Source organism: Globicephala melas, chromosome X, assembly GCF_963455315.2.
Source record: "Globicephala melas chromosome X, mGloMel1.2, whole genome shotgun sequence".
NCBI lineage: Eukaryota > Metazoa > Chordata > Mammalia > Artiodactyla > Delphinidae > Globicephala > Globicephala melas.
In genome coordinates, this window is record NC_083335.1 from 20,464,159 (window position 1) to 20,536,247 (window position 72,089).

The window sequence follows — 72,089 nt, forward strand, 5'->3', positions numbered from 1 at the left end:
TAGAAAATTCCATAGAGAGGGACTAATTTACCACTTTCACTGATTTTTTTCCTGAATTCATTTAGGCTCATAGATTGATCTGCTTTAGACTCAGGTGGATATACTCCTGTCATGTCATTATTGCTGTTCACATTTAATAAAATCAATTTAATGATAACTGAATAATATTAAGTTTCTGTACTTTCTAAACTGAAGTCAGGTATGTATGAAGTATCAACAACTGCTTTACGCTCGCAGACACTGTAGTCATCCTTTCTGATGCCTTTTAATGAGACATATACAATTTATTCCTAGGTAATCCTTCCTAAATTTGTGGGAGAATCTTATCTACTACTTCTACATTTTAGTTTTTTGAGATACTTCACTTATATTGAAAAACTGTGTATTTTTTCTGCTTTGTTGAGGCATGATTGACAAATAAAAATTTTATATATGTAAGGTATACAACATGATTGTGTGTGTGTATATATATATATATATAGTGATATATATATACATATTGTGAAGTGACTACCACAATCAAACTAATTAATCTATTCATCACTCCACATAGCTACCATTTCTTCTTGTGGTGAGAACACTCGAGATCTATTCTCTTAGCAAATTTTAAGTATACAATACGATATTATTAACTATAGTCAACGTGCTGTACATTAGATCTCCAGAACGTACTCATCTTGTAACTGAAATTTTGTATTCTTTGACCAACAGCTCCTGATATCACCCACTCCCCCAGCTCCTGGTAACTGCCCTTCTCCTCTCTGTTACTATAAGTTTGACTTTTTTAGATTGCTCATATAAGTGAGATCATAAAGCATTCATCTTTATCTATTGGCTTATTTCATTTAAACTCCCCCAGATTCATCCATGCTGTTGCAAAAGGCAGGATTTCCTTCTTTAAAGGATGAATAATATTCCATATTGTGTGTGTATATATATATAATTATATATCAATATATATCATTTTTTTCTCTATTCATCTGTAAACAGACACTTAAGATTGTTTCCATATCTTAGCTATGGAGTACAGATATCTCTTCAAGATACTGATTTCATAAAAGTATACCCAGAAGTGGAATTGCTGGATCACATAGTAGTTCTATTTTTTCATTATTTGAGAAACCTCCATTCTGTTCTCCATAGCGGCTGCACCAATTTACATTCCCACCAACAGTGCAAGAGGGTTCCCTTTTCTCCACATCCTCACCAACACTTGTTATCTTTTCACTTTTTGATAATAGCTATTCTTACAGGTTTGAGGTGACATCTCATTTTAGTTTTGATTTGCATTTCCCTGGTGATTAGTGATGTTGAGCACATTTTTCAATACATGTTGTCAATTGTGTATCTTCTTTAGGAATGTTCATTCAGATCCTTTGTCCATTTTAAAATCAGGTTATTATTATTTTTGCTATTGATTTGTGTAAGTTCCTCATATATCTTGGATATTAACCCCTTATTGAACGTATAGTTTACAAATATTTTTTCCCATTCTGTAAGTTGCCTTTTCATTTTGTTGATTGTTTCTTTTTCTATGCAGAAGCTTTTTAGTTTGATATAGTCCCACTTGTTTATTTTTGTTTTTGTTACCTGTGCTTTTTGTGTCATGTCAAGAAAATCATTGTCCAGACCAGTGTCAAGGAGCTTTTCCCCTGTGTTTTCTTCTAGGACTTTTATGGTTTCAGGTCTCTACATTTTCTTTAGTTCCTTCTTTTAAGAAAGAGGAACAGTGGGTTCATAGCACCACTAGTTCTCATTGGTTACTTACAGTCATCAGGTGTTCACCTTTCTATTTTAAATTGCTTGCCTCTCTGCCCTCTGTGGAATCCTAATTGAGGAATAGAGCAATCTCAGGCCTGTAGGCAGTGGTGTGCTGATAAATATTTAATAACCATTTCTCTGAAAAAACTTAAAGACCTGATGCTAAGGGTAGAAGTGTATCCTCCCAAAATTCATATGCTGAATTTCTAGTGTCCAGTACCTCAGACTGTGACCTTATTTCTAAATATTCACTTTGCAGATATAATTATTAAGTTAAGATGAGGTTATACTGGAGTAGATTGGGCCCCTAATCCAATATGACTCATGACTTTAATAAAAGAATGCCATGTGGAGGGAAAGAGACACACATAGAGGGAAGATAATGTGAAGAAACATTGGAAGGAGACAGCCATCTACAGGCCAAGGAGAGAGGCTTGGAACAGATCCTTCTCACATAGTCTCAGAAGGAACCAACCCTGCCAGTCTTGATTTCAGACTTCTAGCCTCCAGAACTATGAGACAATCAATTTCTGTTGATTAAACCCCCCAGTTTTTGGTAATCATTACCACAGCCCTAGCAAACTAATACACCTGATTTGTAGCATTTGCCTATTTTCATGGAGCAAATACTCTCACTATGGCTAATTTCAGCCTACCAGTATACTATCACCAAACACAAAGTTATGAAGAGACATATACAATCAACTCTCTCAAGCTGGTTTGTTCCAGCACCAGCAAAGCACTGCCTGTGAGTCATTAGATTACACCCAATTTGGGCTACATATAAAAGCAGTGAACAGGTAGGTGATCCTGAGGTAAACAGAAATGGCCCATTAAAAAATAAGGTTTATATTCTTATTCATGCTCCACTCTCTAAGCTAACCGCGTTACATAAAGAAAAATGTGTTTTGAAGAAGAAGAACAAGATGAGTAGAAGGAGGGGAAATGACAGAAACCATATGGCTCACAAAGACTAAACTATTTACTCTCTATTCTCTTTACAGAAAAATTTGTTAGTCCTAGAAGTAAAGAATAATTAGAAGCAGAACAGCACTCGGTCAAGTTAGTTCCACTTAGGGGAAAGATATTGGGAGGAATTTGTGCCATTGACAAAGCAATGAGGACATCAGGAACACAACTGGTGTTCTGTATAGAAGAGTTAACTTGAGTCTGCTGACTCCAGAAGAAGATTTTGGGCATTGTTGATCTGATTCTTCTTCCACTGACTTAGTTTAAGGTAGTGTAAGTATTATATGGTTAGAAATATATATTGTCTCACCTGCTGTATCTTTTGACATCAATTCCTGTAAGGAACCTTGAACTGGGAAAAGGCAGAAATTCACTCTCTTATTTCCCTATGTAAATTGACCTGTAATCAGTCATGTAATCCCAGCATCCTCCTACTTAGATTGCTCTTCTACCATTACCATTTGTCCACAAGGGTAGTGAAAATAAAATAGGAATGCATAAATCTATTGATATTATTATTATTGCTATTATAATTATTATTCTCATTGTGGATTAAGTGTGCTTCAAAAATGCAAGGCTCTTCCTGCATAAAAATAATTAAAACTTTTCTCTATAAAAGCATATATAAAATGAAAAGTTAAGTAACCAGAAAAAAGGATGCATGTATCATACAGGAATTACTAAAGAGTTTTTAGAAAACAATAAGGAAAATATAAATGTTCCAATAGGAAAATGGGCAAATATTTGGTTAGGTAACTCCCCAAAGAAAAATATATATGGTCAATTAAGAAGGATGTTTTAATTTTACTTGCGTTAAGTGGATTACTTACTGAAAAATTCCTTGACATATTTGTTCTCATTGCGTTTGACAGTAGTGAAACGACAAACATTTCCATATATTCACCAAATATTTACTGACCACCTACTATGTGCTAGACACTGTATACAACCCCTCCCCCACCCAGGAGTGTTAACCAGGACTTTGTTCCTAATATGTAGGCTTATCCCTAGGTAGAGGCATGTTAATAGCTCTTTTATGTTTCAGTAACTACCCCCACCCCTGCAAAAAAACAAAAAATCAGAATTTCCCGGTACCTAGAAGTCAACCCTAAACAGACTTTGGTTTAGAAATTCTAGATTCAAAGTCATGAACTCAAATATCTGTAGAGGTCAGGCAGTTTACCTAAGAAACGTGGGGAACTGGAGTGTGCATGGCTTGTCTAAAGAAAGCAGTCACTATTGGATCCAAGAGATTTTGCCTTGCAAAGAATGTTGACTAGTGTTCCCAGATCTTTGAGGGTAGGAAGAGGAAGTAAGTCTGGGTTTTTCCATTAATGCTGTCAGTTGTCAATTGTTGGAAACTAATGTTAGGAAGAGAAGAACCATGTGAGGGATTTCAAAGAGGCATCTTCATTTGGCTTGTAGAACTAAAGTTTCACTGGTAGTTCTACATGTGACTTATAGAACTGAAGTTTGCAACATCTAGACTAGGCTGAAGAAGGAATTAAGGTTAGTCTGACCGACCCTCAGGAGGCTTGGAGGCCATGTGACTCAAGAAGAGAAGGTTGACTCTTTCAGATGAGGAGAAAAGACAAGGAATCATGAGTTCTGCTGATGTCAGGGACTTGTACTGCCCTCCCAGGCTGTGCCTTGAGGTGGCAGGGCCTTGGACACCAATGACCGTGGAGGAGGTGGGATGCTTAGAACCGTAGTAGTTCAGAGAGCAGTGGTGGTGGCTGGGGATCTCACCTCTGAGAGCCTGAGAATAGTCACTGGGGAAGAGATCAGCCACATTTTCCAGTAATATTGCCTTTATTTCTCCTAAACTCTAATTTCTAAGGTTCTGAATTTGTTTGTTTGTTTTTTAAAGAGTAAATCGAAGAAAATATATGCAGTATATCTTATAGCCCATATTTCCTGGAGCATTCTGTTTCTGCTGCAGGAGAAATCAAGAAATGCAAATTAAGATACTCTTTTTCATCTATAATTTAGCAAAGGATGAAAAATGAATGAGACAGTATTATATAACATTTTGCATCATAGATTCTGACTACAAATACCAACTCTGCTACTTTCTGTGTCCTTTGGCAAATACCAGATATCCTATATCCTATAAACATATACTCTTTCTGAGCCTCAGTTTCCTTATTGGTAAAATGGAGCTACTAAGAAAATCTACTTCTTAGGATTGTTGGCTCAATTAAGGTAATGCATGTGAAGCTCTTAGAACAGTGTCTGGCACTGGTGAAATCTCTGATGACAATACCTATTAACATGAAGAAAGTGTTCAAGATAAGGGCATGGTCATGAGGCAGGATGACCTAACCCTGAGGACTTCTGAGACAGAAGCATCTACACGGTCAGTGTCATTGGCATGGCCCAGCAAGAAAACAGACAGGGGCATTTCAGAAAAGACAAAGCCAAGGAGAGAGTAGGGTATATCTGAGGCTGTGAGCATGGCCCAATGAATTAAAACTGGGGAGGGGAAGAGTGGACGGAAATAAAGCTACTAACTTGTGCAGACCAGAGTGAAACTTTGAAGAGATTTTCCCCTCAAGAACAATCGCTATGACCTTCATGCCATCTTGTTCTCAGAAGCAGCATCATGACATTTCTTTTGAGAATTTAAATTCTCACACTGGCCTGTCACATGCTTGCTTACACGTTGGCAAAAAGACAATGAACTTGGTATGTGCCATTCCCTGTCTAGAGACGTGCTGCCGGGCACAGCTTTCCCTGAAATAGCCTATAATGTATGTTTTCCTTTTGCTAATGCTTCTGTTAAGTTACTTTAAAACACTTAAATTTCCAGAGCCAAAGCACAATTTTGGAAGCTATTTATGAAGTCTGAGACTTTTATAGCCAATTCCTATGCTGAATTTCTGAATAAGGTTATAAGGTATAAAAATGTATTTTAATTCCACTGTAATATAATTTAAGCTTGATTATGAAAGTACATATGTTTATCTTTAAATTAAATGAATGTCTTTCTGGTTTATTGAATGAATTTGCAGGTTTCATAGACTTGAAAAAAATTCACATATCTGGATGGATGATACATGGTTGTGACAGAATTCCTCCTCTCTTTAATCCCTGGAGCGAAAAACATGATTTGTTCCAGCAGGGATTTTGTGGAGGTTTTGTCTTCCTTTCTTTATATTAAAAGCAACTGTGTATTGATTTCCAAGCACATCTCGGCATGTTCTTTAACATCTTGTTTTATTTTTTTCTTTAGTTATTTAAGGTCACTGATTTTGAGTAAATCTGAAAAAAACAAAACAAAAAAACCTTGGTTGTGGAAGACTTCACTTTAGCACAATCTTGAATTAGCTGGTAGCAGTTTTCATTTCCAATGTTGGCAGCCATATTTATTGAATCACTTTTATTCCATTGACTTCTCAATGAATGATTTTCTTATTGATAGCCAAGCAAATGGCAAAGATGCATCAGTGGCTGATTAAAATGAAGAATACTGGGCTTCCCTGGTGGTGCAGTGGTGGAGAATCCGCCTGCCGATTCAGGGAACACAGGTTCGTGCCCTGGTCCGGGAGGATCCCACATGCCGTGGAGTGGCTGGGTCCAGGAAGATCCCACGTGCTGTGGAGCGGCTGGGCCCGTGAGCCCTGGACGCTGAGCCTGCGCGTCCGGAGCCTGTGCTCCGCAACAGGAGAGGCCAGAACAGTGAGAGGCCCGCATGACGCCAAAAAAAAAAGAAGAATACCTCCTAACTCAACCAGCATCAGTGACTTGTATCCATCAACAAGTTATCGGTAGAGGACAGTGAGACTAAGAATGTAGCCTTCTGGAATAATTGACATTTTGGCAACTGATACTATTCAAGCAGTGAACCATTATTGGAAGCAACTTTCAGGAAGAGTTTGACATTTAAAATAAAAATTGTTAGCATATTAAACATTGAAAAGACCTTTTGAGGGGATTAGAACATGTGGGAAATCGGCACAAGTTAGGGAGATCTAATTTTTGCTAAGACCAATTATGTTCTACTCACTGTGCTGGCCTAAGCACATAACTTATTTCATTTACTCCTAACAATATTTATATTAAATTAAGCAGGTGCTTTTATTACCTGCATCTTACAGATGAGGAAATTGAGAAGTTACTTTGTTCAGGGTCATATGTTAGTGATGGTAGATCTATGGTTGCCTAGCTCCAAAGATCATTCTCTCAATCATTAGGATTTATGAGTCACATTTAATTCATTCTTAGTAATTTAATCACTTGGCATAGTTTGATTTTGAACCTGACTAATTTGTCAGAGGAATATAGTAAATCACGATAGAATAATAATAAGCATTTACTATGTTCTTGGTAATGTGCTATACTCTTTTTTTCTACCTACCACACAGGCTCTTTAAACAACTTTGAGGCATAATTCACATTATATACAATTCACCCTTTTGAAATGTACAGTTCAATATTTTTTAATATATTCACAGATACATGAAAACATCACCACAGTCTATTTTATTTTACTGTATTTTTTTCCATGTATTTTTTAAACATTTTTATTGGAGTATGATTGCTTTACAATGGTGTGATAGTTTCTGCTTTATAACAAAGTGAATCAGTTATACATATACATATATCCCCATTTCTCTTTCCTCTTGTGTCTCCCTCCCTCCCACCCTCCCTATCCCACCCTTCTAGGTGGTCACAAAGCACCGAGCTGATCTCCCTGTGCTGTGTGGCTGCTTCCCACTAGCTATCTATTTTACATTTAGTAGTATATATATGTCCATGCCACTCTCTCACTTTGTCCCAGCTCACCCTTCCCCCTCCCCATGTCCTCAAGTCCATTCTCTAGTAGGTCTGCGTCTTTATTCCCGTCTTGCCCCTAGGTTCCTCATGACCATTTTTATTTTTAAGATACCATATATATGTGTTAGCATACAGTATTTGTTTTTCTCTTTCTGACTTACTTCACTCTGTATGACAGACTCTAGGTCCATCCACCTCACTACAAATAACTCAATTTCATTTCTTTTTATGGCTGAGTAATATTCCATTGTATATATGTGCCACATCTTCTTTATCCATCATCTGTCGATGGACACTTAGGTTCCTTCCAAGTCCTGGCTATTGTAAATAGAGCTGCAGTGAACATTGTGGTACATGACTCCTTTTGAATTATGCTTTTCTCAGGATATATGCCCAGTAGTGGGATTGCTGGGTCGTATGGTAGCTCTATTTTTAGTTTTTTAAGGAACCTCCATACTGTTCTCCATAGTGGCTGTATCAATTTACATTCCCACCAACAGTGTATGAGGGTTCCCTTTTCTCCACACCCTCTCTAAGAATTTGTCCATTTCTTCCAGGTTGTCCATTTATTGTTTGTAGATTTTTTGATGATGGCCATTCTGACTGGTGTGAGATGATATCACATTGTAGTTTTGATTTGCATTTCTCTAATGATTAATGATGTTGAGCATTCTTTCATGTGTTTGTTGGCAATCTGTATGTCTTCTTTGGAGAAATGTCTATTTATGTCTTCTGCCCATTTTTGGATTGGGTTGTTTGTTTTTTTGATATTGAGCTGCATGAGCTGCTTGTAAATTTTGGCGATTAATCCTTTGTCAGTTGCTTCATTTGCAAATATTTTCTCCCATTCTGAGGGTTGTCTTTTGGTCTTGTTTATGGTTTCCTTTGCTGTGCAAAAGCTTTGAAGTTTCATTAGGTCCCATTTGTTTATTTTTATTTCCATTTCTCTAGGAGGTGGGTCAAAAAAGATCTTGCTGTGATTTATGTCATAGAGTGTTCTGCCTATGTTTTCCTCTAAGAGTTGTAGTGTGTCTGGCCTTACATTAAGATCTTTAATCCATTTTGAGTTTATTTTTCTGTATGGTGTTAGGGAGTGTTCTAATTTCATTCTTTTACATGTAGCTGTCCAGTTTTCCCAGCACCACTTATTGAAGAGGCTGTCTTTTCTCCATTGTATACTCTAGCCTCCTTTATCAAGATAAGGTGACCATATGTACATGGGTTTATCTCTGGATTTTTTTGGATGGAATGTCCTATAAATATCAATTAAGTCCATCTTGTTTAATGTACCATTTAAAGCTTGTGTTTCCTTATTTTTTTTTTCATTTTGGATGATCTGTCCATTGGTGAAAGTGGGGTGTTAAAGTCGCCTACTATGATTGTGTTACTGTCGATTTCCCCTTTTATGGCTGTTAGTATTTGTCTTATGTATTGAGGTGCCCCTGTGTTGGGTGCATAAATATTTACAATTGTTATATCTTCTTCTTGGATCGATCCCTTGATCATTATGTAGTGTCCGTCTTTGTCTCTTGTAAGTCTTTATTTTAAAGTCTATTTTGTCTGATATGAGAATTGCTACTCCAGCTTTCTTTTGATTTCCATTTGCATGGAATATCTTTTAACATCCCCTCACTTTCAGTCTGTATGTGTCTCTAGGTCTGAAGTGGGCCTCTTGTAGACAGCATATATACGGGTCTTGTTTTTGTATCCATTCAGCCCATCTATGTCTTTTGGTGGGAGCATTTAATCCATTTAAATTTAAGGTAATTGTCGATATGTATGCTCCTATTACCATTTTCTTAATTGTTTTGCATTTGTTATTGTAGGTCTTTTCCTTCTCTTGTGTTTCCTGCCTAGAGCAGTTCCTTTAGCATTTGTTGTAAAGCTGGTTTGGTGGTGCTGAACTCTCTCAGCTTTTGCTTGTGTGTAAAGGTTTTAATTTCTCCATCAAATCTGAATGAGATCCTTGCTGGGTAGAGTAATCTTGGTTGCAGGTTTTTCTCCTTCATCACTTTCAGTATGTCCTGCCACTCCCTTCTGGCTTGCAGAGTTTCTGCTGAAAGATCAGCTGTTAACCTTATGGGGATTCCCTTGTGTGTTATTTGTTGTTTTTCCCTTGCTGCTTTTAATATTTTTTCTTTGTATTTAATTTTTGATAGTTTGACTAATACGTGTCTTGGTATGTTTCTCCTTGGATTTATCCTGTATGGGACTCTCTATGCTTCCTGGTCTTGACTAACTATTTCCTTTCCCATATTAGGGAAGTTTTCAACTATAATCTCTTCAAATATTTTCTCAGTCCCTTTCTTTCTCTCTTTTTCTTTGAGGACCCCTATAATTTGAATGTTGGTGCATTTAATATTGTCCCAGAGGTCTCTGAGTCTGTCCTCAGTTCTTTTCATTCTTTTATCTTTATTCTGCTCTCCAGTAGTTATTTCCACTATTTTATCTTCCAGGTCACTTATTCATTCTTCTGCCTCAGTTATTCTGCTATTGGTCCCTTCTAGAGAATGTTTAATTTCATTTATTGTATTGTTCATGATTGTTTGTTTGCTCTTTAGTTCTTCTAGGTCCTTGTTAAACTTTTCTTGTATTTTCTCAATTCTTTTTCCAAGATTTTGGATCATCTTTACTATCATTATTCTGAATTCTTTTTCAGGGAGACTGCCTATTTCCTCTTCATTTGTTAGGTCTGGTGGGTTTTTACCTTGCTCCTTCATCTGCTGTATGTTTCTTTGTCTTCTCATTTTGCTTAACCTACTGTGTTTGGGGTCTCCTTTTCACAGGCTGCAGGTTCATAGTTCCTGTTGTTTTTGGTGTCTGCCCCCAGTGGCTAAGGCTGGTTCAGTGCATTGTGTAGGCTTCCTGGTGGAGGGAACTAGTGCCTGTGTTCTGGTCGATGAGGCTGGATCTTTTCTTTCTGGTAGGCAGGTCCACGTCTGGTGGTGTGTTTTGGGGTGTCTGTGACCTTTTATGATTTTAGGCAGCCTCTCTGCTAATGGGTGGAGTTGTGTTCCTTTCTTGGTAGTTGTTTGGCATAGGGTAACCAGCACTGTAGCTTGCTCGTCATTTAGTGGAGCTGGGTCTTGGCATTCAGATGGAGATCTCTGGGAGATTTTCACCATTTGATATTACGTGGAGCTGGGAGGTCTCTTGTGGACCAGTGTCCTGAACTTGCCTCTCCCACCTCAGAGGAACAGCCCTGACGCTTGGCAGGAGCACCAAGAGACTGTCATGTACACGGCTCAGAATAAAAAGGAGAAAAGAAAGAAAGAAAGAAAGAAAAATATAAAATTAAATAAAATTAAATTAAATTTTTAAAAGTTATTTAAAAAACAAAAAATTATTATTAAAAAAATTTTAAGTAATTTAAAAGAAGAGAAAGAAAGAAGAGAAAAACCAAACAAAGAAACAAATTCACCAATGATAACAAGCACTGAAAACTATACTAAAAAAAAAAAAACAGACAGAACCCTAGGACAAATGGTAAAAGCAAAGCTATGCACACAAAATCACACACAGAAGCATACACATACACATTCACAAAAAGAGGAAAAGGGAAAAAAATCATAGATCTTGCTCTCGAAGCTCACCTCCTCAATTTGGGATGATTCGTTGTCTATTCAGGTATTCCACAGATGCAGGTACATCCAGTTGATTGTGGAGCTTTAATCTGCTGCTCCTGGGGCTGCTGGGAGAGATTTCCCTTTCTCTTCTTTGTTCGCACAGCTCCTGGGGTTCAGCTTTGGATTTGGCCCCGCCTCTGTGTGTAGGTCGCCTGAGGGCGTCTGTTCTTTGCTCAGACAGGACGGGGTTAAAGGAGCAGCTGCTTTGAGGACTCGGGCTCACTCAGGCCGGGGGGGAGGGGCACGGAGTGCGGGGCGGTCCTGCAGCGGCAGAGGCCGGCGTGACGTTGCAGCAGCCTGAGGCGCACCGTGCGTTCTCCCGGGGAGGCTGTCCCTGGATCCCGGGACCCTGGCAGTGGCGGGCTGCACAGGCTCCCTGGAGGGGAGGTGTGGAGAGTGACCTAGGCTTGCACACAGGCTTGTTGGTGGCTGCAGCAGCGGCCTTAGCGTCTCATGCTTGTCTCTGGGGTCCGCGCAGATCGCTGCGGCTCACGCCCGTCTCTGGAGCTCCTTTAAGCGGCGCTCTGAATCCCCTCTCCTCATGCACCAGGAAACAAAGAGGCAAGAAAAAGTCTCTTGCCTCTTCAGCAGCTCCAGGCTTTTTCCTGGACTCCCTCCCGACTAGCCGTGGTGCACTAACCCCTTCAGGCTGTGTTCACGCCGCCAACCCCAGTCCTCTCCCTGCACTCCGACCTCCTCCGACATCCGAAGCCCAAACCTCAGCTCCCAGCCCCGCCCGCCCCGGCGGGTGAGCAGACAAGCCTCTTGGGCTGGTGAGTGCCGGTCGGCTCTGATCCTCTGTGCGGGAATCTCTCCGCCTTGCCCTCTGCACCCCTGTTGCTGCGGTCTCCTCCGTGGCTCTGAAGTTTTCCCCCTCCACCACCCGCAGTCTCTGCCCGCGAAGGAGCTTCCTAGTGTGTGGAAAGCTTTCCTCCTTCACGGCTCCCTCCCAGTGGTGCAGGTCCCATTCCTATTCTTTTGTCTCTATTTATTCTTTTTTCTTTTGCCCTACCCAGGTACGTGGGGGCTTTCTTGCCTTTTGGGAGGTCTGAGGTCTTCTGCCAGCGTTCAGTAGGTGTTCTGTAGGAGTTGTTCCACATGTAGATGTATTTCTGATGTATTTGTGGGGAGGAAGGTGATCTCCACGTCTTACTCTTCCGACGTCTCGAAGCTCCCTCCACAGTCTATTTTAGAACGTTTTCAACACCTCAAAAAGAAACCCTTGTATCTTGTAGCTATTAATCCCCTATGCTCCCAACAACTTCTGCCTCAGCCTTAAGCAATTATTGATCTATTTTGTATCTATATATTTGCCTGTTCTGAGCATTTCATATGAATAGAATCACATAATATGTGGTCTTTTGTGACTGACTTCTTTCACTTAGCATAATGTTTTTAAGATTCAGCCCTGTTGTAGCATATATTAGTTCTTCATTCCTTTTGATGTCTGAATAATATTCTGTTGTATGGATTTGCCACATTTTGTTTCTCCATTCATCAGTTGATGGGCATTTGGGTTGTTTCCATCTTTGGGTATTATGAATATTGCTGCTATGAATATTTATGTACAAGTTTTTGTATGGACATATATTTTCATTTATCTTGGGAATATACCTACAAGTGGAATTGCTGGGTCATACAGTAACACTGTTTCACTCTCTGAGAAACTACCAAACTTTTCCAAAGCAGCTATACCATTTTACATTCTCACTAACAGTGTATGATGGTTCTGATTTCTCTAAATCCCCACCAACAGTTATGATTATCTGACTTTTTGATTCTAGCCATCCGAATGGGTATGAAATGGTATCTTTCTGTGGTTTTGATTTGTGTTTTCCTGATGAGTAATGATGTCAAGCATCTCTAATGTGCTTGCTGGCCATTTGTATATCTTCCTTGGAGAAATGTCTATTTACGTCTTCTGCCCATTTAAAAAGTTGGGTTATTTACCTTCTTATCACTGGCGTGTAAGAGTTCTTTATATATTCTGAATAAAAATCCCTTATCAGATACATGATTTACAAATATTTTCTCCCATTCTGTAGGTTGTTGTGCTATATTCTTTACATGAATTATTTGAGTTGATCTTTGCAACAGCTGTATGAGATATTATCCTTCTATTTTTTTTTAGAGATCAGAAAACAGGCTCAGAGTGGTTAAGCACCTATCCTAACTCACAGTGCTAGCATGGGATGGTTCTAGGATTTGCGCTTAGATCTCTATTGGAATTTCAGTTAAAGTTCTCCATCCTCTTGCCTTGATGCTCATATACACTATTTGTATTTGATGAAAGGAATTGAATCTTAGGATTGTATTGCCCTGTCTATTCTTCACTCTTAGACATTCCAGTGGATAAACACTGAAAATGAAAACACTTTGGCAATACCCCTCAGATTGATTCTCTGGGGACCATGCTGATACCCAGCAGGAAGGTGTAGCCATAAGGCTCCTGAGGTAGGTTGAATTGATGTTCTGAGTCTGGATTTATAAGCATGGGGAATTGTTCTTTTAAAAGACAATGACAAAGAGAGCCCTTTTAATGTGAGCCAGATGCAGCCATGATTTTGATTAAATGTTTGCTGGTAACCATACTTAGGTGGGAACATCTGCCCACTGATGAGCTCCCTGGAGGTTTAGCAGGTGAATTTATGTAGGAACTACAACTCCAAGTACTTCTTCCTGAGGAGAGATGTTAGGCAAAAAGAAGCTTAATTTCCTTTCTTCCATTTTTTGTCCACCTGCCATTTAGGAAGCCTAAGTAAATACATTCCTGTATCGGGATAATACCACTTCCCCTTGGCCTTCCATCTTCCCCAGCTTTGGCTTTGCAGGTGCCCAGTAAGTGTCGGTGCTTGCATCTGGGCCACATCTGTGCAGGCATCTTGGGTTGGCCAAGAATAGTGCACAGCTCCATAAGCCTATAGTAGCAACCCTCTGACATTAGAATTTGCTGTTGATATTTTTCATACACACTCACACTCTTGAGCAAACACACTCCTTTCCTTTCAAATCTACCCTCCTAGATGTCCTTACTAGTCTGTCTTTGAAATGCTGGATCATCATACAGGATACATGATATTTAGAGGAAACAGGTTTCAATGGGTGTTTCTGGATTCTTCTTAGTTCTAGGTCAGCCTAGATTAAGCAGTCTCCGGTCTGGAGGGCTTTACTCGCCTCCCAATCTGCCATGCAGTCACAAGGCCCATCTTGTCTTATCACTTTTACTTAAGTCACCACCCTGCAGATTATCCATCATTAACTAGACCCTTATTCGCATATTGCTCTGCACTTGACAAAATTGGACCCAACTCTCTCCCCAACTTCATGAGCCCTTCTTTCCTGCCCTCTGTAACTCATAGTCTATCATTAAGAAACTCCCCAGGAGCTTCAAGTTCTTCTCTCAGTGTTCCCTTAATCTCTGTTTTATAACTGGAATATGGCTGTGCCTTGAGGAAATCACTTCCCCTGCAGTCCTCTTGAGCAAACGTTAGTTTTCCTCACATACCCCAAGGAGTCGACTCATTGTCACTTTCAAACCATTTCTGCTCCTTTCTCTTTCAAAAGTCAGAGCTCATTTGTAGTTCTTGCTATTAGATAATATCATGTGCTACCCCATCTTATTTCTTTACCTTCATTCATTAGACACTTTCCTAAGTCTTCTTCTTCTCTACTTTTATTACTGCCACCGTCTTGGCAACTTCAACATCTGTCATCTATGTGGATATTCGTCCAGCATTTTTGGCTTTGCAAATCTTTCATGCCCTCAATTCCAATCATATTTTTCTTCCATCATACTTAAGCCACTCACTCTAATGCTCATGCACTAGACATTGACATTCTCAAAAATTACAGCAACTCTGAAATCCTGATTTTAAAACATACATCTCTTGGGCTACAACTGATTATTCTTCCTAGCAAAATATCTCTCTCACATGCAGGTACACATATCTGCACACACCCAACTCTAAAAATTCTTCAATTTTGAACTCCAATCTGTGAATTCTACTACTTTTCAGCATCAGCCGCATTTCTCCTTTCGCATTTCCTCATTGCTTACCAATTTATCATTAGTATCACTTACTTTCATAAACCTTCATCTCCCTACTCACTTTCCCACCCTAGTACTTCCCTGGCAAAACCACAACCCTTGTTAAATTTAGCTATCTACCTACTTTGTTCCTGTATACAAGTGATGGATGTTGCTGTAGAAATTTACAAGACAAAGCTAATTGATCTCACCTTAAATTCTTGAACACATATCTTAAATTATCAATCCTTCCATATTATACACCCATTTCCATTATACAAAATGAATATCCAATACTTTATCTTCCCCTCAATTTCTCAAAACCCTACCCTCACTCTTGTTATTTTATGCCCTTATCTCATCCTTCACTGAGAAAACTGAAGAGTCAAGAGAAAATTCTTTTATATCTTCCCCACCAAATCTACCATCTTACCTGCATTTGTAATCATACCATAATCGTTTCCTTCTCCACTGTAAAATCTATAAATATTACTCGTTCTCATGTAAAGCCAACATTTCCACATTTGCTATGGATCCCATCTACTAGTGCTCTGAATACCCTTCTTGCTTTCTCAATATTTTTTCTTCTGCAATTATCCCTTTGGTGTTTTATATCATCAGTTTCATTCAGTCATTTATATTGGCTAGATGCGTTCTAGAATCTACCCTCTTAAAAATACACTCTCTTAATACTAAATCCCCCTCCAGCTATAGTCCCATATTTCTCCTCCCCTTAGCACCAAAACTCTCAAAAGAAATTGTCTATCCTCCCCTCACTTTCTGATCTCACATTTTCTCCTTAATACACATCCAGGTTTATATTAAAATATTTTCCACCCTTTCAATTTCCTTTTTATCAAATTTACCAATGACCTCTATACTAACAAGTTCAATAGTCATTTGTCTGTCCCTATATTACCTGTAAAAGGTATTTAATAAAGTTGACCATTTTTTACTTCTTGAAACATTATCTGCCCTTTGCTTTTGTGTTGCTCAATTCACCTGTTTTTTTGTTCCCTCTTTTTCAACTCTTTTCATTATATACCTAGGAGTAGAATTACTGGGTAATATGGCAAGTCTATGTTTAACTTGTTGAGTAACTGCCAAAATGTTTTCCACAGAGGCTGTACTGTTTTATGTTCCCACCAGAAGTGTATGAGTGTTTCAATTTCTCTACATCCTTGTCAATACTTGTTATTTTCTTTTTAAAAGAGTTATAGCCTTCCTAGTGGGTGTGAAGTGGTATTTCATCATGGTTTTGATTTGCATTTCCCTAACGACTAATGGTATTGAGCATATTTTCGTATGTTTGTTGGCTATTTGTATATCTTCATTAGCACAATGTCTATTTAAGTCCTTTACCTGATTTTCAGTTGGGTTGTTTGTATTTTTGCTGTTGAGTTGTAAGAGTTCTTTCTGTATTCTGGATACTGCACTTTTATTAAATATATGGTTTGCAAGTATATTTCTTTGGTGTGCCTTTTCGCTTTCTTCATGGTATTATTTTGCAGAAGAAAACATTTTAAAATTTTGATATAGTCCAATTTACTCTTTCTTTGTTGCTTGTGCTTTTTGTGTCATATCTAGGAAACCATTGCTTAACCAAGTTCTATATATTTTTGATCCCCATAACTGACCAAAAAAGTTCAAACCCATTCAGTCAACAGAAATATTCATGGCCACCTACTACATGCCAGGTTCTACTGTAAATATTGGGGATAGTGATGAACAAGATGGTGGAGACAGAGATTGCTAGCCTATCTCCAATATTTAAGTTCTCCTCTTCTACTAGGTAGACTACATTTCTCATTTTCTCTTGTAGTTAGATGTGGCTATGTGAGTTTTTCCCAATGAAATGTGAGCAGGAGTAATGCATACCCCTTTTGAGCCTGGCCCATAAATATTTCCATGTGCCCTCCTATATGCTCTTTTCTGCTTCTGCAGTTGGAATGGAGATGTCCTGGCATAAATGGCAGAAACCACTATTTTGCCACTTATCTCAATAGGGTTGTGACAAGGATTAAATATGTATATGAATATTTAGCATAATTCCTACATAGAGTTAGTGGTCAATAAATGTTCGTTTCTGTAATTATTATTACAGTCTTTGGATGCTACGGTAATCACCCAGGATGGGAAAAATGTTAGAAACCCCTCATAATTCAGCAGATAGTACAATTAAGCCTGCTCTTTTGTGACCAGTGTGTCAGACCTCCTTTTGATAGCAGTCTTTTCTCTTTCTACGCAGTTTCTCTGTGATGAACCAAGATAATTCTAAGCCACCTTAAATAATATTTAAAGGACCATAATTTGGGAAATAGTAATCTAGTGAAACGCAGTTTAACTGAAAACAATATAAGCGTGGTTATAATAGTTATGCGAATTCTAAACTGTGCTAAACACCTTGCATTTACACAACATTATTCTATGAAAGAGCCCTACCACTTCCTCTTCCCCTAGTTACCTATATCTGATAAGAAAGCTCAGGTACTCTCTCTTCTGTGGGCCAGGAGGAAGTTCAGACTGTGCAAGCCCTGACCTATGTGTGGGAACACTCCAGCTTCATCCCCTTACCACCATAAAAGCCAAGCCAATCTCCTTCTTCTGCTCTCTTAAGCCATTCTTGAACCTGCTCGAGAGCCTGCCCTGCTCTCCCCAGAAAGCCTCCTTATGTAATAAATTTTTTCATACTCTCTAGGTGTATGTGCCATCAGTCTCGACATCCAAACCGAATTTCGGTTGAAGGATCCATCCTGTCTCTGTGGTGTGATTACAACAATTGGCCCTGTGAGCAGGACATCAAGGTGCTATCCCTTACCACTAGGGGTCTTTCTTCTCTTGCTTTGGCTTTCTAACTGGCTCTGCTGTATGCTGGTGAATATGCACTTGGACTACTGCCTGCTGGCTAGCTTGTGCTTTTAACTTGCTTCTTTGTGCTGCATTTGTTAGTCCTACTGAGTGTCTGCTAAAGCTTTAACCAACATAAGTCAGTTTAGCCTCTTGGCATATAGTGAAAGGATTATTGGATTGGGACCTTCCTTAAAGCAGTCCTGAATCATGTGTCTCAACCTGGACCTATTTGTGATTCTCAGATTGAATCATGTGTTTCAATTCCAAAATAAGGTGTGACTGACACTAACCTCAAAGAAATGACTCTTACCTTGTGAACACTGGTTGTGTCTCAACCACATGTTGGCCCCCTTTCTATATAGAGCTCAGGAGAAAGACTGAGTCTGTTCAATATACAGGTCCATTGGATGGTCACTCGTGTGGAGGAAGAGCAGTTAACTATGTGGGATGCTGAAGTCATACTTCTAAGAGTAAATGACTCCCTAGTACCTTACAAAATGCTTCTGCTGCTGCCCCTGTGCCTCTGTCATAAATAAAAATGATCCTGATCCTCAGACTTCTAGAGAAAAATATCTGTGTCACCTCTGTGACAAAGCCAAGAGATTAGTTCAACCATTGCCATGGGGAAGTCCATAACACTGATGGTACTGACTTGATTTGAGGTTCTCTGGAAGAAGAAACTTATAAAAACTTTTACCTATAAGAGCAATAACATCTGCAGATCTAATGTAAAAAGCAAAACACAAACCCCCAAACTGTCAGTCTTCAAAAACAAGAAGTCTAAAATACTGTCACAGCCAAGAGGAGCCTAAGAAGTTATAACATGGAATGACTAAATTTAATGTAGAATCTTGGTTGGGATCCTGGGACAGAAAAAGAACATTAGGTAAAAAATAAGGAAATCTGGGGCTTCCCTGGTGGCACAGTCGTTGAGAATCTGCCTGCTAATGCACGGGACATGGGTTCGAGCCCTGGTCCGGGAGGATCCCACATGCCGCGTGCTTTTGTTTTCTATGGAAGGCTCCGGAAATTGAATTGCTAAGTTAAAGTTTATGTAAATTCTTAATTGTAATAGAGGTTGCCAGATTGAATTACAAATGGCTTTAATATACCGCACATTTCCGTCAGCAAATGTATGAGATGACATATTAACCTCCACAACACTCCAGCAATGTGTGATAACATGTTTAATGGTCTTAAAGTGATATTTCCTTGTTATTTTAATTTCAATATGCCTGATTGCTAGTAAAGTTGAGTAATTTCACTTGTTTATTGGCAAGGTGGTTTTCTGCCTCCTTGAACAGCCCTTTTTACCCTTTTTAACCACTTTCAATTAGGGTGTTTGTCTTTTCTTATTAATGTGTAGGAAATTTTTTATATGTTGGATATTGAACCCTTTATCTGTCATGTGTATTACAAATATATGTTCCTCTATTATTTGTCTTTTGGTTTTATTTACCTTTACGTTTGCCATATGATTACGTTTTAAGTTTTAAGCACTCAAATATGTCAGTCCTTTCTCCAGAGTGTCTAGGTTTTCCAGCTTGCATAGAAAGTTTTCTTGACTCCTAGATTATACATAAGTTTTCAAAAATATATATTTTTTACTTCAACATTTTTATCTTTAGATCATGCAGAACTTCATGTTGTGTGAGAGAGGAGTCCAAACTTATTTTATCCTTTTTAATACATATAAATAATAAATGTATGTAATATTACTAAGAAGAAAATAGAGTCAAAAAACCAAAAAAAGCCCACTTTATTTTGGATACAAATCCAGCTCTGAAACTTACTAGCTGTTGCCCTGAGAAAGTCATTTAATTTATGTGAACCTCTTTCCTCATTTGTAAAAGGGAGATAATAATGTCAACATGACAGAAGTTTTATGAGAATTAATGTATATCAAACACAGTGACTGGCATATATGGTCAGAGGTCAACAAAGATAGCTATAATGACTGTTGTTTACCTCTCTCTGAAATGCTTTTGCCTTGAACACACTTAGGAATGCTGATAGGCCCCATCGTGTCGTGCTTCATGGCTCACTTTGGTTTTGCATCTTTAATGGTGTTTTTATTATACAATGCTCCTAAAGTAAAAAAAAAAGTAAAACATTACAGGAAGTTGGCCTCAAAGATATTATCAACCAGGTAGAGTGCTACTGAGGTGAACATTAGAGGACAGACTAAGGTGGCCTAGATCTACCTCACACAGAAATACATCCTTTCACAAAGGGCAAAGATCTGCTAGAAGCCCCTGCTTCTAGAAAAATAAGACAGGGATGTTAATAAATGTGATGACTTGGGGGAAGGTGGCAAACATATTTGAGGCTCTGAATTTCCAGAGCATATTTGAGAGAACGCTTTGCTGTATATGGCCCAGGGAAATTAACCAAAAGTTCCCTAACTTGGCTGCCCCTCATGCCCCAGATACCATCACTGACAGAACTGGAATTTGTAGTCAATACTAAGTGCCCTTATAGATCATTTTTCATTTCATAGGAAGGAGAAATAACTTTCCTAAGCAGTTAGGAAAGTTATTTATTTATTTATTTTGAACAAACACACTTTTCTTTTTTTTTTAACATCTTTACTGGAGTATAATTGCTTTACGATGGTGTATTAGTTTCTGCTTTATAACAAAGTGAATCAGCTATACATATACCTATATACCTATATCCCCTCCCTCTTGCGTCTCCCTCCCTCCCACCCTCCCTATCCCACCCCTCTAGGTGGTCACAAAGCACCAAGCTGATCTCCCTGTGCTATGCGGCTACTTCCCACTAGCTATCTATTTTACATTTGGTAGTGTATATATGTCCATCCTAAGCAGTTATTTTATCTGACCAACACTTAACCATTGCTCTTACTCTGTGCCAGCAACTTTTTCTAAGGGATTTTCATATATCAGTTTGTTTAATCTACACAATAGTTTGAGACAAAGTTATTTTATTAACACTATCTTATAGATGGGAAATTGAGTTACCAAGAAGTTAAATACTTTTCTATAGTTCCACAGCTAACAAATAGCAGATCTGGAATTTGAACCTAGGCAGTATGGTTCCAGAGTCCATGCTCTTAATTATCACACTATGGTGGTGGTTATATAATACTTTCTGGAAATTTAGCAGGCACTATAATTACCTTCTGTAGACTAAATAGATGAAGGCAGTATTTTAACTAGTTTTTACATGTTAATTTAGACCATGAGCTTTAATAGTTTTAAAATTCTCTGAATATTTTAAAACAACCAATGAAAAATTGATAGACTAAACATAACGTTCTTCTGAAATAATAAATACATCAGACTAGGTTAGGCTGAGAAGTTTGAATGGGATCTTGTATCCAATTCCAGTAGTAAAAGATTATCTGCTATCAGAGAAAATAGATCTATCTGATATAGCTGAGAATTCAGATAAAGGCTTTGGTATGTTTATTTTATATGAAAGTTGAATTTTCAAATCAGTGGTGAAACAATGATCTGTTAAGTAAAGTGTTCTGGGACAATTTGTTTTCCATATGATGGTAAACATATGATAATAATCTTACAACATATAAATAATACATTCCAGGTGAATTAAATTTCAAACCATGAAAATTAAAAACCAGTGAAGTACTGGAAAAGATCTAGGATATGAGAGTTATAATTTTTGACATTCCTAAGAATGACAAAAATCTCAGGAGTCATAAAGAAAAGAACGGATAGGTTTTTCTTCATTAAACACACATACACATAGACACACACAGAGACACACACACCTGTAGATCACAAAATACCATAAAAACTTTAATAAATAAAGATATACTACAAATTTAGTAAAAAGGGATTTTCAATTCAATAATATTTAATGATGTATATTATTTGATAGAATATATGAATATGTGTAGCTATATATTCATCTCTGCTTGGGCTGCCATAACACAATACCACCAACTGGATGGCTTAAACAACAGAATTTATTTTCTCACAGTTCTGGAGGCTGGAAATCTGAGATCAGGGTGCCAACATAATTGATTTCAGGTGAGAGCTCTCTTCCTAACTTCTTGCAGATGGCTGCCTCCTCGTTGTGTCCTCACACAGCAGAGGGAGTGTGAGCTCTCTGGTGTCTCTGATAAGGACACTAATCCTAATGAATTATGGCCCAACCCTTATGACCACATTTAATTATTTCCTGAAAGGTCCTATCTCCAAATACAGCCACAACTGGAGTTAGGGCTACAGCATGTGAATTTTGGGGGACACAAACATTCAGTAAATATATATATATATATATATTTCTACAAATCAGGATGAAACCAAAAACAAACTCATGATCAGGCAAAGATTATAAACAAGTAATTCAGGGGAAAAAAGCATACAAATGACTAGTAAGCACACTAAAAATTACTTAAAATGCAATTTTTTTTCTCATTCATATTGAAAAATATATAAATGATTCTTACACACACACTCAATGATATTAATGGTAAGTGATTTCCTTGGCTTGCCAGATACTATGCTAAGTACTTTGCCTGAATTACTTCACGTTGTCATCAAACAACATTGTGAAATATGCATTATTATAGCCAAGCTATAGATGGGGAACGTGAGACCCAGTGAAGTGAGGCCAGATGTTTTGTTCAAGTCATATAAGTTACAGATGGTAGAGCTAAGTCAGAACCTTGATCTAGAACAGTCATTTCTGTGATAACTCCTTAGTGACAGTAACAGCGAACACTCTTACTAGGTGTTAGGCAGTATTCTAAGCCCTTGATGTAAATTAATGCATTTAATTCTACAACAGCCTAATAAGGTAGCTACTATATGATTATCTCCATTTTGAAAATGAGAGAATAGAAGCAGAGAGAGGATAAATAACTATAGGTGGAATCAGAATTCAAACTGGGAAGACTGATTCTGAAGCCTACAGCTCTAGATCTCTAGATGCCACATTATAATGCAAAACAGCTAAAGCCTGCTGCTTGGGAAGGTTTAGAGACTGAAATAGGAATTTGCCTTTGACCTTTAAAAAATATTTCTTTCAGACATACCCACAGTCAGGCGCATTAGTCTGCACCTTCACACATTAGGGTGTGTTATCACTGGAGGGAAAACAATGGTTCTCATTGACGGGATTAAAAATAAGCAACCTCGCTGTAGGGATATGTCAAAAACTGTTAATAAGGAGAAACTTCTTTTCTTTTCCAATGAATAAAGCAGGGGAAAAGTGAAATTCCATCATTTTCATTTAGACTCTAATGCATTCTCAATGATCTCCCTGAATGACTTTCTACGTTAACTCAGTGGTAGTCGAGAATTTTCTAGTTGTTGAGCAACATTCATAGATCCTTTTATATCAAGAGAAACAAATATTTCTCACCTACATATGACACAGAAGTAGCAAAAAAAACCCCACAAAACCCTGTAGGCTTTGTGCTCTCTAATCAGTCGTGAATGGAATTAATTTGAGACCTTTTGGAATGAGAGGCTGGGTTTTTGCCAAATAGCAATCATAACAAGCATTACCCTTTCGCTGCTGACAGGAAAGTTCAAAAATTCCATCATGTCCCAGTTTCTCAGCAGCTGATAAAGGTTAATAAAACAGGATTTTAGGAAAGCAGTGTTTCTACATTTTTTGTGCTCTTAAAGTACAATTCTTGTTAGTTCCACTTGGCTCTCACATTCCAACTGGAACTTGTCTCTTTTCTCTGGTTTGCATGGACTAGTAAACCATGAGTAGAGCTCTCAGCTCTGATAGCTGATGAGAGCGAGGCTGCTCTTTAAAACAAGTCTGAGCTGGTGACAATACATAGCAGGAGGAGATAAGATTGGAACTGAAGTCTTCTGTGTGGACAACATCTGCATCATGGAATCATAAACGTTACGTTAGGATGGGCTGTGGAGTTCTTACTAGAACTCCTGAGGTAGCTGGGCTATCACAATTGTCAAGAAATTTCCTCCAGGATGAGGCAGCACTGCAGCTCCTTTACAACTGTCAATATGTTTCATGCTCTTACTCCTTTAGTCATCTGATATTTAAATGTGAGTAATACTGTTGTTTCAGGAAGTATTACTTTGACTTTCAAATTATTTTGAGAATATGCTACATGGCAAAATATTATTGGTTTAAGAGTATAAGTGTACTCTTAGCTTACAAACAATGAAAACTTGTTGAGTTCACAATGATGTTATTTCAGAGTAATTATAATTTCTTCGGACAATTTCTCTGAGCCTCAGTTTTCCACCTTCAAAATGTAAAAATGATTCTTATCTTTCATGTTTTAGGGAGGATTAAAAGAAATGTTGTATATAAAATGCTTAGCATATTGCGGAGTATATAATAAGTACTCAATAAATGTAAACGGTTATTATCATTTTTATTCATTATTATCATTTTTATTTATTATTAATATAAGTTACTTCAGTAGTCTTTTAGATGAGGTTTATGCAGCAAGCAAAATACATCTGAATCTCAGCAGCTCATTTGGAAAAGATTTCTCATTGTATCTTTGTAGACAGCATGAAGAAATATAAGCACGACTTGAGTTTCTCCCTGGTCGAATATAACTGATTGGATTGTAGTTCCACTGGACAGAGGTTTCTAATATGTATCACTGGACTCTAGCCCAAGCCCTGCCCTGATTATCATTATTATCAGTGATTTAGAAAAACCAGTTGAGTATTAGTTTATAAAATTAATGGATAATACAAAGCTGTAAGGGATAACAAGTAGTTTAGATGAGTGAATCAGGATCCAAAAATAGATTGAAAGGTTGAGATGGTGGACTAAATATATAAAAATGAATTTTAATAAAAATTAGCGTAAATATACACCTTGGGATCAAAACCCAGTGTGCACATCCATGTTGGGATGCATACGTTTGTAGCAGCACTTGTAGAAGACATCTGGTTTTAATGTCGATGGTAAACTCAGTATGAGTCATGGTATAATTCATGTCATTTTCCAAAGAACACATGCTATCTTAGGCTGCGTAAAAAAGAGTATTTTGTCTAAGAGAGAGATACTAACTTCACTCTGCTCAACAGAAATTAGCAATCTACTCAGTTTGGGGGGGGGTAAAAATGTTTAAGAAGAATAATGAAAAATAAAGACTATTCAGAGTAGAACTATTTATCAGAAATGATCAAAGGCTGTCTAACCTGTAGGGGGAAGGCTGAAAAGAGATGTGGAACTTGTCTTCTGAAGCTTAGTTATGTGCAGGATTACTAGATGTTTACAATTAAGAGTACAATTCTGCCTTTCTCTTACCTTTAACCAAGGAAAAACACATAAAGAAAGAAAACAAAATTATTTAAAATCCTTAATGTGAGTGCTGTAAAGACCAACAAGGAAAAGACTAGAGAATGATAACAGAAAGTAGGATCCTACTTTATTTTATATTGTCAGGGAAGCCCTTGTGATTGAGGTGGGTTTTGAGTTAAGAACTGAAGGATGAATGAGTGGGGTAAAACTATTCCAGGAAGTAAGAACCACAAGAATAACAAAAGCAGTGTTATTGGTTTCTTCAAGGAATAAAATATAGACCAATGTGGATACACACGCAATGCAGAAAATACATAGCATTTTCTGTGGGTTCCTTTGTTTAAAAACACACAATATATCATATATTCCTGGATCATATGTAGTTCTAGTTTTAATTTACTGAGGAACATCCATATTGTTTTCCATAGTGGATGTGGCTGTGCAAGTTTACATTCTCACCAACAGAGTACTAGGGTTCCCTTCTTTCCACGTCCTTGCCAGCATGTGTTAACTCATCTTTTTGATAATGAACATCCTAACAAGTGTGAGGTGATATCTCATTGTGGTTTTGCTTTGTATTTCCCTGATGATTAGTGATGCTGGGCACCTTTCCATGTACATGTTGGCTATTTGTATGTCTTCTTTGGAAAAAATGTCTAGTTGGGTCTTTTGCCCATTTTGTAATCAGGTTATTTTTTGTTGCTGCTGTTATTGAGTTGTATTAATTCCTCACATATCTTGGATATTACCCCTTTATTGGGTATGTAGTATACAAATATTTTTTTCCCATTCCTTAGGGTCTTTTTTCATTTTATTGATGGTTTTCTTTGTTGTGCAGAAATTTTTTAGTTTGATGTAGACTCACTTATATTCAGATTTCCTTTTTCTTCAACTTTCAGTCTTGGTAGGTTGTGTTTCTAGGAACTTATCCATTTTTTCTAGGTTGTCTAATTTGTTGGCACATAATTTTTCACAGTAGTCTCTTGTACTCTGTTGTGTTTGTGTGGTGTCAGTTACAAGGCCTTTTCTTTCATTTATAATTTTATTTATTTGATTCCTCTCTTTTTTCTTGGTAAGTCTACCTAACAGTTTGTCTATTTTTTAAATTTTTTTAAAAAAATAGCTAATAGTTTCATTGATCTTTTCTATTGTCTTTTTAGTCTCTCATTTATTCTGCTCTGATCTTTTTTATTTCTTTCTTCTGCTAACTTTGAGCTTAATTTGTTCTTATCATTCTGGTTCCTTATGATGTAAACTTAGGTTGTTTACTTGAGATCTTTCTTTTCTCGTAAGGTAGGCATTTATTGCTATAAACTTCTTTCTTAGAACTTCTTTTGCTACATCCCATAAGTTTTGGTACATTGTGTGTCCATTTCCATTTATCTCAAGATATTTTTTTGATTTTTCTTTTGATATCTTCTTTGACCCATCCTGGAGCATGTTGTTTAATCTCCACATCTTTTTGGATTTCCCAGTTTTTTTCTTGTTATTGATTTCTCATTTTTTACCATTGTGGTCAGAAAAGATGCTTGATAAGATTTCAGTCTTCTTAAATTTACTGACTTGTTTTGTGGCCTAACATATGATTTATCCTGGAGAATGTTCCTTGTGTATTTGAAAAGACTGTGTATTCTGCTCCTGTTGGATGGAATGTTTTGTATATGTCTGTTAGGTACATCTTGTCAAAGATGTAGTTTAGGTCCAATGTTTCCTTATTGATCTTCTGTCTGGATGATCTATCCATTGTTAGAAATGGGGTAATTGAAGTCCTCTGCTATTATTATATTGCTGTCTATTACTCCCTTCTAACTTGTTAATATCTGCTTTCTATACTTAGATGCTCTTATGTTGGGTGCATAAATATTTACAATTGTTTTTTCTTCTTGATGAATTGACCCCTTTGGCATTATATAATGACCTTCTTTGTCTCTTGTTACCATCTTTGACTTAAAAATCTATTTTGTCTGATATAAGTATAGCTACCCCTGCTTTCTTTTAGTTTCCATTTGCCTGGGCTATCTTTTTCCATCTCTTCACTTTCAGTCTATGCATGTCCTTAAAGCTGAGTTGAGTCTCTTGTAGGCAACAGATAGTTGGATCGTCTTTATTTATTTTTTTAATCCATTCAGTCATTCTGTCTTTTGGCTGGAAAATTTATTCCATTTACACAGCACAATTATTGATAGGTATGAAATTACTATTGCCATTTTATTAAGTGTTTTCTGGTTGTTTTGTAATTCCTTTGTTCCCTTTTCCCTCTCTTGCTATCTTCTTTTGTGATTTGATGATTTTCTGTAGTGGTATGCTTTGGTTCTTTTCTCTTTGTAGTTTGTACATGTACTATAGGTTTTTACTTTGTGGTTACTCTGAGGCTTCCACTTTTTTTAATATTGAGTTATCTGTCTTTCCCTTTTTGATTTGTTGAAGTCCTTTTTATATCCTGGATACTAATCCCTTGTCTATTTTATGCATTACAAATAGATCATACAAACCAGTGGCTTGCCTTCTCATTACCCAGTGAGGATTTTTAATGAAAACAAGTTCTTGTATGTAATGTAGTACAATTTACCATTATTTTGTTTTAGGAATTCATTTTTTAAATGTATAGCATCTGTGATTGTAGATGAGATCATATAAGGCTGTATGATATAGAGAGAAAAGACCAATTTTTATATCTTCATAATTTAACTTCTGAATAGAGCAGCTTGAGCCATTAGAGAAATCAGAGGAAATACAACTAGAAACAATGGCTTTATTTAACTGAATTTTCTTCAGTAGCCAGACCCTCAATCCAAGTCTGTATTGGTGTTACTATACCCAGAATTATAGATCCAGAATATTGTTAATGGATGATTATTTCTACAAATAAGTAAATTTAAAAATCAATGGGTTATGAGTTCACTTTTAGACTTACTTATCTCCTCTTATTTTGTGTCTTCTTTTTATTCTCCCTTGCTGTTTTCACTGTTGTCAGTCTTTTGCCTGTTAAATTTTATTTTCTTTTGTCTTTTCCAGGATCTTCAATAGATACATATTTCCAAAATAATGCTGGAGGTTACCTTTATCTTTTTCAAAACTTTTATTTAGTCAGTTTTCCTTAATTGTAGAAGTTCAAAGTGAACTCATATAATGTCACTATGTTTACATTATATACATATTATTCAAGAATATTTAAAATATATTTGCCTTTGGTTTGGTGACAAGGTTTGAAAGAGCCATATAGACTTCACTAAATGCTCACTGCCAGTCATTTTACCCAATCTCTTCTTCTTTTTGGAATTTTAGATTTTGTTTTATAGATTAGTTATTTTGAATACAATTCAAGTGATTTTTTAAGAAAATCATATAGGGAGGTACATTTTCTGTTCTTTTACATTTCCAGTTGTATATAAAGTTCTTAGATTGAAATATTTCTCCATATCTCTGAAGACATTGCTCCATCATTTTCTCCATTTAGTTTTTTCAGATGAGACATTTGAGAAAAGCCTACTTATTTTCCTTTGAAAATAACTTGTAATCCTCATTAGATAATTATAGGCTTTTTTATGCTTGTACCTCATAAAAACTTTGCCAGTATATGTCTGGATGTGGTTGCCTTTTCATTGTTTTTTCTTGGCATGTGATGAGAACTTTCAAAGTATTTACTCAGCCCTTCCATGAGTTCAGAAAAGTTGTCCTTAATTAGATTCTTCAGTTCCATTACATCTTGTCTCTTCTTCTGGAACACCACTTAACCTGCATCTGTCCATATCTACATTCTTCTCTTACAATTTTCATTTCTTAATTCTCTGTGTCTGCATTGTGGTCAAGTTTCTTAAACATGTCATTCACATTGCTAGTTGGACAGCTGAAGTCTTTATTCTCCTTTTCACTGCTTCAAGTAAAGATTTTCATTTTGCCATTAAATATGATGTTTTTTAAAAATATTCTTTGTTTATTTCACTCATCTTTCTTTAATTTCCATTTATTCAATTAGAGACTCCCTTTACTTCTCAGTGATTTGACTTACTTTATCTTTACTTCTTACTTTATAGAGTCCTTTTTAAAAATTATATTAAGTAAACAAAACTCCCCCCTCTTATTTTCACTAATAAATAATGCCCTTGTCCAAAATAATTAAAGTATAATAATGCCTCTTTAGTCTGGCTCCAGTTTTTTCACTAGAACTGTCATTTGTCCAAACCCTCAGCAATAGACACAGACTAGATTCAGGCTAAACTACTAACTAAAGCTTTTATCATTTGCTAAAATATTTTCAGTTTAATTTACAGTTTCTTTAATACGTGAATCAGTAGTTTTGCACTATATGAACTGGTTCTGAATGTACTACTTTTTTTTTTTTTTGCTTCCTCCAGCCCTCAAGAACTGGTCATGTCATTTTATAGAGTGAAAGAAAATGGACTTAGATGCTGGAATATACCATTTGATAAAATTTTCTAGGGACTTTCTTAGTGCTAAATAAGTAGAAAGAGTGAGCAAACTCTTACATCAAGGCCCAGACTGTTCAGGTAAACCATAGTGAAGGAGAAACCTCAGTGCTCTGGGTCAAACACCAAATAGCTAGCCCTTGGTTAAGTACATAGGATTTCCTCATAGGGAAGCTGTAAGAAGAGCAGTACTGTCTATCTGCATGGAAAACCACTTGATACAGAGTCTAAAAAATCAATATTATCTTTATTAAGAGACGTTGTCTTCTCACAACTGATATAATAACTGGGGCAGGAATTCTCTGCTTACAATGTTTGGCATAGCATCATAACATAGCACCTTCAAATGCACTGACAGTGGTGATGGTAAGGATGATCCAGACAAATGAAATATCACCAAATGACCAAGTAAAGATAGAAAAAAAAATTAAATTCCACTTGCATTGACTGAATACATACTAATACATACCTAAGGCTCCAGGCTCTAGGGTGGATGGAAGAACCTCATTTCTGCCTTGTGGGAAGATCTCATAAAATATACTCTTAGTGCCCTTCACTTTTATATTTTCTTCGTTTTCATGCCATGCCTCTCTTTTTCAAGGAAGAGAAAATGTAAAGATATATGTAGCAGAGAAAGAAATAGTTTCAGGTAGAATTATATCTTTCAACTACAATAGTGGTTGACAAACCATAACACATGGGCCAAACCTGGCCTACTGACTATTTTTGTCAATAAAGTTTTATTGGAATAAAGCTGCACCACACCCATCTATTTATGTATTTTCTGTGGTTGTTTGTGTACAATAGTGAAATTGAGTAGTTGTAACAGAGACTATGTGGCCCAAGAAACCTAAAAAAGTTTTAATATCTGGCTCTTTACAGAAAAAAATTTGCTGATCCCTGGACAAAACTGTTAATCTACATTGGCTGATAGAATTCCATCCACATTTGGTCGCCGGTATTCATGTCTCAATAAATTTTAAGTGTTTCTTCCATACTGTCTTTTATATTCCTTTCCTCTTTTACTGCTTCATTCATGGTCATAAATAAGCCAGTTTAAATAGAAACATTAATTTATTTAAATTGTATTGTATCGACATTAATAGGGAAAATGTACCTGGTGCTCTTTTGAAATACATCGTTACCAAGAAAAACATCATTTCCTAGCATTGCTATCTACAGTCTGCCTCTGCCTCCTAGCACTCTGCCCCCTACCCACTGTGCCTTAGCTATATTGGCCTTCTTGCCATTCCTTGAACTTGCCTAGTAAGTTCACATTTTGGGGCCTCTATTATATTTGCTCTTCCCCGTGCCTGGGATGCTCTTAACTCTTTTGTTTGTTCAGTTCTCTCCTGTGATCAAATATCACCTCCAGAGAGACCTTCCTTGACCACCTAATCTACAATAGTGCCCTCCTTTTTCAGCACTCCTTATCACTTTAATGCACTCCATTTTTCAAGACCAATATCTTTTGCTGATACTATATAGAATAATTATTTATTGTCTGTCCCCCTATCAGAGTGTTGGCTTCATGAGAACAGTGACTTAATCTAGTTGAATTAATGTTATTTCCCACTGTCTATAACAGTGCTGGGAACACAGTAGGTGCCCAACTAATATTTACTGAATGAATGAATAAGTGGATAGAAGAAATACATTAGAGAGACCGTATATCTAAATGGTTAGGTAAATATAGCTGACTTAAATTTAACTTCTTCCAAGTGAACTTGAACAAGTTCCTTTATCTTTCTGGGCCTTGGTCTTCTCATTTGTAAAATAAGGATGATAACAGTAGTTATCTTCCAAAAGTCACTGCGCAGATTAAAGGATGTACGTAAAAGTTCAACCACATTAATTAGCATGCTAAATGCTTAAAGAAGGCAATTATTATCATTAGGGATATCAGAAAAAGTGCCAGGAATCATCTGGAAAACCAAAACACAGAAGGTTTAATGCTAGCTATTGCAAAAATGCATTTTCCCATAAATCAGACTATGTGGATCAGCCAATGCAGTGATCTTGCAAATTATTATTACCACAAATTTAATCCTTTGACGTGAGAATATTGTATTGTAACCTATCGTATTTAACTAATATTGCTTGAGGGCCTACTCTGTGTCAGGCACTGTTGAGCAAATTTGTGTCAATGATCTTCTGAAAACATTTTTTGCAATCTTTTCTTATATGTTCCCCAAAGAAAATGAACCAGCATGGAGAGGTTGCTCATCCAGTGTTCCTAAAATGATGGACACTCAAGAAGAGAATGAAAATGAATGCATGTGTGATTTTGTGAGGTTTCTATAGTTCTCTTTCTTCAGCTTATACTTCAAAAACATGCTGGACTTTCAACTTAGTGTAGCAGTACCGTTTTCATAACTAATGTATCCAATGGGTAGAGTGACTAATGGTCCCAATTTTCCCAGGACTAATGGAGCGTCTGGGACATGGAACTTTCAATTTTAAAACCAGAAAATTGGGTCAAGTTGGTCACACTATCCATGAGGGTATGTGTATGTGTGGTATATATTTATGTATACTTATGCATATCTCATGATCTAGGTGGCATATTTAGACTGGGAATTAGGTGTGTTAAATCCTATGACACACATATATATTTATAACCAAAATCTCTGTAAATAACATATACTTCTGAAAAATTTCTAGAAAACAGAACTAATCATGAAGCACTATTTTAATTTCTTTTCAACCATATCATATCATCATATTATTTTTTGGACCTCATTTCTCAAGGCCAACTACCTGAAAATCTTGGACACCCCAAATTTTAATCTATTCCACGGGATTCATAGAAAGTGCTCATTTTTCCTACCTCCATCCCTGTCCCCAAATAACTGAGCAGGAATTTGCTGTTAGAATAGATTTTCCCCCCCATTTTACATGTAATGGAAAAGCTTACACACATAGTCACTTTGGAGGCTGGACACTTTTCTACATTTTTAGCATTTGCACATCTTTAACCAGCTTGTGCAAAAACATAAGACCGCTTCATAATTTTCATTAATCAACGTTGTTATCTTTACTTAAAGACTTGGTCCATTAACTTAAGCTCATTGTGATGAATTTCTAATCTGCCCAGAAGAATGAATTTCTAATCTGCCCAGAAGAATGTGTTCTGGTGTATGAAAAGCAGCCCTCCCTGCAGTTCTACCAAGACATAGTTGAATATGCTCTTCGATTATATTTAGATGTCATCATGGGGAAATTAGATCGTGGATTTTCTTTAAAAAGATGGATTGATTTTACATTTGGTAATTGAAAATTGATAACAGTGCTTGGAAATAAGCAGAGAAATATTTCTAGTGAGACAGAATACTGTTTATCATTGTTCCCTTTTTCTGTATTTTGATTATGTTCTCCTGCCACCCTGCCCTTGATGTCAGCTATGTCTCTTGAGAACTGCAAGTTTCTTCAAGACAGACAGATAACTTGTTTGTCATCATATTCCCAGCAGTGCTTGGCATGGTGCTTGGCAAAGTTAGTTAACTAACTAAATAAATAAACAAATAAGAAAATGTAGATTAGAATTATTTCCCAAGAATTGCTAACATCAATGCAGAAAAATGCAAATCCAACAGTAACCGTACACACTTGCATATACAAAGCATTGAATGCCCCCAGTGATCTCATTAAATCTTAGAATTTCACCTGGGCCAATTCTAGTGGCTTTGTTTCTGGTTATCTTGTCAGGACACTACAGAGAGATGATGATGATGACGATATCTTTGTCTTTTGATATTAATTCATTCAACAAATACTGACCAAATGTCTATTATGTGCCAAGTTTTTTTATTTTTTGTTTTATTTTGGTCCTGAGGTTACAATGGTGAATATAGCAAAGTTCTCGTTCTCCAGGAATCCTGTCTTTATCTTTCTTTTGAGCTCCACCTCCACCATCCTAAGTGCAAAAGGGGTATCTATGCTTAAATGTTCGATAGTAAGCTCAAACTCAAAATATTTAAAATTGAGTTCATCTCCCCCTACCAAACCAAATCCTCTTGGATTTTAATATAAATCCAATGACAATAGTGATCATGTCTGTCTTGTTTTCAGCTGTATATGACCAGTGCCTAGTACAGAACCTGGCCCAAAGAAAGTTTTCAATAAATGTTTCTTCCAAGGTCACACCTTCCATGTCATCAGAGTCAAGCCCTGTAGCTTCTAAATTCCCACAATCCCCTCTCCATAACTACTATAGCAGCCTTCACAATCTTGTATCAAATTTTTATGTATGTTTCTGTATTTCCCTTCAGATTTTAAGCTCTTTGGGAATAGAGATTGTTTGCATCATGTGTCTTTACCACAGATCCCAGCACTTGCAAACCCACAGTAAATGTTTATTGAATTAAATAATGTTCAAAATACATTAGTTTATTGTGGCTCAATAATTTCTAAGTAATTCCAGTGGCTTTGTTTCTGGTGATTCAGTAGAGTCGTGCTAGAGTACTAATAACAATCATAGCTATTATGACACATGCTAAGTGCCAGGCATAGTGCTAAGTGCTTTCCTGGATTACCTTATAAAATCCTACCCAAACATATTATTATATTCATTTTATAGATGAGAAAACTGAGACACAGATAGGTTAAATGACTTACTTAAGTTCAAACAGGTAGGAATCAAATCACTGCTAGTTAACTGACGATATTTCCCCCATGATATTTATTCTTATCATTCTTTGCTGAAGAAATACATTTGTTTCTACATAGATTGTCTAAACATAAGAGGAGTCCACTTGGATTCCAGGACACTCTTACTGGCCATTCAGAGCCCAGAAGTTTTACCAGATACTGTGTTGGTCATCATTTTGGCAGGCAATTTCTGTAGTCTGGCAGGTGAACCAGAAATTCTCCTGATATAGTTTGAATTTCACTTTAAATGTAAGCCACTAGAGATGAACCATCCTCTTGGTTGTGAAGTCAGAGTGCAGGCCACTGATAACCTGATCAACTGTAACACCTTTTGTGGGTGGAAGTTGGGTGAGAGGGTTATTAATAAATGCAGAAAAGAAAAGGAAAAATATGCTATGCTTCTCTGATAGATTGGACCTGGACATTTGAGGGACTGAAAGATCATTTTGATTTCAAATAAAAATAAACATGTGAACAGCACACAACGAAGCAAGCTTTTTCCCCATATCACCTATGGCAGCCTTTTGTTTAGCTCTGTGTGGTGAGAGGAAATTCTTGTACTTCAACTGACTAAAAGGTGTCAGAACAGAAATGCTTCTAACTATTCCCAGGTTTCTTTAAAATTCCCTCATTTAAGGCCAGTAAAGCAAAGCTTTTATCTATTTTACTATGAAAATATATTTCAGTTGGAAATCTCTAAGTTCTTGCTGGAAATCTGGGTGTTTCATGCCTAAACAGCAAAAGGAGCTGGCATTTTAAATAATTACTTTGATAAAGAATGTACTTGCTTAGTGCACAATGCCAGGTAGACACAGGAAGGCTGCTGGAATATACCTAATGACGACTGAAGATGTTGTCTCAAAACTGTGGTGTGTTTTACTTTGATTCATGGTTTTATTCTGTATTCTCTCCCCTCATCACTCACCATGCCCTAACCATCAGACTACCACCCTTCAGTGCCTTGCTTCCTGTGCTTTACCACACCGGACAATTCTTCATGCCCTGGACATTTTCCTGCCTCTTCACTTGTTTCCTTGCTCCTCCTGATAAACACTTACCCATTCATCAAGGCTTCATTCAAATGTTACCTCTTTTGGGAAGTCTCCAATGGACAACCCCTAACTGCAAAACGAGCTAATCCTCCTCTCTGCTTCCTGGCACATACCTCGATTGCAGTGTGTATCACATTGTGTTGCAATTATTTAGGGGTGTGACTCCCCAAAAACGTTCTACAAGGGGAAGGGCTAGTTTGTGTGTGTAAGCATGTATATGCCTACTAAACAATTTCCTTATTTATTTATACTGAATCTTTTTTCAGCAAGGATTTAAGACAATTAAAAGTCTACACAACTAAAGAAACAAATAGGTGAGAGATAAATATAAATATATGAATCAGGATACAAAACAGACCTGTGAGTGAGGCAGATAAGGACTAGAATTATATTTTATCCATCTTTATATTTCAATAACCCAGCAAAGTGACTAGCATTTAGAAGATAACTAGCATGCCTAATTTAAATGCATTTATTTATTTAATTATTGATTGATTATCATTGCCCTTGAATGCATTAAGTGATAATTTATCGAAGCATTAAGTCTCCTATTTATGAACTGATCATTCAGTCACCAATACCAGGACATGACTTGTCAAGCACTGGAATTTATCACATTCATTTTTCTCAACAGTTCTCCCCATTTATGGATGTGAAACCAAAGGTCTAGAAAGATCAAGGCATCTGAACAAGATCACACAGCATAAACATTGGTGAAATCACCTCTTAGGACCTCATCTGCAAAATGAAAAACATGAAAGAGAACTCAGCATTCATTTAGCCCAGTCTTTCACATTATATGATTCTAAAGTTATAATGCAATATATTAAAAAAGTCATTTCTCATTTTCACTCATTCTAATTCTCTGATGTTATTTTATTTTCAGGCTGTCCATAATTGGTCCAATTCTGTAGACTATTAATGCATTGTTAAATGATTTGATTTATCTTGCTTCCCATATTTGTGAGAGATTCTGTGTCTTGGATGTTGATTACTTGCAGATCGCTAATTTTTTTTCCTCTGACAAGGGCTTGCCTTTGTAGGTGTCGTAGAGGTGAGACACATAAGTAGAGTGCATAGGTGTGGTATGTCTACATTGTATGGGCATGTTATGGTAGCAGATGTGCCACAGTCCTGCATTTCACCTCAGAGCATCATCATGTCATCTACATCTGGAACACTGGTGGTTTCTTTACATTATCCACGGGATTTTGATCCACCTGAGGAAAGAGGCAGTGGCTGGAGAAAAGGGCTAGGAGAAGACTAAAGGCAAACAGATGGAGGTAGCAGGAGGGAAGGAGAAAACAGAGGCATTTGTTTGGACATCACTTTCAGATCACACTTACCAAAAACAAAAATGGAAGATTGCATAAAGACAAGTCTCCATGTGCTTTTCATTCATTTCAGGGAATGAAAATGTAAGGGAAGACAGGTGAAAATAAACTTCCATGAGGTGATGACCTCATAGTTTTTTCTTAGACGCTCATCAGGACTGTATAGGAATATAGTCTAGGGATATTCTGGCCCAATCCACATGCTCGTCAGAGCAATTTCTTCAGAGGAATTTTCTTTCCACCAAACAATTGTTCCTTGAGCTTTTGAGAAAGTTTTAGCTGCAAAGCTTCTATAGATAGAAGTGATTTTTAACTAGCCTCAGCGTGAAACTTACAGGGAGATATCTTCCTGAGTCTACAATTATAATTCTGGGGTAGTTTATTGTTTGGTCAGTGGACTCTGCAAAACAATTCTTTATGTAGTTCAACTTGTATTAAAAAGACAGAGCAAAATCATTTTGCTAAGTGAAATTAGCCAGTCACAGAAGACAAGCACTGCACTGCATGATTCCACTTATATGAGGAATCTAAAATTGTCAAACTCATAGAAACAGAGAATGCAATGATGGCTGCCAGGGGCTGGTGAAAGGGGGAAATGGAGAGTTACTGTTCAAAAAGTATAAAGTTTCAGTTCTATAATATGGATATATTCTAGAGATCTGCTGGACAACATTGTGCCTCTATAGTTAACAATACTGTATGATGCACTTAAAATTTGCTAAGACGGGAGGTCTCATATTGTGTTCTTACTAAAATTTAAAAAATCCTTCTGTGAATTAGGAGATGTAAACCTCTCTCAATTGACCTAGTAGAATGTTTTAAAGTATGTGCCTTGTGTTAAAACTCTTGAATATTTAATATTTCTAAGCAGGCTGCTTTTCTGTAGGGCTGGGCGCTCTGGTTCACAGTGATTTGAAAGGTGGTTTAATATTAAGTAACCAGAGATTGTGTAATTAAAACAAAAGGATGCGTCACCTCATTACCATAGTTGATTGATGGTAAATTCTATTCAAAGTAGATAAGTGAATTTTGAATGATAACCCTTAAAACAGAAAATATAAGATGAAGTATGCTGTCTTTCCTACACAGCTGGATTTTTCATGGTTATATTAAGAAAAGAAAACTAATATCTTGTGAGGGGGAAAGTATGAAGACTCCACTTTACAGCTGTGATAAAGCATTCAAGATAATGAAAATCAAGCAAGATTATTAAGAGAAAGATAGATAACCTAAATAAAACCCAGCTCTCTATATATAACATCAACACTTTGAATCTCTGTATACCTAATTATCTGGTCACCTTAGTTTAGATAAAATCATTTCTGAAAACAGGCAAATACATAATTTTTTTTAATAGTAAAGGGAAAAAAAACACATTTGTTTCCTGTCATAACACATTATCTATGTGACTGATTGGAAATTGTTCATCTGATTTACCAAAACTGGGGCCACTCAGTAGTTTTAGAATATTATGAGAATCATCCTTTATTTTTTGTGAAGTTAAAATTTTAAAAGATGATAGCGGCAATTGAACAATTAAGGTGTACTTCTTAAAAAGTACATGGTTGTCCTAATCACCATGTCAGTAATAAAGTGCCTATCTGGCCCTTTCATGGACATGTAACAATTTTTATTTTTTTTAAAGCCTTTATTGAATTTGTTACAATATTGCTTCTGTTTTCTGTTTTGTTTTTTTGGCAACGAGGCATGTGGGATGGCGAGGCATGTGGGATCTTAGCTCCCTGACCAGATATCGAACCCACACCCCCTTGCATTGGAAAGCGAAGTCTTAACCACTGGACCACCAGGGAAGTCCCACAAGAGACTTTTAAAACTGCTCATAGTTTACCTACTGGATTTTAATTTCCCCACATGACCTGTTAAAATTTATCACGTAAATCCAAATTTTGGGTCATTTTAAGTATTAAATGTGTGTTTGAAAGTCTGGCAGTATCTTAGGAGCCATTAATTACTATCATACAAATACGTATTAGGAACCATTAAAAATTGTTTTTTTTCCTGCCATTTTAATTTGCTACAATAGAGTCTAATGAGGTCAAGCACATTTGTTTGGTTAAGAAAGAAGAACGATTGAGAATAACAATTTTGCTGAGCTAGAATAACAGTTTTATAAGGCTTCATAAAGGTTTTCTTGGCAGAATCACCAATTTGGAATGTCAACGTGAGAATTCCATATTCATTAAATCTGCTTCTCGATTTGTTTTACTGAGAGGTGAAAGTGAGGCTGAATGCTCACCAATGGTGGCTTTACATGTTTTTCGGGTGATTTTTAGCATTTAAGTATAGAGCCAATGCTGCAGAAATCAAAATCCATGGGAGATGTCTTAGAGGGACTACTTTGATTCAATCAATTCTCCTTTATCAGTCACTTCATGTGTGTCAAGCACTGAGTTAGGAGTTCTGTCAGATAGAGATGCAGTAAAGAATTAGATACATACTCTGCCCTCAAGGAGAGGGGCTGCAGAGCTAGAGTGTCCATATAAACTCTAAGGTGTGCACAGCACTGGATCTAGCCAGGTAGACATGGACATGGTAGACACATTAAGTCTATGTATTAAATAGGCAATAAATATTTATTTCCTAAATGCATGAACAAATGTATTTCATAATATAGGGACATGCAAATGTTCTGAGAGCTCACAGAAGTGAGAGCTTCCTTTTAGCTCAGAGAGGTAGTGGCTTGAATTTTGAGGAAGACTTTTCTACTTTAGTGTAATATTGAAACAACATTTTCAAGGTTTTAATATGACTCTAGTCATTAAAAATAACGATGTGAACTAGATTTCTAAACCTTAGACTCTTGACAATTGTCTCGAAATAAACTTGTTCTTTGTTGTAGATGTAAATGTTTAAGGATATGTCAGCGATTATGAAAATTTTAAAGGAAATTTGGTAGACATAATAAGAGTATAAGATCATAAAAAGACCTCCTCCTGCCTGAGTCAGGTCCATGCGGAACTAAGAGAATGACATTTAAGGGTATGACTTACTTCCTAATACCGATCTTAAATGCTAGGATGTCATCCTGAACATCCCAGTTTTAGTTAATAACACATTGTAGTTACTTAATCATGGAGTTAGCTAAGCATTTTTACTAGCTCAAGTTTCATGAGATAGTCAATTTCTTCCTTCTCCTGCATTCCCATCTTTAAGGTTAATTTATGTGAAATACTATTCAAAATGTATGAACATATAAAAGATACACCATGAATTATACTCTTTCTTAAGTAGCTGAAATGCCCAATATCATTTTTATAGAAATTATCATATTCATTTTTTCTGTTCCAATTTAAGATGTGCCAGCTACTGGAGCTACCTCCTAGGGACACAAAGACAAACAAAGGCAGTTAGATTTGTATCTGCCCCAATGTAACTCATGGTCCAGTTACAAAAAGATGGACATGTTGCTTTATTAAGAGCAATGAAGAAAGGAAACATAGTACTGCGATAGAGGCTGATGGGGTAGGACAGCTAGTTTAGATTGGTGGACAGAGAAGTGCTCTTTGAAGAGGTGACATTTAAGTGAAGCTCAGAAGGATGAGAAGCAGCCATTTAAACAGCAGAAGAAAGAATAGTCCTGGCGGAGGAAACAACATGTGTCAATTCCCCAAGATGGAAAAGAGACAGGCATATTACAGGAACAGGAAAAAAGGCCAATGTAAAAACATGGAAGAGTAGTACGAGATGAGACTGGAAAGAAGGGCAGGAGGCTGGATCATGCAGGTCCTTAGAGGCCTGCATGTAGAGGTGGGATGATATTGAAATCTTCTATGCAGAAATGTATTATGATATGATTTAATTATTAAAATGATTCTGGATATTGTAAGGAGAATAGATCAGAGTAAGGAAAGAGTTGAAGGAGGGTGATTTTTTTCTTAAGAGCCTGTTTGACCCAAGCAAAGAGTGGGAGGTGGCTTAGACTAGGATAGTGACAAAGAAGTAGAAATGAATATATTGAAGAGATATCTGCAGGTATATCTGATAGGGTAAAATTATAATTAGATGTTTAACTTGTCTTTATCCCCTTACAGCCTGGGGCCCATTGAAGAGAGGGACTACATCTTGTTCATCTCTGTTTCCACTCCCAGCTGGGAATGTTTAATGAAAAATAATTTTTTCATAACTTGGGGTTTCTGGGCTATGACGGGCACTCATCAAATCTTCAAATAGATGAATAAGTTTTCTATCTGTTTTCTATAGTAGAATTTCTCTTTCTTTGCCTTAAAATTAACTTTTTTCACGCTTCAGGAGAGCCCCTCTGGTTTTGATATATTACATTGTGGTGAACACGACCATATTCTCTTTCTCTACTCCCCATTCAAGACCTTATAGACTTCAGTGATATGCTTTCATTATTTTTATCTTTCACGTTGAAGAAAGAGAATCTTTTGATTCTTTTCTCATATTACAGTTCCTCCTTTTCACTGATTACTTCTGTTGCCTCCCTCTGGATTTTCTTTAGCTCTTTTATGACTTGTTTGAGATGTGATAACACAATACTCCTGGTGTGAATATACCACAATCCTGTATGTCAGTTGAATGTTGGGTTTTGTTTTATTCCAACACATTTTCTAATAAGGTTTAATATTTTCTAGACCATTTTTGGTTCTAGGGAGCAGACCCAAAGACCCCTAAGTCTTTTTATAGTAATAATTTAACTCATAGCTTTAAATAAAGTAGTATATTTTTTCCTTGTTCTTATGTATAATTTTCTTTCATTTTATACAGGCTTATGTAATTTTCTTGCATTTTTCTCCCTGCCAGTTTGGTATCTCAGTATCTCCAGAAGAGCTTAGTGTCAATTGCATTCTTTCCTTCAAATCACTTATAAAAACTGTGGGATTAGGCTGACCCCTGGGAGATATCCTCATTTGTAGTTTCTCTCCAGAGCAGTTTTCCCCTAATCTTAGTTTCTTGTCTGTAAGACAATTCTCTGTTCATGATGAAAATAATCTTCTCAACTTCCTGGTAATTCTGGTTGAAGATTATATAAATGTACTTTGAAAATGAATATAACATATCTGCTTGTTCTGTTTCGTTCATATTATTAGTTATCCACAAATAACTTAATCTGATTAGCTGAACATCATTCCCCTTATAGAAACCACATTTCCTTTTAATAAATATGTTATACCTTCTTTAGTAACTCACTTATTCTATCATCTATCTATCTATCTTCCATTAACTTGCCTGATATGCAGGTGAAATTTGTCAGTCTTTAACTGTAAAAATGCCCACTAAAACTTTTCTTATAGATGTCAAATGTCATCCTTTCAGAATTTATAATGACTGTTTACATTTGTGGCTAATAGCTTCACAATTTCACCCTTGGAGTCTTTAAAACTTTTGATACATTTAAACCAATTTATCAATTAAATCTATAACATCCTATAATTTTATTATTTGCTTAAATCCTTCTGTGACACTATATTTTCTCAACTGTAAGATACATACCTACTTTGACCTTTTAAGGATTATTCATGCATTCATTTAATGAATATTTATTGGGAGGCTACGTACCCACTTAACAAAGTAAGGAAAAATTCCTGACTTCATAGAACTTTTATTCTTTGAGGATTGAAAGACAATAAACAAACAAATAAGGAAATAATATGTTAGGAAGTTATAAATGCTATGAAGAAAAATAAAGCAGTTAAGGGGATAGAAGATGAGGAGGGGTGCTATTCAATATAGAGGGATTAGGAAAAATCTCTCTGAGAGAGTAACATTGGAGCAAGACTCAGGAACAACCCATGTGGTTATTTGGTGAAAGGGAATGCCAGGAAGATGGAACAGTAAGTGCCCAGGCCCTGATATAGGCATGTGTTTGGCTTGGTCAATGAACAGCAAGGAATCTAGTGCTATAGAAACAAAGTGAGTGGGGAAGAGAGTGGTACAGAATGAGGACTAGAGATTTAACCAAGGGCCAGATCATGCAAAGCCTTACAGATATATTGAGGACTTTTTCTTCTTAGTAAGACAAGAAGCCATTTGATGGTTTTTGACCATGGGGAGATCATAATGTCACTTATTTAAAAATAAAAGTGTGGTTTTAGTCTGTTAGATTTACATTGGGTATTTAGTATATTAGATCTAGATTGCATATTTAATGTATTTAGATTTAGATTGGGGTTGACGGATTGTGGCAAAAGGAAGACAAATTGGGAGGCTATTTCAGTAGGTAATCAGGTAAGAAATGATGAAGATTTGAACTTGGATGGTGGTGGTGGAATTCATCAGATTTATTTTTTTACAAAATTCATAAATTTTATTTATCAGACATTCATTATATTTGCCAGAAATGCATTTGATGTTTGCATAACATGTATTTCTTTCCTTTTCATTAAAAAAATAAAAGTTGTTATGATAAAGGTAAGACCACTGGATTAAATTAGTTTAGCATATGTTTGTCTTCATTGAGGAACCACTACCATAAACTCTATCTTTGTAACTGTTTACTGTCTATACAATTTAGATAGAAACAAAGTGATTAAAAATCAAAGAATCTTTTCACTAGTTATTTTGCTTAACCAGTTTTCTAACTGATCTAAAGTTTCAGGAACTCCCATTTAATGCTGGATATTTTATTCCATAAATTCAGAGGCTGTGGATTTACTTTAGAGATAAGAGTTCTGTAAGCCTTGCTAAGTAGGTCAACTTGGTATGCTTGAAAGAATAACCATGATGCTGCATATTAGAATTTTAAGAACAACATGGTAGTTTAAAGGAATAAGTTGCTTAATGCTGTTTCCCTGGGTCCCATACAAACAAATAGCAGCATATTGGCAAGTTTTTGAAATCAAGGCCAATGTTTAATAAAGACAGGAAAGAATTGAAAAATAGATATATTACTTCTGGATTTATATTTTATCTTACCTCCATCCAAATTCTTACTGTTAAAACAATCCAAAAATATATTTAACGTCTAACCTAGGCCTGCCACCCTGCTCTTTTAAACATGTAACTAGAGTGGGCTTGTTTCTGACAGAAGTCCCCTTTGGAATTAATCAATAATACTATGCATACAGCAACTATTTGGCCTTACACACTTTTATCTCATGTCCCTTTTTTGTTGACCTAGCCCCACTTTTTTTTTCTGGGAAAACTCCTCCCACATACGTGGAGGTCATGAGCAACTATTTTGATGCTGCCCCTCTGGCCACACTTGGTTGGTCAAGGGTTGACCTAAGAGTGGTTACCACAAAACTTTTCCAATTATAATGGAAGAAACATATTCTATTCAGTGGCTGGAGCTGCACTGATTTAATTTTAAAAAGTCAGTCTGTATGGAGTGCCTTCTAGGTCTCTGTTTATTTCAACAGAATGTCAGGTGATTCTCTAGCAGAATGTCCAAGGACCAAACTTAGAAGCATTTTGGGACCAAACTTAGATGCAGATAATATTTGCTTACTTAGTTCTTTTTTTAAAAAAATTTTATTGGAGTATAGTTGCTTTACAATGTTGTGTTAGCTTCTACTGTATAGCAAAGTGAATCAGATATACGTATATATATACGTATATATATATATATATATATATAAAAGATATATATATTTTTTTTTCTTGGATTTCATTCCCATTTAGGTCAGCACAGAGCATTGAGTAGAGTTCCCTGTGCTATAGAGTAGGTTCTCATTAGTTATCTATTTTATACATAGTATCAATAGTATATATATGTCAATCCCAATCTCCCAATTCATCCCATTCCCCATTTCCCCCTTGGTATCCATACATTTGTTCTCTACGTCTGTGTCTCTATTTCTGCTTTGTAAATAAGGTCATCTATACCAATTTTTTCAGATTCCACATATATGCATTAATATACGATATTTGTTTTTCTCTTACAGACTTCACTCTGTATGACAGTCTCTAGGTCCATCCATGTCTCTACAAATGACCCAATTTCTTTCCTTTTTATGGCTGAGTAATATTCAATTGTATATATGCACCAAATCTTCTTTATCCATTCCTCTGCTGATGGACATTTAGGTTGTTTCCATGCCCTGGCTATTGTAAATAGTGCTGCGATGAACATCGGGGTGCATGCATCCTTTTGAATTATGGTTTTCTCTGGGTATGTGCCTAGTAGTGGGATTGCTGGGTCACATGGTGGTTCTATTTGTAGTTTTTTAAGCAACCTCCATACTGTTCTCCATAGTGGCTGTATCAATTTACATTCCCACCAACAGTGCAAGAGGGTTCCCTTTTCTCCACACCCTCTCCAGCATTTATTGTTTGTAGAATTTTTGAGGATGGCCATCCTGACGGGTGTGAGGTGATACCTTATGGTAGTTTTGATTTGCATTTCTCTAATAATTACTGACGCTGAGCAGCTTTTCATGTGTTTGTTGGCCATCTGTATGTCTTCTTTGGAGAAATGTCTATTTAGCTATTTCAACCGTTTTTTGATTGGGTCGTTTGTTTTTTGATATTAAGCTGTGTGAGCTGTTTGTGTATTTTGGAGATTAATCCCTTGTCAGTTGCTTCATTTGCAGACATTTTCTCCCATTCTGAGAGTTGGCTTTTCATTTTGTTTATGGTTTCCTCTGCTGTGCAAAAGCTTTTAAGTTTCATTAGGTCCCATTTGTTTATTTTTGTTTTAATTTTCATTACTCTAGGAGGCGGGTCAAAAAAGATCTTGCTGCGATTTACGTCAAAGAGTGTTCTGCCTATGTTTTTCTCTAAGAGTTTTATAGTGTCCAGTCTTAACATTTAGATCTCTAATCCATTTTGAGTTTATTTTGGGGTATGGTGTTAGGGAGTGTTCTAATTTCATTCTTTTACATGTAGTTGTCCAGTTTTCCCAACACCACGTATTGAAGAGACTGTCTTTTCTCCATTGTATATTCTGACCTCCTTTGTTATAGATTAGGTGACCACAGGTGCATGGGTTTATCTCTGGGCTTTCTATCCTCTTCCATTGATCTGTTTTTTGTGCCAGTACCATACTGTTTTGATTACTGTAGCCCTGTTTTTGTGCTACAGTACCATACTGTTTTGATTACTGTGGTATGGTACTATGCCAGTACCATACTGTTTTGATTACTGTAGCCCTGTAGTATAACCTGAAGTCAGGGAGCCTGATTCCTCCAGCTCCATTTCTCTTTCTCAACATTGCTTTGGCTATTTGTGGTCTTTTGCATTTCCATACAAATTGTAAAATTTTTTGTTCTAGTTCTGTGAAAAATGCCATTGGTAATTTCATAGGGATTGCATTGAATCTGTAGATTGCTTTGGGTAGTATAGTCATTTTCACAATATTGATTCTTCCAATATGAGAACATGGTATATCTCTCCATCTTTTGTGTCATCTTTGATTTCTTTCATCAGTATCTTATAGCTTTCTGGTCTTTTGTCTCCTTAGGTAGGTTTATTCCTAGGTTTTTTATTCTTTTTGCTGCAATGGCAAATGGGATTGTTTCCTTAATTTCTCTTTCTGATCTTTTGTTGTTAGTGTATAGGAATGCAAGAGATTTCTGTGCATTAATTTTGTAACCTGTGACTTTTTAAAATTAATTGATTAGCTCTAGTAGTTTTCTGTTGGCATCCTTAGGATTTTCTATGTATAGTATCATGTAATCTACAAACAGTGACAGTTTTAATTCTTCTTTTCCAATTTGGATTCCTTTTATTTCTTTTTTGTCTCTGATAGCCATGGCTGGGATTTCCAAAACTATGTTGAATAGTAAAGGGTGCAATGATTGCAAGGGACCTGATAGGGTGGAGCAATAATAATTCAGGAAAGATTTCTCTGGGAACATGATTTTTAAACTAACTAGATTGTGCAACTTGCTTCTGACCCTAGAACATTGAATTACTGGTATAGATCTCTTCCAGATATTCTGACCCTGGACTCAGTTGTGAATGGATCGATAACCCCAAATTTATTGGGCCTTTCGTACTGCTCTATGAAGATGTCATATGTCTTTTGACCTATAGCTTCTCAGAGACCTTACCTTTCTTCCTTCTATGTTAGGTAGAATAGACTGGCATACAGATCCCAGTTATATGTATTTGGTTAATTAGAACCCCTCCCCCTCCCCATTGTATTGATCCCTTCATGGGCATCCTGGATTCTCTTGTGACTTTTCTCACTTCCTTAGTCAGCAACAGGGTTGTCCAACTGAGTATCTCGGTGCCTGCTCCATACTTCAGCTCTTTCCCTTCCCCTCTCTTGGCCCCGAGGACAGAACATTCACAGAGTGATTCTCCAACTGCAAATGTAACCACTTCCCTGCTGAATTTAGAGAGACTCAGACATAAATAAAATAACCCAAACAATGAATTGTAGCACTTCTGTAAATATTACAACTTGAAGAAGAAGGAGGAGTAGGAGAAGAAGAAGAAAAAAGACTGTTACCTACTATGAGGAGAAATTAATAGATCAGAAACATAAGGATCAAGTGTTTTCATTAGCATCTTAACATACTTTACAATTTTTTAAGTGTTTTAACATAAACTTTCATTTGTGCTTGACAATAAGCCCATATAGGAGAGGTGTTATTATCATTTTACTGATAATAAAACCAAGGCCCAGAGATAGAAATGTGTCGCCTGAGGTCAAAACTCCACCTAGTTCAATCTGTTTCTATTTCTGATTATAATGGCAAGGTAGCTCACTCAATTTTGTGGCTTACCTTATCCTGCTTCTCTCTTCTCGTCCCTGGGAGCCTGCTTATTTGCAGTTCAACAAGCCTTCTGCAATTGCGATTTGCTTTTCGATTTGCTTTTTCCAGCTGTTCCTGCTGTTTGAGGGCTGGGGCATCAAAGCTCAGCTTGAATCCTGCCACTTTAGCCATGGAAACATTTATCATTTTAATTGCTCTACTTGGAGCCTTCACTACACTGAAGTCCTGCTTGTTCTCAATGGAGAAGGTGCTGGAGCAAGAACCGCATGTGGTTTAGGTGGTTTGGCTAAATATAGCTCACATCCCCAAACGATGTGGTGTCTTTGTGAGAGAACGTTTCTGGCCAACTAGCATGTTCTGGATCACTGCTCCTTAAACACCTCCACCACCCTGCCATCTGTAGCTGCGGTTGCTGTAAGAATTCCTTGTTACAGAATTTTCTATATAATTCATAAAACCAAAGGATCCTCCCAGCTTTTTGACCTAGGTTACCATTAGGGGTTTTTCTTTCATGATCATTTTTAAAACAACCTAAGAACAAGATAATATGCTTTTCAAATGTACAGAGCAGGGATTTCCTGACGATTCATAATCTGTACACTACCAAAGGCAGGGAGCAGGGGCGGTCCTTATGTCCACCTCAGTCAACACTGAGGCAGAAATGAATAATCTGGCCGCACTACAAGCTGTTTTTCATCCTTGTGTCTCCCCTTTGCTTTGTATCCTTAAATAGTTTTCTCTGGTTCTCACGTTGGCATCAAAAAGAAACTGCAGTTGCTTAGGAGCCCTTCACAAGTATTTTCTCAAGTTCATTTTGGACGTATATGTAAGGTATTCATTTTCCTACTCAGACATATCTTTGCTCTTTGCCTTGGGGTGATCTTACAATATTTGAAAATGTCTTTCCTTAAGCTCTGGCCTTTTTCCTTTAGTCCCTATTTTGCTGCTTGATCTCACCTATCACCTTCTGACCTCCCCCATCACATACACATTAATCATTATAATAGAAGTATTTAAACCTCTGATTCCATCAGTTTTAAAAGCCCAATAATTTTTGGAGTCAGAATATTGGGGTTGAAATTCTGACTACACTGCTTATGAGCTGTATGATCATGGATAAGTTGTAAATCGCTCTGGATCTTTGTCTTTTAATCTGTAAAATGGAATAATTTAAAGCACCTATCCTTGGTTGCCATGAGAATAAAAAATAAAAAATCGGGCTTCCCTGGTGGTGCAGTGGTTGAGAGTCCACCTGCCGATGCAGGGGGCACGGGTTCGTGCCCCAGTCCGGGAAGATCCCACATGCCGCCGAGCGGCTAGGCCCGTGAGCCATGGCTGCTGGGCCTGCGTGTCTGGAGCCTGTGCTCCGCAACGGGAGAGGCCACAACAGTGAGAGGCTCGCGTACCACAAAAAAAAATAAAAAATAAAAATAAAATAAAATAAAAAATCATGCAAAATGTTTAGAATAGTGTCTAGCTGGTAATAAGAATGCATAATGTGAGCAATATTATTAAGACTTCTGACAAATGGAGTTAAGCATATTGACCTTACAGGGCTACCATGAAAATTAGATCAAGTATGCAAAATACTTAGCAAGGACCTGGCAGAATATAGGCATTTGAAAAATTGTAGTTCTGTTCCCTACCAACTCACTCTCCTCCCCCTATTCCACACTTCCTTGTCTCACTTGGAAGATTACTTTTCCTCATGTATTTTTGCTTTTGTGAATTAACAACTATAATTTTAAAACTAACTTTAAAGTGGCGATTTTGTATACAGTCCCCCCAGATCAAAGAAAAGTAAAGAGGAAAACTGTTAAATAGCAGCTATGCTCTCAGGCAAGAAAAAGCATTAGAGCAGTGATTCCTTTTTTATAAGTTTCTTTTAACTCCATGGTGAAGTGGACATTGTAATAGCCTTTACCTTCTGGCCATTAGACACCTGAGAGATGGCAGAGAAACTGAAAAACTAGCTGCTCTGCTCAAAGTCATTCTTCTTAATTGCATGAGGTCAAGTGTAAAGTGTAATCACTTCACTTCTGTTCAATTGGTGCCACTTTTCATTTTATTCTTTTTCATAGTCTCATAGATTTCCAGGCCTGTTAGGGACCAGCATCTGCCATCATCCTCAAGTCCAGTTCTAGTGTCTGAACCTCTTCTACGTCACCCCTGCCCACTGGTCATCTAGCCTCTGTTGCCATAAAAGGGGAAATCGGCAGTAACACATTCATAGTAGGGGACTTTAACACCCCACTTTCACCAATGGACAGATCATCCAAAATGAAAATAAATAAGGAAACACACGCTTTAAATGATACATTAAACAAGATGGACTTAATTGATATTTATAGGACATTCCGTCCAAAAACAACAGAATACACATTTTTCTCAAGTGCTCATGGAGCATTCTCCAGGATAGATCATATCTTGGGTCACAAATCAAGCCTTGGTAAATTTTAAAAAATTGAAATTGTATCAAGTATCTTTTCCGACCACAGCACTATGAGACTAGATATCAATTACAGGAAAAGATCTTTAAAAAATACAAACACATGGAGGCTAAACAATACACTACTTAATAACCAAGTGATCACTGAAGAAGTCAAAGAGGAAATTAAAAAATACCTAGAAACAAATGACAGTGGAGACATGACGACCCAAAACCTATGGGATGCAGCAAAAGCAGTTCTAAGAGGGAAGTTTATAGCAATACAATCCTACCTTAAGAAACAAGAAACATCTCGAATAAACAACCTAACCTTGCACGTAAAGCCATTAGAGAAAGAAGAACAAAAAAACCCCAAAGTTAGCAGAAGGAAAGAAATCATAAAAATCAGATCAGAAATAAATGAAAAAGAAATGAAGGAAGCGATAGCAAAGATGAATAAAACTAAAAGCTGGTTCTTTGAGAAGATAAACAAAATTGATAAACCACTAGCCAGACTCATCAAGAAAAAAAGGGAGAAGACTCAAATCAATAGAATTAGAAATGAAAAAGGAGAAGTAACAACTGACACTGCAGAAATACAATAGATCATGAGAGATGACTACAAGCAACTCTATGCCAATAAAATGGACAACCTGGATGAAATGGACAAATTCTTAGAAATGCACAACCTGCCAAGACTGAATCAGGAAGAAATAGGAAATATGAACAGACCAATCACAAGTACTGAAATTGAAACTGTGATTAAAAACCTTCCAACAAACAAAAGCCCAGGACCAGATGGCTTCACAGGCGAATTCTATCAAACATTTAGAGAAGAGCTAACACCTATCCTTCTCAAACTCTTCCAAAATATAGCAGAGGGAGGAACACTCACAAACTCATTCTACGAGGCCACCATCACCCTGATACCAAAACCAGACAATGATGTCACAAAGAAAGAAAACTACAGGCCAATATCACTGACGGACATAGCTGCAAAAATCCTCAACAAAATACTAGCAAACAGAATCCAACAGCACATTAAACGGATCATACACCATGATAAAGTGGGGTATATTCCAGGAATGCAAGGATTCTTCAATATACGCAAATCAATCAACGTGATACACCATATTAACAAATTGAAGGAGAAAAACCATATGATCATCTCAATAGATGCAGAGAAAGCTTATGACAAAATTCAACACCCATTTATGATAAAATCCTGGGAGAAAGTAGGCATAGAGGGAACTTTCCTCAACATAATAATATGCTAACACATATATATGGAATTTAAGGAAAAAAATGTCATGAAGAACCTAGGGGTAAAATAGGAATAAAGACACAGACCTACTAGAGAATGGACTTGAGGATATGGGGAGGGGGGAAGGGTAAGCTGTGACAAAGCGAGAGATGGCATGGACATATATACACTACCACACGTGTAAAATAGATAGCTAGTGGGAAGCAGCCGCATAGCACAGGGAGATCATCTCGGTGCTCTGTGACCACCTAGAGGGGTGGCATTGGGAGGGTGGGAGGGAGGGAGACGCAAGAGGGAAGAGATATGGGATCATATGTATGTGTGTAACTGATTCACTTTGTGATAAAGCAGAAACCAACACACCAATGTAAAGCAATTATACTCCAATAAAGGTGTAAAAAAATAAAATAAATAAATATGTATACATCACTAAAATATGAGCGATAGAATGGGAGTCCCCTATTCATAAACAGCATGGCACTAGGAGGAGAAATATATGAATTTCTGAGTTTTGACACTAAAACTCTAGCCGTATTGTTAAGACATCCAAACAATAATAAATGGCATTATTAAGAGATAATTCTTGATTTTATATGTTTAGTGATCTGATTGTGGGAACTATTTTTATGTTAAATTATCAAAATCAAAGCAACTTACATTTTTATAGGGTATTATGCCTTGCTTTTATATTCAATTTCCCTTTTGAGTTTCATAACATCTCTGGAAGGTACAGAATGTATTGAGTTATTATCCTCATTTTGCTGTGAAGAAAGTAGAGCTCAGAGAAATGAAGTACCTTGCAAGATTAATAAGAACTAGATGAAGGAATGGAGTCTCCTGAATGAATATAGATCTCAAATAAAGGGCAATCAGACATTATTTCAATTTTCCATCTGTTACTTACTACCTATGTGACCTTCGACAAGTCACTTAATCTCTCTGAGTTTCCAATTTTCTTAAAGCTAATGATAATGCCTACCTCAGTGAATTGAGTGATGATGAATTATATATATAATACAATTAAATATATATGAAGTGATATATATAATATGATGAAGTATATATATGATGAAATATATATAAACTACATATATATGAATTGTATATATATATATATGTATATATAGAAAAATAGGTGTTCTGAGACCTAGTTCCCAATTTCCAATGTGTGGGGAAGGTTCCCCATACCAACAAACGACTCTTTAGGACACCAGCTGGGTATCCTACAATTTAACTCAATTCTGACACTATCTACCCAGAAATAGCGTGAAATTCCGTGGGTTAAGGGCTCAGTCCTATGACTGCCCCCCACCCCATCCCACTTCATATGCCAGTCGCAAGTCCAGGTTGTTACCTGTGTTCTGACCTACCAGCTACAGATTGGATGTTCCTGCAACCTTCTCCTTGGGTTCAATTAATTTGTTAGAGTGGCTCACATAACTCAGAGAAACATTTTATTTACTAGATTATCAGGTTATTACAAAAAGATATAGCTCAGGAACAGCCAGATGGAAAAGATGCATAGGGCTAAGTATGGGTGGAAGGTATGGGGCTTCCATGTCCATGCCATTTCCAGGCACAGCAATCTCACAGAGTCTCCATATGTTCATCAACCCAGAGGCTCTCTGAACCCCATCCTTCTGGGTTTTTATGGAGGCTTCATTACATAGGCATGGTTGAATAAATCATTGGCCATTGGTCATGGATTTAACCTTCAGCCCATTTCTCTTCCCCACAAATCAGGGGATGAGACTGAAAGTTCCAACCCTTTTTCCCATGGTTGGTTACCTGGCAACCAGCCGCCATCCTCAGTTGCCTTCTGAAAGTCATATCATTAACATAAACCCAGTTGTGGTGCAAAGGGGCTTGTTATGAATAATAAGACTCCCATTTCATCATTATGGCTCTGAAGCTGGCTCTGAAGTTTTCAGGAACTGAGGACAAGAGAGCAAATATTATGGTAAAAGATGTTCCCATTGATCATAATTGCTCAAGAAATTCCAAGTGGTTTGGGAGCTGTGAGCCAAGAACTGCGGATGAAGACCAGATATATATGAGAACTATATTTTCGTTATCTGAATGACCAACATATATTTCATATATATATATATATAGATAGATAGATAGATAGATAGATAGTGCCTAGAAAACTCTATAGCTCAATAAGTTGATAGCCACTATTTTTGTGAGTAACAACAACACAAAAAATCATTCATCCTTTAAACAGGAAGACTAGAACTTGACTCATAGGGTTGTCATTAGTATTAAATGAGATGTTAAAAGCAAAGTATTTAGCATAGTATATGTCATATATGCAGACATTCAATCAGTGATAGTTAATATTATAATTATTTTCATTTGTATTTTAAGACTCACTTTCCTGAAAATTACTGAAATCTATCAAATTTAAGCAAATATGGTGACTTACAGGCTCAAGTAACCAAATAATTAAGGGATATATCTCACTTCTGCTGTGCCTAGATAAAGAAAATTAAATGATGTCTTCAGGATATTTTTCCACCACCTGACCCCATTCTTGTCTGTTAACTCCATTATCAGATGATTTCAAGCTGTCTTCCAGCAAACCCCAGGTCTACATACCCCCATATTTCTGCCTAGTGGCAAAGAACAAAAGTCTTTATCTAAGCATTTCCAGCAAATGTCCCAAGATTCATTTGATCGTATCAGCCTAGGTTATATGCTCACCCCTGTATCAATCATTCTGTTTAGAGGAATGTGATATGTAGGTTTACTTAGTCCTGAATGACATGCAAATGTCCAATACATATTAGTATTCCGTATACACTTGCTCTCAAAGGAGATAGTTCTGCATTGTTGCTCTACATAATTAGGTTGTTCCACTGTAATCTGCATAGCCACAGTTCACCTTCATCTATACAGTCTCTCGTTACCCTGCTAGATAACACAGCAGAGTGGGATTTAGCACAAATGTGTTTAACAAAACTGTTAACTAACATACTAACCAGATTACACTATTCATTGTAATTAGACGTTTATATGATGACTCCTTACATTGTGTAATAATACCCTGTTCTGGGCACCGTAATGGACATTAAAACAAAGACCTACCTTCCAGAGGGTCCCAGACTCATGGAGTCACAGAAACAGCTTGAATATGAGTCCCCCTATAAATGAGTTCTCCTGCTGAGTTTAGGGCTAACCTCTCTACCCAAAATGTTTTTGCCTGTCTTGTCCCACCCCATTTCCCCTCAGGATTGAAGAGTATCAAAGAAAAGGGGTGATTGAAACTGAGAAGGACACTGGGGCATTCCCAGGTACAAAAGCCCCTCTGTGTGCCCCATTTCTTGTTTGTAGAAAAAAACCTTTAGTCCCCTAGGCCTTCCCTGTGATCCAAAGAACAGACTCAAGCAGTTACTAATTAGGGAAGAGAGGAAATGCAGAAACAAAGGAAAAGCAGTTAAGCAACAAAAGTAATGATATCCTAAACATATATCAGAGATAAAACACTGTCCTAAAAGAGGTAACACACATCCTTCTCAAACTCTTCCAAAAAATTGCAGAGGAAGGAACACTCCCAAACTCATTCCACGAGGCCACAATCACCCTGATACCAAAACCAAACAGAGATACTACAAAAAAAGAAAATTACAGACCAATATCACTGATGAACATAGATGCAAAAATCCTCAAAAAAATACTAGCAAACAGATTCCAGCAACACTTTAAGAGAATCATACACCACGATCAAGTGGCATTTATCCCAGGAATGCAAGGATTCTTAAATATTAGCAAAACAATCAATCTGATACACCATATTAACAAATTGAAGAATAAAAATCATATGATCATCTCAATAGATACAGAAAAAGCTTTTGACAAAATTCAACACCCATTTATGATAAAAACCCTCCAGAAAGTAGGCATAGAGGGAACTAACTGCAACATAATAAAGGCCATATATGGCAAACCCACAGCCAACATCATTCTCAATGATGAAAAACTGAAAGCATTTCGTATAAAATCAGGAACAAGACGAGGTTGCCCACTCTCACCACTATTATTCAACATAGTTTTGGAAGTTTTAGCCACAGCAATAAGAAAAGAAAAAGAAATTAAAGGAATACAAATTGGAAAAGAAGTAAAATTGTCACTGTTTGCAGATGACATGATACTATACATAGAGAATCCTAAAGATGCCATCAGAAAACTACTAGAGCTAATCAATGAATTTGGTAAAGTTGCAGGATACAAAACTAATGCACAGAAATCTCTTGCATTCCTATACACTAACAATGAAAGATCAGAAAGAGAAATTAAGGAAACAATCCCATTCACCACTGCAACAAGAAGAATAAAATACCTAGGAATAAACCTACATAAGGAGGTAAAAGTCCTATACTCAGAAAGCTATAAGACACTGATGAAATAAATCAAAGATGACACAAACACATGGAGAGATATACCATGTTCTTGGATTGGAAGAATCGATATTGTGAAAATGACTGTACTACCCAAAGCAATCTACAGATTCAATGCAATCCCTATCAAATTACCAATGGCATTTTTTACAGAACTTGAACAAACAATCTTAAAATTTGTATGGAGACACAAAAGACCCTGAATAGCCAAAGCAAACTTGAGGAAAACAACGGAGCTGGAGGAATCAGATTCCCTGACTTCAAACTATACCAAAAAGCTACAGTAATCAAGACAATATGCTACTGGCACAAAAACAGAAATATAGATCAATGGAACAGGATAGAAAGCCCAGAGATAAACACATGCACCTATGGTCAACTAATCTATGATAAAGGAGGCAAGGATATACAATGGAGAAAAGACAGTCTCTTCAATAAGTGGTGCTGGGAAAACTGGACAGCTACATGTAAAAGAATGAAATTACAACACTCCCTAACACCATACACAAAAATAAACTCCAAATGTATTTTTTTTAACATCTTTATTGGAGTATAATTGCTTTACAATGCTGTGTTAGTTTCTGCTTTATAACAAAGTGAATCAGTTATACATATACATATGTTCCCATATATCTTCCCTCTTGCATCTCCCTCCCACCCACACTCCCTATCCCACCTCTCTAGGTGGTCACAAAGCACCGAGCTGATCTCCCTGTGCTATGCGGCTGCTTCCCACTAGCTATCTATTTTACGTTTGGTGCTGTATATGTGTCCATGCCACTCTCCCACCCTGTCACAGCTTACCCTTCCCCCTGGCCATATCCTCAAGTCCATTCTCTAGTAGGTCTGTGTCTTTATTCCCATCTTACCACTACATTCTTCATGACATTTTTTTCCTTAGATTCCATATATATGTGTTACCATACGGTATTTGTCTTTCACTTTCTGACTTACTTCACTCTGTATGACAGACTCTAGGTCCACCCACCTCACTAAAAATAACTCAATTTCATTTCTTTTTATGGCTGAGTAATATTCCATTGTATATATGTGCCACATCTTCTTTATCCATTCATCTGATGATGGACAATTAGGTTGCTTCCATGTCCTGGCTATTGTAAATAGAGCTGCAATGAACATTTTGGTACATGACTCTTTTTGAATTATGGTTTTCTCAGGATATATGCCCAGTAGTGGGATTGCTGGGTCATATGGTAGTTCTATTTGTAGTTTTTTAAGGAACCTCCATACTGTTCTCCATAGTGGCTGTACCAATTCACATTCCCACCAGCAGTGCAAGAGTGTTCCTTTTCTCCCCGCCCTCTCCAGCATTATTTCCAGATTTTTTTTTTTTTTCAGTACGCGGGCCTCTCACTGTTGTGGCCTCTCCCGTTGCAGAGCACAGGCTCAACAGCCATGGCTCACGGGCCCAGCCGCTTCACGGCATGTGGGATCTTCCCAGACCGGGGCACGAACCCGCGTCCCCTGCATTGGCAGGCGGACTCTCAACCACTGCGCCACCAGGGAGGCCCTCTAGATTTTTTGATGATGGCCGTTCTGACCAGTGTGAGATGATATCTCATTGTCGTTTTGATTTGCATTTCTCTAATGATTAATGATGTTGAGCATTCTTTCATATGTTTGTTGGAAATCTGTATATCTTCTTTGGAGAAATGTCTATTTAGGTCTTCTGCCCATTTTTGGATTGGGTTGTTTGTTTCTTTTTATTAAACTGCATGAGCTGCTTTTAAATTTTGGAGATTAATCCTTTGTCAGTTGCTTCATTTGCAAATATTTTCTCCCATTCTGAGGGTTGTCTTTTCACCTTGTTTATGGTTTCCTTTGCTGTTCAAAACCTTTTAAGTTTCATTAGGTCTCATTTGTTTATTTTTCTTTTTATTTCCATTTCTCTAGGAGGTGGGTCAAAAAGGAGCTTGCTGTGATGTATGTCATAGAGTGTTCTGCCTCCGTTTTCCTCTAAGAGTCTGATAGTTTCTGGCTGTACATTTAGGTCTTTAATCCATTTTGAGCTTATTTTTGTGAATGGTGTTAGGGAGTGTTCTAATCTCATACTTTTACATGTGCCTGTCCAGTTTTCCCAGCACCACTTATTGAAGAGGTTGTCCTTTCTCCACTGTACATTCCTGCCTCCTTTATCAAAGATAAGGTGACCATATGTGCGTGGGTTTATCTCTGGGCTTTCTATCCTGTTGCATTGATCTATCTTTCTGTTTTTGTGCCAGTACCATACTGTCTTGATTACTGTAGCTTTGTAGTATAGTCTGAAGTCAGGGAGCCTGATTCCTCCAGCTCCGTTTTTCTTTCTCAAGATTGCTTTGGCTATTCGGGGTCTTTTGTGTTTCCATACAAATTGTGAAATTTTTTGTTCTAGTTCTGTGAAGAATGCTAGTGGTAGTTTGATAGGGATTGCATTGAATGTGTAGATTGCTTTGGGTAATAGAGTCATTTTAACAATGTTGATTCTTCCAGTCCAGAAACATGGTATATCTCTCCATCTATTTTTATTATTTTTAATTTCTTTCATCAGTGTCTTATAATTTTCTGCATACAGGTCTTTTGTCTCCTTAGGTAGGTTTATTCCTACATATTTTATTCTTTTTTTTGCAATGGTAAATGGGAGTGTTTTCTTAATTTCACTTTCAGATTTTACATCATTATTGTATACGGATTCCAGAGATTTCTGTGCATTAATTTTGTATCCTGCAACTTTACCAAATTCATTGAATAGCTCTAGTAGTTTTCTGGTAGCATCTTTGGGATTCTCTATATATAGTATCATTTCATCTGCAAACAGTGACAACTTTACTTCTTCTTTTCTGATTTGCGTTCCTTTTACTTCCTTTTCTTCTCTGATTGCTGTGGCTACAACTTCCAAAGCTATGTTGAATAAGAGTGGTGAGAGTGGGCAACCTTGTCTTGTTCCTGATCTTAGTGGAAATGCTTTCAGTTTTTCACCATTGAGGACGATGTTAGCTGTGGGTTTGTCATATACGGCCTTTATTATGTTGAGGAAAGTTCCCTCTATGCCTCCTTTCTGCAGGGTTTTATCATAAATGGGTGTTGAATTTTGTCGAAAGCTTTCTCTGCACCTATTGAGATGATCATATGGTTTTTCTCCTTCAATTTGTTAATATGATTTATCACATTGATAGATTTGCGTATGTTGAAGACTCCTTGCATGCCTGCAGTAAACCCCACTTGATCATGGTGTATGATTCTTTTAATATGCTGTTTGCTAGTATTTTGTTGAGGATTTTTGCAGCTATGTTCGTCAGTGATATTGGCCTGTAGTTTTCTTTCTTTGTGACATCATTGTCTGGTTTTGGTATCAGGGTGATGGTGGCCTCGTAGAATGAGTTTGTGAGTGTTCCTCCCTCTGCTATATTTTGGAAGAGTTTGAGAAGGATAGGTGTTAGCTCTTCTCTAAATGTTTGATAGAATTCGCCTGTGAAGCCATCTGGTCCTGGGCTTTTGTTTGTTGGAAGGTTTTTAATCACAGTTTCAATTTCAGTACTTGTGATTGGTCTGTTCATATTTCCTATTTCTTCCTGATTCAGTCTTGGCAGGTTGTGCATTTCTAAGAATTTGTCCATTTCATCCAGGTTGTCCATTTTATTGGCATAGAGTTGCTTGTAGTAATCTCTCATGATCTTTTGTTTTTCTGCAGTGTCAGTTGTTACTTCTCCTGTTTCATTTCTAATTCTCTTGATTTGAGTCATCACCCTTTTTTTCTTCATGAGTCTGGCTAATGGTTTATCAATTTTGTTTATCTTCTCAAAGAACCAGCTTTTAGTTTTATTCATCTTTGCTATTGTTTCCTTCATTTCTTTTTCATTTATTTCTGATCTGATTTTTATGATTTCTTCCCTTCTGCTAACTTTGGGGTTTTTTTGTTCTTCTTTCTCTAATTGCTTTATGTGCAAGGTTAGGTTGTTTATTCGAGATGTTTCCTGTTTCTTAAGGTAGGATTGTATTGCTATAAACTTCCCTCTTAGAACTGCTTTTGCTGCATCCCATAGGTTTTGGGTCGTTGTGTCTCCACTGTCATTTGTTTCTAGGTATTTTTTGATTTCCTCTTTGATTTCTTCAGTGATCACTTGGTTATTAAGTAGTGTATTGTTTAGCCTCCATGTGTTTGTATTTTTTAAAGATCTGTTCCTGTAATTGATATCTAGTCTCATAGCGTTGTGGTCGCAAAAGATACTTGATACGATTTCAATTTTCTTAAATTTACCAAGGCTTGTTTTGTGACTCAAGGTATGATCTATCCTGAAGAATGTTCCATGAGCACTTGAGAAAAATGTGTATTCTGTTCTGAATATAAGACTGGACACTATAAATCTCTTAGAGGGAAACACAGGAAAAACACCCTTTGATATAAATCACAGCCAGATCTTTTTTGACCTACCTCCTAGAGTAATGGAAATAAAACCATAAAATAAACAAATGTTACCTAATGAAACTTAAAAGCTTTTGCACAGCAAAGGAAACTACAAACAAGATGAAAAGGCAACCCTCAGAAAGGGAGAAAATATTTGCAAACGAATCAATGGACAAAGGATTAATCTCTAAAATATATAAACAGCTCATGCAACTCAATATTAAAAATCAGACAACCCAATCCAAAACTCAGCAGAAGACCTAAATAGACATCTCTCCAAAGAAGACATACATATGGCCAAGAAGTACATGAAAAGCTGCTCAACATCACTAATGATTAGAGAAATGCAAATCAAAACTACAATGAGGTATCACCTCACACCAGTTAGAATGGGCATCATCAGAAAATCTACAAACAGCAAATGCTGGAGAGAATGTGCAGAAAAGGGGACCCTCTTGCGCTGTTGGTGGGAATGTAAATTGATACAGCCATGCTGGAGCACAGTATGGAAATTCCTTAAAAAGCTATAAAGGAATTACCATATGACCCAGCAATCCTACTACTGGACATATGCCCAGAGAAAACCATAATTCAAAAAGACACATGCACCCCAATGTTCAATGCAGCACTATTTACAATAGCCAGGTCATGGAAATAACAAATGCTCATCGACAGAATGGATAAAGAAGAAGTGGTACGTATATACAATGGAACATTACTCAGCCATAAGAAGGAGCAAAATTGGTCATTTGTAGAGACGTGGATGTATCTAGAGACTGTCATACAGAGTGAAGTAAGTCAGAAAGAGAAAAACAAATATTGTACATTAACGCATATATGTGGGATCTAGAAAAGTGGTACGGATGAACCAGTTTGCAAGGCAGAAATAGAGACACAGATGTAGAAAACGAACGTATGGACACCAAGGCAAGGAAAGTGGTGGTGGTGGGGGAGTGGTGGTAGGATGAACTGGGAGATTGGGATTGACATATATACACTAATATGTATAAAATGGATAATTAGTAAGAACCTGCTGTATAAAAACAACAACAACAAAAACACTGTCCTAGTTCCTCCTCAAAGGCTATACATAACAATCTGGCACATATCTTTGAGTTGTTGCGCAGAAACCAAGACATCCCCCCTGCTCAGGAGGGGTATGGTGACTACATGCTGACCACAGGCACATAGACCCCAGTCTCTTTGGATCCAGAAGGTTGATGATTAAGATTCTGGAAACATTACCCTGCTACCTTACCACCAACCAATCAGAACAAAGTCCACAAGCTGCAACCTTTACCTGAAATGTTGCCTTTAAAACCTTTCCCTGAGAGCCATTGAGGAGTTCAGGTCTTTTGAGCAGGAGCTGCCTGTTCTCCTTGCTTGTTGCCTGCCAATAAATGCTGTACTTTTCTTTACCACAACCCAGTGTCAGTAGATTGGCTTTGCTGCACAGAGTGTGAGCAGACCCAAGTTCAGTTTGGTAACAAGTTTTTTCTAATATATGGGTGAATATGAGCAGTAAGATAGCAGATCTATCCCAAAGTGCTCTGGAAATGCAGAGGATGATATTAATCTTGAATGGGATAGGACTGAAACAGAGATAAAAACAGAGAGAGGGTGATAGAAATTTGGTGGCAAGTTGAGAAAACTTTTGGTTTAAGGTATCAGCACTATAAGTTCTCCAAAGTACATAGACCTGGGTGTATGTTGAAGAAGTTATCATGGAGTCAGGGAGCATATCATTTGCAGATTTATGAATGTATTCTATTCTTTTTCCAAGACACTCTTCTTTTCTTTTTCCTGCCTCTTGTTTCTACCAGATAAATGAAAACCAATTACATCTATCGATTTCCAGAGGCAATTCCTCACTTGCCTCCACCCACCCACCCCAGGGACCTACTCTTATGATTACAATGGGTTAAATAACAGTGTTCATTTATTCAATCTATCAGTTAATGACCTCTTGCGAGGTGTCACTTGTGTACCAGCCATATTAAGGTATAAAAAGATGCTAAGATATATTTATTTCTTGCCTAACATTTAGTGTGTATACGTTTGGGGTACCAACTTAAAAGTACAATGTGAGAAGTGTAGTACTAGAGATCTGTGGAACATTTTTAGAAACATTAGAAGGAAGAACTAATGCTGCCTGATGAAAGCTACAGATGGATATTTGGTAGGAAAGTTTTCACTGAGGAGATGACATTTGAGCTGGGTCCCTAAGCAGGGGAGGAAATTTGGCCAAAGGGAGAGAGGCATATAAAAACCACCTTGAGAGTTCCAAAGAATTGGGCAGTAACTTGATATTCCTGGAGTGTGTTCAGTTTCAAGAGAGAAAGTGGCAAGAGATAAGGCCAGAAATGTGTGCAGTCAGCAGATCAGGAAAGATCTTAAGAGATCTGACTTTATCTCCAGGTGATGGTGATGCAGGGGATCACGGATGGGGTAGAGAAACTGGCATGGAAGAGATTCAATCAGGAAAGTGATATAATTGCTGAACATAGTTACCCAACATAATTACTAAGTTAGAGAACAGAAAGCTATTTGTAACATTTTATAGAAGCCCTGTTTTAGGAAAATCTAATGAACTCAAATGCAAATTAAAATTAAATATATGAATAAACAGGTAAATAATTCTTCACTTTAAGGAAAGATAGTTCCTTGAAATTGAGACCTTCCCTGGTACAGTGTCACATATAATTCTATTTATAATAAATCATCATAATATTTTTTCAGAATTACTTCCATTATCTGAACAAAGGACTTCCTTGTTTGAGCTAAATGTGTAAATTTGACACAAATTGACTCTGTAGCTGAAAGGCATTGCTGGACATATCTAATATTTGAAGAGAAAACTGAAAATGACACAGCTATGTTCTCATAATATACCACAGTCTCACTTTAGCAGTGACTTTGGAATCCTTGCTGTTAAGATCATCAGACAGGTGGAAGAAAACAGCAACTAAAAGACCTTGTGATGCTTGAATAACTAAATCCTCTTAGATTAAATCCAAATGCTCATCTTATTCTGAAATCTATGTCATGACAGAGTATTAACAAATACCAGATTCATATTCAAATTATGATGACCTTGTGCTTTTTATTTAGAAAGTTTAGAGAGATTAGTATTCAAAAGTAGTTTGGGACTTGCATTTCCAAAGCTATTGCGAAGACTTATGGAATGCCATATACATTTTTTAGTTTTTCTTATTGACATTGCAGTTGTAACTTAAGTATTTACTCTTAACACAGTCATACTCTTCTTCCTTTTAAGATTTTATAGCTGAGGGCAAAATTTCTGCTAATCACCAGTGAAACTCTGAAAGCCATTCGAAAGGAAACGTGCATGGTACCTTTCAAAACCATCATTTGAAACAAAACATGGGTAAATTTTCATGTGTTTTGAATATAGATATCAAGGAAGGGCACTAAATTCAAATTGTTTACCATTTTTTCTTGCCATAAGTTCATGAAATATGCTTCTATCATCATTCTTAACTTTAGATCAACTTAGGGGAAAAAAGTTATAAAATGGAGCCAGAGGACTCACTTTTTCCTTCTCAGATTCTCAGAATATGCTAACTGAACTCAGTTATTTCTCTTTAACGTGGAAGGCAGTCCAGGAACCTACTTTCCTTCTACTTTATACAACACAGAAACAATTTCTCCTCCTACGGTGATGACATAAAATATATTTTTGGTCTCTGTTAGTTGACATGCAAATGTACCCACTGTATCACAAGCAAAAACTCATTAAAAGCCGCTGGAATGCAATTGTGTTATCTCCCAGGAACAAAGAAAATAACATTAGTCATCACTCCAGTGCATTTCCATTTGCTAACATAGTGAAATCACCCACCCCATCCTTGTTCCCCGGAGGTTTCCATAGAAATTTTTCATATTTTATTCTATTTCCATCAGACAAAAGCTCTAGGTGTCTATTTATCACTAAGACACTTTTTAAAAATTTAAATTGCAGAATGCTGCCACGTGAGTTCATGTACAACCATAGAAACTTTTGTTTCCTAATATGTCATGCAGGTCTGACTCTGTAGATACTGTTAAAAATTCCCATCAAGTGTTTGGAATTGTTGCTTAGGTAACTAATATTTGGCTAAAACAGACAGAAGGGAGAGGCTAACGTATAATGAAAGTTACATATATCATCTGAAAATATACCCTCTCTCTAATATTTTACTCATTTTAGGAAAGTATTTCCTTTGCAGAGAGATTGCCAGTGCTGTTTGCTTTGTGGGTACTCAGCTAATGTGCATGTAACAGACATTTGTGCAAATCTTACCCTAGCTTGTCTTCTCTAGTTTTCCTATTTCTGTTTACTATCACCACCAGCTTTTAAAGAGGAAATGAATCTTACTTACCCTAGGGAAACTTCAGAGGTCAAAAAGTAACTAAATGAGTGAGGTAAACTAATATAGTAATATTTGCTTTAAAGCCAATTATGTAGGATGTTGTGGGGAGAAATACTTAAACTGGGATTTTGATGATGGAATGATTCAATGAGAAGATAATATTTGATTTTTTCCAGCTTTACTGAGGTACAATTACAAAAAATTGTATATATTTAGGTTGTACAATGTAATTTTTTAAAGGTTTACAACATGATGGTTTAATGTACATATACATTGTGAAATTATTACTACAGTGAAGTTAATTATCACATCCGTCACCTCCCATAGTTACCATTTTTCTTTTGTGGTAAGAATGCAAGATTTACTCTTAGGAAATTTCAAGTGTACAGTAGTTTTATTAACTACAATCACTATGCTGTACGTTAGAATGCTATAACTTATTCATGTCATAACTGGAAGTTTGTATTGATGGAAGAAATTTTCACATATTGAGTTATGGGGCAGTCATTCTGGCTTATACATGATTTAGCTTTAGGCTAACCAAAACAGCCTGTTTGTGGCCTATTAATCATGCATTGTGCATCTGTTTGAACCATTAAAGAAAGGAATGCATTTAAAAATCAAAATGGAGTAACTGTGTTTCAGGCATCCAAAATGGAGCTAGGTGGCCATTGTGGATGTGGTTTCAGGCATGTTCCTGTATTACTGAGAACCTGAATATTCTGAACTGTATAAGACTCAAGGACATCACCAGCCATTCTCAAAACAATATCTGCTAGAGGCTGCCAGCTGCAACCTTGTCGTCTCAAGGTCTCCCCTTGTAATTATGCAACCACTTCAACCAATCCTTGCTTAACAAGCACCCTTCTTGCCAGCTCCAACCTAATTCTTGACAAACAACTTCAGTAATTTTTGTGGGTTTTGCCTTTATAACCCCACCTCCATGCCATTTTGTAGTCCAGCAGAACACAATTCAAGTACTTCTTTTTTTTTTTTTTAAAGAAGATGTTGGGGGTAGGAGTTTATTAATTTATTTATTTACTTTTGCTGTGTTGCTTCTTCGTTTCTGTGTGAGGGCTTTCTCTAGTTGTGGCAAGCGGGGGCCACTCTTCATCGCGGTGCGCAGGCCTCTCACTGTCGCAGCCTCTCTTGCTGCGGAACACAGGCTCCAGACGCTCAGGCTCAGTAGTTGTGGCTCACGGGCCTAGCTGCTCCGCGGCATGTGGGATCCTCCCAGACCAGGACTCGAACCCGCGTCCCCTGCATTAGCAGGCAGACTCTCAACCACTGCACCACCAGGGAAGCCCCTCAAGTACTTCTTGAATCTGTGTCTACCAGGCTATAATCTTCAGTTTGGCTCAAATAAAATTCTTTTCTCTTCTTATAGATCGTTTAGTGATTATTTCTGTCATCAGTATCTTTTGACAAACATCTCCTCATTCCCTCCCCCCACCCGACCCCATTTTACTTTCTGTTACTATAAGTTTGGGTTTTTTAGAGTCCACATATAAGTGAGATCATACATTATCTGTCTTTCTCTGTCTGACTTATTTCACTTAGCATAATGTCCTTCAGGTTCATCCATGTTATTGCAAATGGCAGGATTTTCGTTTTTTTGGCTGAATAATCTTCCGTTGTATACAGATACCACATTTTCTTTAGCCATTTATCTGTTAATTGACTCTTAGGTTGTTTACGTATCTTGACTATTGTGAATAATGCTACAATGAATATGGGAGTGCCGATAATCTCTTCAAGATACTGATTTCATTTCCTTTAGAAATATACCCAGAGGTGAGATTACTGGATCATTTTTGATCTTGAGAAAAAGCTAGCCAAGTAAAGATCAGGGGGTAAAGCATCTGAGATAGGGGAGACAGCAAGCCTGTACAATAAGGAGCTCAACAATTATTTGATAAATGGGGAATTATCTTTAATTGCCTTATAATTTTAAACTATTTTTTCTTTAGTTAATTTCTTTGCAATTTTTCTGTGAAGGTAATCATACTTTAGTAGAAAAGGTATTTTGTACATTGGGGAAACTAACCCTTTGCTGATGGTTGGCAAATGCTCTTCCATTTTGTTATTTATACCTTGACTCATTTTATTCTTTTTTTCTCACAGAATTCATATTTTATATTTAGCTCTATTAACCTTTTTAATGCTTTTTAACTTTCATTATATGTTTAGAAATATCTTCTCTACCTAAAGATAATTCGTGCTTAAATCACCAATAGTTGTTTGTACTTCATCTTTGGTTTAAAATTTTAGAGTAAAATATTTGATACATCTTGTATTTATTTGAGTTAGGAAAACATTAAAAAAATTTTCAAAATGGCGAAACAGTAATTACAATGCACTTAATTGAATAATTGACATTTTCCCTGTTGATTTTAAATGCTGCCTCATTTTATACTAAATTACCTATTTTTGAGTCTAAATCCAGACTCTGTAATGTGTTCCTTTGAGCTATTCCTCTGTGCCAGTACAAAACTGTTCTGTTTTTTTCATCTTTATAATGCCATTGATGTATGCTAGGACCAGTCCTCTTCATTATTCTTTATCAAAATAATCTTAGATATTATCACGTATTGTTCCTGGTATATCTCTTTGAATCAACTTGCCAATTTATTTTTAAATGCTCTTTTGATGGGAACAAATTGAAAATTATACATTACGCTTATAGAAAACATAAAGTTTAACTTAGATTATTCCTAAATTCATTTTGTTGTTTACTATGGTAAGTGTGCTCTCTTTTTACCATACTGAACCTCTAATTAGTTCTAAAAAAATATACAGTGAATTTGCTTAGGTTTTCTAGGTATACAAAAATGCAAGCTACAAATAATTATTGATATCTATCTATATCTATCTACCTATCATCATCATTATCTTTCTAACACATATATGTGTGTATTGATTTGTTTATTGGAGCCAGAATACATGTGTTTGAATGTGGATTCACCACTTACGTGCTGTGCTTCATTTGCTGGTTACTTTATATCTGTTTACTTCAGCTTTCTGGAAAATTGAGATACAGTTGCCTACTTGATAAGTGGTTTGGAAATCAGATGAGTTAGTTTATGTAAAATTCTTAGACAGTGCCTGGCATATAGTAATCATTATAAAAGTTTTGTTTCTGCTGTTAACTATTCTTAGCATTATTTTGTTAGCTACAACTTCCAAAGAAAAGCTAAATAATGGTGGTGTAAATAAGCATCTTTATTTGGCCCCTTACTTTAGGGATAATGCCCCCTAGAAATTTTTTTCTGTACTTGATTCTTCTATATTTTTATATTATGAAGTATTTTAAAGAACACTGTAGACTTTTTGGTATTTTTACCTTAATTTATTGGTATCTATGTCTAAAAAGTAAGATTTTTTAAAAAATCTTTGCTCTCCTTTATTTTGTTCTTTTAAAAAATATTTGGACAATCTAGTCCTTCTCTCTATGTGTAACATAGGATCCATATGTTATTTATACTAAAACCCAGCTCTAATAATGTTATTTTCTAAAGAGAAAAGTCCCAGTAAACATCCTGGATTGGAATCTTGGCTGTACCATTCCCTAGCAATGTGACCTTAAATTATTTAGCTTCTCTGGGCTTCAGGTATTTTTGTTGGTTTGTTTTTTAAAATTTTGGGGGTGTATAATTTACAATGCTCTGTTACTTTCAGGTGTACAGCAAAGGGAATCTGCCATACATATACATATATCCACTCTTTTTTAGCTTCTTTTAACATATAGCCCATTACAGTGTATTGAGTAGAGTTCCCTGTGGTATACAGTAGGTCCTATTAGTTATCTACGTATAGTAGTGTGTAGTGTGTTCTCCCCTCCTACTTACCCCCTGGTAAACATAAGGTTTTTTTTTAACATCTGTAACTCTATTTCTGTTTTTTAGGTAAGTTCATTTGTAGCCTTTTTTTAGATTCCACATATAAGCGATATCATATGATATTTCTCTTTCTCTGTCTGACTTACTTCACTCAGTATGAGAATCTCTAGGTCCATCCATTTTGCTGCAAATGTCATTATTTTGTTCTTTTTTATGGCCGAGTAATATTCCATTGTATATATGTACCAAATCTTCTTTATCCATTCCTCTGCTGATGAACATTTAGGTTGCTTCCATGTCCTGTCTACTGTAAATAGTCCTGCAGTGAACATCAGGGTGCATGCATTCTTTTGAATTATGGTTTTCTTCAGATATATGCCTAGGAGTGGGATTGTTGGGTCATATGGTAGTTCTATTTTTAGTTTTTTAAGGAACCTCCATACTGTTCTCCATAGTGGCTGTATCAATTTACATTCCCACCAACAGTGCAAGAGGGTTCCCTTTTCTCCACACCCTCTCCAGCATTTACTGTTTGTAGATTTTTTGAGGATGGCCATTCTGATCGGTGTGAGGTGATACCTTATGGTAGTTTTGATTTGCATTTCTCTAATAATTAGTGATGTTGAGCAGATTTTCATATGCTTTTTAACCATCTGTATGTCTTCTTCTTCTTTATTTTTATTGGAGTATAATTGCTTTACAATGTTGTGTTAGTTTCTTGCTGTAGAGCAAAGTGAATCAGTCATATGTATACATATATACACTCTTTTTACGATTTCCTTCCCATTTAGGTCACCACAGAGCACTGAGTAGAGTTCCCTCTGCTGTAGAGTAGGTTCTCATTAGTTACCTATTTTCTATTTTATATATAGTAATGTATATATATCAGACCCAATCTCCCAATTCATCCCACCACCTCCTTCCCACCTTGGTAACCATAAGTTTGTTCTCTTCATCTGTGACTCTATTTCTGCTTTGCAAATAAGTTCATCTCTACCATTTTTCTAGATTCCACATGTAAGTGATATTATACAATATTTGTTTTTCTCTTTCTGACTTAGTTCACTCTGTATGGCAACCTCTAGGTCCATCCACATCTTTGCAGATGGCACTATTTCATTCTTTTTTTATGGCTGAGTAATATTCCATTGTGTGTATATATATATATATATATATATATATATACCACATCTTCTTTATCCATTCCTCTTTCAATGGACATTTAGGTTGCTTCCATGTCCTGGCTATTGTAAATAGTACTGCAGTGAACATCGGGGTGCATGTATACTTTTGAATTACGGTTTCTCCACATATATGCCTAGGAGTGGGATTGCTGGATCATATGGTAGCTCTATTTTTAGTTTTCTAAGGAGCCTCCATATTTTTCTTTATAGTGGCTGTACCAGTTTACATTCCCACCAACAGTATAGGAGGGTTCCCTTTTCTCCACACCCTCTCCAGCATTTATTGTTTGTAGAATTTTTGAGGATGGCCATCCTGACTGGTGTGAGGTGATACCTCATTGTAGTTTTGATGTGCATTTCTCTAATAATTACTGACGCTGAGCAGCTTTTCATGTGTTTGTTGGCTATCTGTATGTCTTCTTTGGAGAAATGTCTATTTAGGGCTTCCACCCATTTTTTGATTGGGTTTTTTTTTTTTATATTGAGCTGCATAAGCTGTTTGTATATTTTGGAGATTAATCCCTTGTCAATTGCTTCATTTGAAAATATTTTCTCCCATTCTGAGGGTTGTCTTTTCGTTTTGTTTATGGTTTCCTTTGCTGTGCAAAAGCTTTTAAGTTTCATTAGGTTCCATTTGTTTATTTTTGTTTTAATTTTCATTACTCTAGGAGGTGGGTCAAAAAAGATCTTGCTGTGATTTATGTCAAAGAGTGTTCTTCCTGTATTTTCCTCTAAGAGTTTTATAGTATCCAGCCTTACATTTAGGTCATTTTGAGTTTATTTTTGTTTATGGCATTAGGGTGTGTTCTAAATTCATTCTTTTACATGTAGCTGTCCAGTTTTCCCAGCACCACTTATTGAAGAGACTGTATTTTCTCCATTGTATATTATGGCCTGATTTGTCATAGATTAGGTGACCATAAGTGTGTTGGTTTATCTCTGAACTTTCTATCCTGTTCCATTGATCTATGTTTCTGTTTTTATGCCAGTACCATACTGTTTTGATGATTGTAGCTTTGTAGTGTAGTCTGAAGTCAGGGAGCCTGATTCCTCCAGCTCCATTTCTCTTTCTCAAGATTGCTTTGGCTATTCAGGATCTTTTGTGTTTCCATACAGATTGTAAAATTTTTCATTCTAATTCTGTGAAAAATGTCATTGGTAATTTGATAGGGATTGCATTGAATCTGTAGATTGCTTTGAGTAGTATAGCCATTTTCACAATATTGATTCTTCCAATCCAAGAACATGGTATATCTCTCCATCTGTTTGTGTCATCGTTGATTTCTTTCACAGTATCTTATAGTTTTCTGAGTACGGGTCTTTTGCCTCCTTAGGTAGGTTTATTCCTAGGTTGTTTTTCTTTTTTGATGTGATGGTAAATGGGATTGTTTCCTTAATCTCTGTTTCTGATCTTTTTTTGTGAGTGTATAGTAATGCAAGAGATTTCTGTATATTAATTTTGTATCCTGTGACTTTACCAAATTCATTGATGAGTTCTTGTAGTTTTCTGGTGGCATCTTTAGGATTTTCTATGTATAGTAACATGTCATCTGCAAACAGTGACAGCTTTACTTCTTTTTTTCCAATTTGGATTCCCTTTATTTCTTTTTCTTCTCTGATAGCCATGGCTAGAACTTCCAAAACTGTGTTGAATAAATGTGGCGAGAGTGGACATCCTTGTCTTGCTCCTGATTTTAGAGGAAATGCTTTCAGCTTTTCACCATTGAGTATGATGTTAGCTGTAGGTTTGTCATATATGGCCCTTATTATGTTGAGGTAGGTTCCCCTAACCCCATTTTCTGGAGAGTTTTTATCATAAATCAGTGTTGAACTTTGTCAAAAGCTTTTTCTGCATCTATTGAGATGATCATATGGTTTTTATTCTTCAATTTGTTAATGTGGTGTATCACATTCATTGATTTGTAAATATTGAGGAACCCTTGCATCTCTGGGATAAATCCCACTTGATCATGGTGTATGATCCTTTTAATGTGTTCTTGGGCTTGGTTTGCTAGTATTTTTTGAGGATTTTTGTATCTATGTTCATCAGTGATATTGGCCTGTAATTTTCTTTTTTAGTGATATCTTTGTCTGGTTTTGGTGTCAGGGTGATGGTGGCCTCGTAGAATGAGTTTGGGAGTGTTCCTTCCTCTGAAATTTTTTGGGAAGAGTTTCAGAAGGGTAGGTGTTAACTCTTCTCTAAATGTTTGATAGAGTTCACCTGTAAAGCCATCTGGTCCTGGACTTTTGTTTGTTGAAGATTTTTAATCACAGTTTCAATTTCAGTACTTGTGATTGGTCTGTTCATATTTTTTATTTCCTCCTGGTTCAGTCTTGGAAGGTCATATCTAAAAAGTAAGATTTTTCTATATACCACAATGCTATTATTAAGACAGTTAACGAAAGTAGTAATCATTCCTTAATATCTTCTACTCTCCAGTTCATATTTAAATTTACCTGAAATCTTTTTTCTTTTACAGCTGGTTTGTTAAAATGTACATCTCATCAAGAACTATGCAGTAAATTTAGGTTTTATGTCTCTCCAGACTCAGTCTGAAATAGTCTCTATCTTTGTTATAATGACATTGGGAAAATATTCCACCTTCTGGATTTTTCTGATTCTTTACTCATGGTGTCACTTAACTTGTTTTTATATCTCCTATGTTTTCTGTAAACTGGTAGTTCATTTTAAAGCCTTGATGGGATTCCAGTTATAAATATTTTGAGAAAGCATAATTTCTATTGCATCATGTGTCATTACTGGTCCACTTGGAAGCAGATGTCAAAGAAGAATTAGAAGTGCAAAAGATTTATTGGGGAAAGACCATGACAA